This window comes from Salvelinus sp. IW2-2015, linkage group LG18 (assembly GCF_002910315.2).
Source record: "Salvelinus sp. IW2-2015 linkage group LG18, ASM291031v2, whole genome shotgun sequence".
NCBI classification, from domain to species: domain Eukaryota; kingdom Metazoa; phylum Chordata; class Actinopteri; order Salmoniformes; family Salmonidae; genus Salvelinus; species Salvelinus sp. IW2-2015.
The window spans coordinates 55312718-55383006 of NC_036858.1; the positions used below are offsets into that span (position 1 = coordinate 55312718).

Here is a 70289-nt window from a genome sequence, read left to right on the forward strand (position 1 = left end):
TATTTTATTAATCGCAGGAGGCATTTTGGTAGGCCGTCATTGTAAATAAGAATTTGTTCTTGCCTAGTTACATTTTAAAAAATTAAGACATATTTGAGCACAGAGCAGCAGTTTTTATCTCAATATCAAATCATTTCTGGGTAACAATTAAGTACACTACATGACCAAAACTGTGGACACCTGCTCGTTGAACATCTCATTCCAAAATCATTGGCATTAATATGGAGTTGGTCCCCACTTTGCTGCTATAACAGCCTCTACTCTTCTGGGAAGGCTTTCCACTASATTTTGGAACGTTGCTGTGGGGACTTGCTTCCATTGAGCCACAAGCATTAGTGAGGTCGGGCACAGATGTGGGACGATTACGCCTGGCTCGCAGTCGGCGTTCCAATTCATCCCAAATGTGTTTGATGGGGTTGAGGTCAGGGCTCTGTGCAGGCCAGTCAAGTTCTTCCACACTGATCTTGACAAACCGTTTCTTTATGGYCCTTGCTTTGTGCACGGGGGCATTGTCATGCTGAAACAYGAAAGGGCCTTCCCCAAACTGTTGCCACAAAGTTGGAAGCACAGAATAGTCTAGAATGTAATTGTATGCTGTATCGTTAAGATTTCCCTTCACTGGAACTAAGGGGCCTAGCCCAAACCATGAAAAACACCCCCAGACCATTATGCCMTCTCCACCWAACTTTACAYTTGGCACTATGCATTGGGGGCAGGTAGGGTCCTCCTGGCATCTGCCAAACCTAGATTCGTCCGTCTGACTGCCAGATGGTGAAGCGTGATTCCTCACTCCAGAGAACGCGTTTCCACTGCTCCAGAGTCCAATAGCGGCGAGCTTTACWCCACTCCAGCCGACGCTTGGTATTGCGCATGGTGATCTTAGGCTTATGTGTGGCTGCTCGGCCATGGAAACRCATTTCATGAAGCTCCCGACGAACAGTTATTGTGCTGACGTTGCTTCCAGAGGCAGTTTGGAACTCGGTAGTGAGTGTTGCAACTGKGGACAGATGATTTTTACRCGCTTCAGCATTCAGCGGTCCCGTTCAGTGAGCTTGTGTGGCCTACCACTTCCCGACTGAGCCATTGTTGCTCCTAGACGGTTCCACTTCACATTAACAGCACTTACAGTTGACCAGGGCAGCTCTAGCGGGGCATATATTTGACGAACAGAYTTGTTGGAAAGGTGGCATCCTATGACGGCGCCATGTTGAAATTCACTGAGCTCTCAGTAAGGCCATTCCACTGCCAATGTTTGTCTATGGAGATTGTATGGCTGTGTGCTCAATTTTATTTTTTACCTGTCAGCAATGGGTGTGGCTGAAATAGTCGAATCGACTAATTTGAAGGGATGTCCACATACTTTTGTATATATAGTGTACCTTACTGTGAATTTTTTCAATTAAAATGGTCAAAAATAGCAACTCGGCATAGAGTAATTTCTCAAGCAAGAATTTTCTGTGAGTTTTCTGTGTGGGCAGCGGGAATTTATTTTTTGCTGTTATTGGCAGAAAGGTTTGGAACTCTATTTCTAATTGGTCTATTAACTAATTTACCGTCTTTGGATGTCACCAGGCAGGCAAAAACTCCGTCCCACCCTAACAGGCTGACATTCCAGGCAGTCTTTCAAACAGCTTACACTAAAAAGGCATGATAATTTTCACTATTTCACAGTATTATTCCAYCCTCCCGAGTGGCGCAGCGGTCTAAGGCACTGCATCTCAGTGCTTGCGGCGTCATTACAGACACCCTGGTTCGAATCCAGGCTGTATCACAACTGGCCYTGATTGGGAGTTCRCAAAGGGCYGCGCACAATTAGCTCAGCATCATCCASGTTTGTCTGGTGTWAGCCGTCATTGTAAACAAGAATTTGTTCTTAACTGACTTGCCTAGTTAAATAGAGGTTAAYTTTAAAAAATGTATTGTGTGAAAATAGATATAAAATACAGGACAATCTGGGCGTTTAAGGCCTGTTATCTTCAACAATCTGAATGACTAAGTTCTGTGGTTGGTTTATCTGTGCATAAAAGTTGTGTGTGTGGGCGACGTGAGGAGCCACACAGAGGGGAGTGTGATGCCTATCTTTGAGGTGACAGGATTACTGCCTTTTTGTCCTCTTGAATCGAGAGAGAGAGAGAGACCAGCACACTTCATACCGGCCTCTTTCTCTTCAACCAATCAGGTCTGAGTTGCGATGATTACAGATMAAACAGGAAACAGATTTCATATCCCACCAACAGATAGGAAATAGGTGGGAGTGGTACAGAAGGTGGAGGGGAAAAGGATCATGCATTATAAGAATGTGAATCACTTTGAAATGTTAAGATAAATCAAACCATACTCTCAATACACCTCATACATCTTCCTACCTCACCCACCAAGCCCATGTCTTCCTGAGTCTATCCTCCCATGAGCGCTACAGATAATAGGGTTAGCATATCAAATTTGATTTGTCACATACACATGGTTAGCAGATGTTAACGAGTGTAGTGAAATGCTTGTGCTTCTAGTTCAGACAGTGCAGTAATATCTAACAAGTAATCTAACAATTCCCCAACAACTACCTAATACACACAAATKTACAGGGGTGAATGAGAATATGTACATGTAAGTATATGGATGAGCGATMGCCAAGCGGCATAGGCAAGGTGCATTAGATGGTATAAAATAKAGTATATACATGTGATATGAGTAATGTAAGATATGTAAACATTATTAAAGTGGCATTATTTAGYGTGCATTGTAGAAAGTGACTAGTGATCCATTTATTAAAGTGGCCAGTGATTGGGCCTCAATGCAGGCAGCAGCCTCTGTGAATTAGTGATTGCTGTTTAGCAGTCTGATGGCCTTGAGATAGACTGAAAAACWGTTTCTCTCTATCCCAGCTTTGATGCACCTGTACTGACCTCGTCTTCTGGATGGTAGCGGTGTGAACAGGCAGTGGCTCGGGTGGTTGATGTCCTTGATGATCTTTTTGGCCTTCCTGTGACATCGGGTGCTGTAGGTGTCATGGAGGGCAGATAGTTTTCCCCCGGTGATGCATTGTGCAGACCGTACCACCCTCTGGAGAACCTTGCGGTTGAGGGTGGTGCAGTTGCCGTACCAGGCAGTGATACAGKCCGACAGGATGCTCTCAATTGTGCATCTGTAAAAGTTTGTCAGGGTTTTGGGTGACAAGCCAAATTTCTTCAGCTTCCTGAGGTTGAAGAGGCGCTGTTGCGCCTTCTTCACCACACAGTCTGTGTGAGTGGACCATTTGTTTGTCCGTGATGTGTACGCCGAGGAACTTAAAACTTTCCACCTTCTCCAKTGCTGTCCCTTCGATGTGGATAGGGGGGTGCTCCCTCTGCCGTTTCTTGAAGTCCACGATCATCTCCTTTGTTTTGTTGACATTGAGTGAGCGGTTGTTTTCCTGACACCACACTCCGAGTGCCCTCACCTRCTCCCTGTAGGCAGTCTCGTCGTTGTTGGTAATCAAGCCCACTACTGTTATGTCGTRCGCAAACTTGATGATTGAGTTGGAGGCGTGCAMGGCCACGCAGTCATGGGTGAACAGGGATTACAGGAGGGGGCTGAGCACGCACCCTTGTGGGSCCCCAGTATTGAGGGTCAGCGAAGTGAAGATGTTTCCTACCTTCACCACCTGGGGGCGGCTTGTCAAAGTCCAGGACCCAATTGCACAGGGCAGGGTTGAGACCCAGGGCCTCCAGCTTGATGATGAGCTTGGAGGGTACTATTATGGTGTTGAATGTTGAGCTGTAGTCAATGAACAGCATTCTTACATAGGTATTCCTCTTGTCCAGATGGGATAGGGCAGTGTGCAGTGTGATGGCGATTGCGTCATCTGTGGACCTGTTGGGGCGGTATGCAAACTGAGGTGGGTCTAGGGTGGCCGGTAAGGTGGAGGTGATATGATCCTTGCCTATTCTCTCAAAGCACTTCATGACAGAAGTGAGTGCTACAGGGCGGTAGTCATTTAGTTCAGTTATTTTTGCCTTCTTGGGTACAGGAACAATGGTAGCCATCTTGAAGCATGTGGGAACAACAGACTGGAATAGGGAGAGATTAAATATGTCCGTAAATACACCAYCCAGCTGGTCTGCGCATGTTTTGAGGACGTGGCTAGGTTGGCATCTGGGCCAGCAGCCTTGCGAGGGTTATCACGTTTAAACGTTTTACTCACGTCAGTCACAGAGAAGGAGAGGGGCGCAGTTCTTGGTAGCGGGCTGCGARGGTGGCACTGTATTATCCTCAAAGCGGAAAAAGAAGGTGTTTAGTTTGTCTGGAAGAGTGACGTCGGTGTCCGTGACGTGGCTGGATTTCTTTTTGTAGTCCGTGATTTCCTGTAGACCCTGCTACATYCGTCTCGTGTCTGAGCCATTGAATTGCAACWCCATCTTGTCCCTGTACTGGCATTTTGCTTGTTTGATTGCCTTGCGGAGGGAATAGCTACACTGTTAATATTCAGACATATTCCCAGACCTCTTTCCATGGTTAAATGCGGTGGATCGCGCTTTCAGTTTTGCGAGAKTGCCACCATCCATCCACGGTTTCTGGTTAGGGTAGCTTTTAATAGTCACAGTGGGTACAACATCTCCAATGCACTTCTTTATAAACACACTCACCGAGTCAGCGTATAGGTCGATGTTGTTCTCTGAGGCTGACCGGAACATKTTCCAGTCCTCGTGATCAAAACAATCTTGAAGCGTGGTTTCCGATTGGTCGGACCAGCGTTGAATGATTCTCGTCACTGGTACATCCTGTTTGAGTTTCTGCCTATAAGACGGAAGTAGCAAGATGGCGTCATGGTCGGATTTGCCAAAGGGAGGGCGGGGMAGGGCTTTGTATGCATCGCGGAAGTTAGAGTAGCAGTGGTCGAGGGTATTGCGCATGCGCGTAGCGCAATCAATATGGTGGAAGAGTTTAGGTAGACTTGTTCTCAAATTTGCTTTGTTCAAAATCCCAGCTACAATAAATGCAGCCTCAGGATGTATGGTTTCCAGTTTGCATATAGTCCCGTGAAGTTCCTTGATGGCCGTCTTGGTGTCTGCTTGAGGGGGAAAGTACACAGCTGTGACTATAACTGACGAGAATTATCTCGGCAGTGCCGGTAAAATGGCCGGCACTTGATTGTAAGGAATTCTAGATCAGGTGAGCAGAAGGACTTGAGTTTCTGTATGTTGTTATGATTACTCCATGAGTCGTTAATCATAAAGCATACACCCCCGCCCTTCCTRTTCCCAGWGAGGTGTTTATCTCTGTCGGCYCGATGCATGGAGAAGCCCGGTGGCTGAACTGATTCCGACAACATATCCCGAGAGCCATGTTTCCGTGAAACAGAGAATGTTACAATCTCTGATGTCTCTCCGGAAGGCAACCCTTGCTCAAATGTCATCTACCTTGTTGTCAAGAGACTGGACATTGGCTAGTAGTATACTCGGGAGCGGTGTGCACGTCTGCGGAGGCTGGCCAGGTGGTCGCTTCGTCTGCTCCTTCTGCTGCGTCGTTGTTTTGGATCACCTACTGGAATTAGCTTCATTGTCCTGGGTGGTGGGGAGAATAGAGCATCCGCTTCGGGAAAGTCGTATTTCTGGTCGTAATGTTGGTAAGTTGACATTGCTCTTATATCCAATAGTTCTTCCCGGCTGTATGTAATAAGACTTAAGATTTCCCGGGGTAACAATGTAAGAAATAATACATTTAAAAAAAATACTGCATAACTCGAAGCGAGGCGACCATCTGTCGGTGCTATGCTGGCTCGTTTATTAACAGAGTCATGTGATACTGTTTGTTGGCCAGGGTCAGCCTAAACTCCGTGCTTTGCTGCAGATTATCTGATCTACAATTCACCTCACTGTCAAAACCATCGTACATCAACTAGCTCTGGTCCAGGGCATTAAGTGCAGCTTGCTAATACTGAGCTCAGRGTTAGCAAGCCACACTAATGCCCTGGACCAGAGCTAGGTATCGACACACTGATGATGGAGAGATTAGTGAACCTGCATGGCCTAGCTAGGAATATGGGTTTAAAGAAACGTATTAGTCAAGCCAAACCTGGTTGACGACGAGCAGATAGTAATGTCCWCCTCTCTTCACACATACACAAAATCACCCCTATGCTAAAAGCTCATGATCTGTAATAGTTATGACCAAAAAGACCATGTACTGTATCATGTATACCGGATATTTCTGAGTACCATTTAATGTGTAAATCAAACTATTTTTTGTCATGTAATACTGTGTATAGAAATATCATAAATGTGAAATGTATGGATAATGTATATGTAACAAAATAGCTGTAAAGAACTCAAATGTAAAACAAAGTTACTGTTATCATCRGAAGGAGAATGAGCTAGCTTGCTGATAGGCTAATAAAAATAATAATACAAAGATAAAAACTCTCTCTCTGACACACAAGCACACACACTAATAGTGGATCATCTCTGCTAGCTGAAGAGGATTGAGGTCCAAAGTGCTAGGTGGCAGAACGCTTTAAAGCTACAGCTTAGTCAGCCTGAAACACACCCACCCTGATAGACAGATTCCTCTCTCTCTTTCTCAGATGTGCCTCCACTACCCATGAAGTTTTCACTGCAATAAAAACCTGCTGATATTACACTACTGATGTTAGTATGTAGTTCTGTTGGTGGGCGAAGTGGGTGGATCTCAGTTTCTCTTTCGGTAATTTCTCTGGTTAACAGACGACTGTGTGTGTGAGCTGTAAGGGTGAGGGGGCGGACAGCCAACCCAAGATTCTGACCCAGATTCAGGCGCCTGGCCCTCCACAGACCAACCTCGCCTCAGAGATAAGATGACTTCTCCAACCAGTTTGTTAACTGGAGCTCAGCTTTCTTTATAACCTATCCTCAAGGTTTTACCAACTTCCCCACCCCTGACTCCACCAGAGACAGAGCTGAACGACTTTGATCCAGTGTGTGAGATGGAGGGAGGCTCCCACCCCTGACTCAACACTACAGAGAAAGAGCTGAACGACTTTGATCCAGTGTGTGAGATGGAGGGAGGCTTCCACCCCTGACTCATCACTACAGAGAAAGAGCTGAACGACTTTGATCCAGTGTGTGAGATGGGAGGCTCCCACCCCTGACTCATCACTACAGAGAAAGAGCAGCACAACTTTTACTGTATGTCTACCACCCCTGACCACAGGGTCTTCTGGCAGCTTCACTCAGACAAACACCCAGTAAATGACAGGGTCAGTTGGATGTCTTACAATATGTGTGGTGGTTGTATTCTTATGGYAGTCTCCCCTTCAACCCACTACATACCAAGCAATGAGATTTACAGTGCCCTCTAATTTTTGGCACAGTGAAGCATTCTCTTCTTTTGATTCTATACTCAGATTTGAAATCAAACAATGACTATGAGGTTAAAGTGCAGACTGTCAGCTTTAATGAGTGTATTTTCATGCAWATTGMGTGAACCTTTTAGAAATTACATCACTGTTAGTACATATTCACCCCCATCTTGGGGGAGCAAAAATATTGGGACAAATTCACATGTGTATTAAAGTAGTGAAAAGTTAAGTATTTGGTCCCATATTCATAGCACACAATGACTACATCAAACTTGTGACTACACATTTGTTGGATGCATATGRTGTTTGTTTTGGTTGTTCCAGATTATTTAGTGCCCAAAAGAAATGAACGGTAAATCATGTAGTCATTTTGGGGTCACTTAATGTAAATAAGAATAGAATATGTTTAAACACTTCTACATGAATGTGGATGCTACCATGATGGATAATCCTGAATGAACCGTGAATAATGAGTGAGAAAGTTAAACACACAAATATCATAACCCCCCCTGCCAAAAATGCTCACCACCTGTTATTGTAATGGTGGGAGGTTATTATGTRTTGGGGGTAAGATATTTGTGCGTCTAACTTTCTCACTCATCATTATTCACGATTCAGCCAGGATTGTCCGTCATCATGGTAGCATCCACATAAATGTATAAGTGTAGTTCAGTATCTATAAGTAAAACTATTTACTTGACAGATCTGAAAATAAAGGCTGACAAGAGAAAAGAGGAAGAGACTTGAGTTGTGATCAAGAAATGGAGGGAAGTAACTTAATTAAATGCCTTGATTTATTTGGAACCCTCCAATTGACGTCCTTTATTTTTCACTTCAAAATATTTACAAAAAAAGTTTCCCATTTTTTTTCTCTATTGGTCAACTGTTCTTGTAACAGTTCCCTTKCAACATTTGTTTAAACCAATGCTTAAGTCAAACAGTCCAGTTTCTCTTAGAAAAAGTTCATGAAAAAAACCCTCATCCATTACTTCCACTCATCTTTTTATTTTTCCATTTCTTGTTTTATTTRWTMTTTTATTCCAGAGTGCTTTATAAAACTCTTCCCCGCATGCTTACAGCTGCAAACAGGAAGCCGAGAGCGTGTGCTTGTTAAAAGGAAGTGACGTCACCCTGCAGGAAGTACATTATTAACGCATTGTCACCYTCACACTCCCAGATGCTTGAGTTGATTTGTTTGGTCTGTCCAGTACAGTCCAGGCCATGTAGTTGCTCGCCGAGCCACCATCCMGTCTARGAGTCCAATTGTCTTCAAGACAAACATGATACCTGCTCATATGGTATGATTACTCACATGCCATATGGGAATCACTTGTGTCATGATCCGTATATTAATAAAACTAAAAAAGGAGCTCTCTCTCAGATGGAAGAATTCAATCCGATGGGAAGCCTGGCAGCACAAAGGAAGGGMGTCGGATCCCCTCTCTGATGGGATTTGGATCAATGGGAATAAAGAAGGTCCATAATGAAGTAGGTTTACAGTTGCCCCTAAACCCTGATCTAGGGACAGTTTCTGCCATTTGACCCACTGATGTTTAAGGTTTYGACTGGGGGACAGGTCAGCTGATCCTGGACCTGTGTCTACAGGGAGGGTAGCTAATCCTAGACCTGTCTACAGAGCAACTTCTACACAGAGAGAAATCCCAACACACCCCATCCCCCCCCAAAGTGCATAGAAAGGGGGTCCCAGCCACACACAGAAGAGAACTTGGAAGAGCGAGTGTGTTCAAGCTGCACAGTACATCCCTGAACTCAGCAAGGAGAGGAGACAAAACCAGAGCTGTAACAGTAATAAACCATTGTTCTCTTTACAGTTATCAGACCATGTTCAATAAACATGGAAAATAATTATAACATAAGGCTATCGATCTCACTACAACGGGGAAGGAGATGTCGCTAAAACGTTTCAGTTGAGCCGAAGTGCTTCAGCGTCAACAGTTTTTGCACAAAGAGACGTATATCATCATACAGTACACTGTGTGTCTGTCTGACAGAGAAAACGAATACATGTCAACCCTGCCCCCGAGAGTGCTTGTAAGTGCATCTWTACGAGTTGTAACATGGTGCTTAGCAGAGGACTGTCCGTATAACATGTAGAAGTGAACGTCTGTGTGTACCTGTATGTATGTAGGTTCTGTGTGTGTCTACYTGTGTAGACATGCGTTTATTTAACTAGTAGCGTAGTGCTTAGTAGAGAGCTGTTTGACTGTAGAAGTATGTGTGTGTATAGATAAATGTATGCGTGTTAACTGGTGACATAGTGCTTGGTGGAGGGCTGCCCATACAGGCCATAGAAGTCTGTGTGTCTGTGCGTCTGCTGTGCATCTATCCAGTCTCTGACAGCCAGCCCTTGCATGGCTGGAGCTCCAGAGGCCAGGCCAGGGGGAGGGGGGTAGTCCTGGGTGCTTACCCAGGGAAAGGAGCCTGAACGTGGGTAGGGAGGGTGGCCGCGGTGGCCTGACACAGAGGGTACCCCAGAGCAGTAGCAATTATCCATGGTACACACCAGGATCTTACGCCCGCCATACTGGGGGAGCACTGCCTGCTGAGAAGTATGGGAGGAGCTACCGCCAGCAGGMGGAAAGTGGGAGGGACCAAACACAGACCCTGAATGGTGATTTGTTAGAGAGCCACTTCCACTTCCTGTTCCGCCATTTTCGTTCATGTGGGAGGGGCCACAGGGAACCAGAGGCTGCTGATTAGAGGATTGGCCCTCCCCAGGGGCAGAGTTTGGGCCTAGGTAGGGCTGCTTGGATGATGAGTCCTTGAACCCGGAAGCAGATGTTTTCCCGGCGCTTCCGTTGCTTTCTGGGAACACAGAGGAGTGTTTGCGTTTCTCTGCCCCGGAGCCAAGGCCGCTGGGATACGCCTGGACGGACTGGAGGAACGAGGAGGGAGGGGCTAGGGGGGCTGGAGGGGGGAGAGAGAGAGGTAGAGAAAGAGGGGGATCAGACTTACAAAGCCAAATATGAATTCCCTTGATCTACCAACACAAACAATCAGATACYGGTGTGAAGATTCTGTAAAGATGATTCTCTTGATCCTACCTTCCAGTGTTTTCCGTAGGCTCTTCTCTCTCTTGGAGAGTTCTGACAGGAACAACTTAGAGTTGAGACTGCCCACCTTGTAGGGAGGGAGCGCACTTCCCACGCACGCTTGAGACCTGCAACACACAAATATGTATGCAACAAGCCTGGTATATTAGCGCTCCATTAAAAATATAGTTCCGGTTCGATCCCCGCATGAGCCCTGCGRATTTCTGCTCTCTACTCTGTCTCCCTGCTACATGTCTGATCCTGTCATAAAAAGATATGTAAGGAGTTTGGAATTCTGTTCTATATAAATAAAATAGTAATGGGTATCATGACAATTGTAACATGACTACAGTTGTAATGTGTGCAATAAGCCATTTCTGTAAGTGCCTTTTTGTATCTCTCACCTCTCCATGAGGATCTTGACAGGTTTAGTATTCTTCATGAAGCCCAGCTCCTCAGCCTTGCCGAAGGCCGTGTGGACCGAGCTGAGCAGCTTCTGGGCCTCGTGTCTCTGTTCTCCCAGAGCTAGAACCTGGCCCGCGTTCTCCTGGCAGAACCTAGAACGCGCCCGCTCTAGAACCTCCAGTGTTCGGGACAGGTCTTCTTCCAAGAAGTGCTGCATCCGCTGGTACTGCACACGCACCTCCTCTTTTAGCTCACACACTCTATCCTGTAGGAGAGAACACACACCGTTATACACACACATCGCTATACACACACGTCGCTGGTATACATGCATGTGCATGGGTGTGTGCAGCCTGTGCTCACTGGCTGAGGTGTGAGAGAGAGAGTGTTTGTGAGAGAAATCAGACATACCTCCACCACACACTTGTCAGAGTCGAGTTTACAGAGCTGCTCATCGATGTCCTGAACTCTCTCCTCCACCCTCTCCTGCTGCCGCAATAGATTTTGCTGAGAGAGAAACGGTAATGTCATTAATAGTTGGGTTCGATAACTCCTCATACATAGCTGAACAAATAAAATAAAATCATGAGAAGAGAAACGCCATCAGGCCTCTACTTGGCTGAGGCAGCCAATTTAGTCTCCATCTAACAAACAGTTTATCTGAGGGAGGGAGCTGTCATGGCAACCAATCACTATTTCTGGTGAATGAGGAATGAGCGAGAGAGATACTCTTCTCTCCTCCTTTCTCAGAACARCACATACACTAGCCCCACTCATGGTACTGTTGTCAAAACACTAGTTATTCTGGGCTGGTGTTGGCACGGCTACAACACACATGCCCAGATTGGCCAAACCAGAGTGCCACGCCACAATTACACTTCCTGGGGGCAAAGATTATAAGTAWGGCAGGACACTGCTCTTATAGTATCTTCCTGCATGCCCACGGTAGTAGTGGTTTGTCACCTGAATGCTGATAGATTCAGGCTCAGAGCAGAAGCCTGGGGCAGGGATGATGGGGGGACCTCTTTGGATGGGGGGGGGTGACTGATGGATAGAAATGGCATATCTAACATATTTTCCACCAGGACCACCAGTGGAGAAGAGTGATATGGGGAGGTAGGTCAGTCATGCCCTGGGGAGGTTGGGTGGAGCTGGGGACCATGGTGGAGAGGTTATGGGGAGCATCTCTACCCCCTCTGCCGCCACCACAAGATGCACTTAAGCAGTAACACTGTCACAGTACATTAACTTCAGGCTCCCCAGTCACTCATTACAAATGGAGATGGTAGTCAGCCACAGGGGGYAAAAAATCAGAGGACAGGAATTCACACTGTAGTTCGTTATACAAGAACCTTCCTAACCCTTCCAATGTGGTTGAACCCCCACACACAGAGACACAGACAGAGAGTAGGCTACTAACAAGCTAATGAACACTGAGTATTAACAGAGCCATAAAACAGAGTCAGAGGCCAGAAGTAGTCACCAATATGAGTCAGGAGAAAAGCCTGTATGACTGACTAGCCCCTCATATCCCCAACCTGGGGATAGTTGGTAGTTTTTACACCAACCACAGCTTTCCTTTCTAGAACCCAGAAAATAAGAGAATCACAAGAAAACAAAAAGGAACCCATAAACAACCATTCCTCCTCTTGTACCACAGAACAGAGTGAAGAATCTCACTTAATTCCTCTCCCTCCATACAACCCCCCTTTCTCCCGGCTGGCGGTCCCAGGCGAGGATGCACCTGTGCTGGGGAGATAAGGCCGGCTTAGACCCCTCATTGTTCCACCCCTCCAACACATTGTTTGTCACTCTCAACACATGAGAATGGGGGTTGGATTGGATCAAAATTGAAAAATGCATACACTCGAGGACTGACACTCCGACACACACACTTATCCCCAATTTGAGCCGCTTTGTTCTTAAATCAAAGGAGTGTGTGTAAAAGACAGATTTTAGTCTTACCCGTATATCGTTGCGGCGTAGCTCCACGTCAGTGACTCCGTGTCCGTGACTGGGATGGCATCGTGTGAAGCAGCAGTATTGACACACGGCTGTCTGTTCTGCCTCACAGTGGTACAGTCTGTACTCGTCGTGCTGAGGACACGTCCAGGCCTTGACTGCCTCAGCCTCCACCAGCAGGTGTCCCAGGGCGGAGCAGGGCTGCTGCAGGTGTGTCTGGACGTGGCTCTGGCAACAGGGGGCGCTACAGCGCAGGCAAACCTTGACAGCCGGGAGCGGGGGGCCACGGCGGCACAGAATACACTGCAGCACCGGCGAGGCGGCCTTCTCTACAGACAACGCGTTGAACTTGTCCACGATGTTGGACAGCTTGTGGTTCTTCTCCAGAGCAGGCTTCTGACTGTAGGCGTGGTTGCACTCAGGGCAGCGGACCAGTGAGGAGTCTTTAGCCCAGGCTTCGGAGATGCAGCCCCGGCAGAAGTTGTGCTTGCAGGGCAGCTGGATAGGCTCGGAGAAGACGTGCAGGCAGATGGGGCAGATCAGCTCCTCTTCGAAACAGTTCCTCCATGTCTCGGACAGGTCGGAGGTCYCCATGTTGGAGGCCATTTTGGGAGCGGCGGACAGACCTTCTCACATAAAAAAATAAATAAAACAATCCTATGGATTGACTATGGATTTGTAGCCATGAACTAAGCCCCTGACTATAGATCAAATGTCTTGAGGTCTGAAGGAAGACCTATGACTGTATACAGAAAGTCCAGTATGTTAGTATGTTACTAGTCCTTTAGTGATATTTGTCTATTGTGCAACAAACTCAGCAATAAAGTGTTATTATTATCACTAGCAATTTCAACCAGTTAAGTTCAACCGACTGGTGAATGTCCTCAGCTCTCAACTATTGCTTTAAATCCAGGCAGCAGTGCACATCCTGTTTGTGCAGAGCAGGTAAACCTAGGCAGATTCCACAGCCACCAGGAAAGGCCTCAGGGAAACGATGAAAACACCCCGGTGATTACGACACACGGTCCGGGCTGACGTTATGCAAATTACCGTAAAGGGTTAGCAAGGCCTTCGTTTCTCTGAAATCACACGGTTAGGCAATAACCGGCTACTGTAACGGCTGACGAATGGTTCACTTTGTGCGTAGTATAGCCTAGGCCTAGTTCTCGCAGCTAAATTGTTCGTATTTCCAGCTACGGTATGATAGCAATAAAGGCACAGAGATCTACCAAGCAACACGGTTCAGACATTAAATTGAATCGGTCTAAATTAGGGTTGTTTGTACGGTTACATCACCGCCGAGKCGAATTTATTTCTATACAGCTGATGAAAGACGAACGCTCACCTTTTCCTCTCCCCTTCTGCGTAGCCCTTTACTTTAGCTTGACAAGCTAGCCTTGACTTCCTCGTCCGCTTATGTTTGTTTGTTCCTCAATCGATTGAGGTCCAGAAATGAACATAAGTAAAAGATTGCGTTGCCGAAATTCTTCCTATACCGTCACCCTGAATAAAGCCATCTGTAAATCGATGAAGCTTGCCCAAGGTTGATACAACGCCGATGTTGCGAAGGGCACATTAATTGTTATTTTATCCTCTCATCCAATAATACACCGACTATTTTGGGTACGTTCACAATTAATACGATTACGCGCGTGAGAGCTTTTTGGTACAAAGGATGAAACAAAAATACAAGGATTGCAAATCAGATACATGTGACAAGTGTCCTTAGCCCTTCAATAAACATTGCACCACGTTGCGACGGACTTTGATCCTCACAATAGCGACATAACTACAGCCTATTTGTTTGATGTGTAACGTCGTCAGCTATAAAGCTTCCACAGGCAACACTCGCATATCTGTACACAAGGCCTAGACTTTACTCACCAAATACTCTTTCTTCTCGGCTACTTGGGCCTAAAKGACTTAATTAGTAAAAAGGTCCAACAATACTTCGTTAGAAGGCGATTTACTGCATAGTTTATGGTGTAACCGACTTCAGTTCATAAGCATAAAACAAAGCCCAGGGTTTTTAGAATCCACTGGAATGTTGGCTTCTGTGGCGAGCCTTCGGATCATACACACAGACCGATCAAAACGTATCCAGGCCCAAAGATYTGTCCTGGCTTCATTCCMTTGGTTTATCAGGGACGGATCATAACTATTATCAGCTCACGTTCAGCTAAAAACATTTCACTCCACTGACTTCGTAAGCTTAATGAAATCGCTTTAATTCTGAGAAGTCATCTCACAATTTTCTGTCACTGCACAAACAAATAAGACTACGTTACAATATTTACGACTACCACGGTTTTACATATTATTACATATAAATGCACCAGTCTAATCTTAATTTAAAGGGGATGTCGCTATTCTGGCCTTGTTAAAGGTAGCGGTCATCAATCTTGCGCTCCTCATCCAAAAAAAAAAAAGAATCCACCGAGGATATTGGGCCTCGGTTATTCCCAAAACTCGTTTGGTTTGCTAATCACACCGAAACAAAAAGATTCCGTCGCGTTCAAACACGCCTCGTCAGTTCTTTCGGATTCAGCGGTGTATATGTGGCCATTTTTCGAGTCCTTCAGTCCCGTTGTTAATAGCCGAGTTGCCTTGACCATTCAAATCCAATTCGTCTCTGAATTCTAATTTYCGACCCTCGTTTTTAAATCTCTCTCTCCCTCTTTCTAACTCAACGTCGGAGCAAGGAGGAATGCTAGCTAGATAGACTAGTCGTTCAATCGGGTTAAACATCGGCTCACCCCTCCTTCCGGCTGGTCCCGTTGCTCCTCTAGCATCACGTGACCTGTCACACAACCTATGCGTGTCACGTTTTTAAAGGAAGGCGTTGATGAAGAACTGGAGGAGCATATTCAAATATCTATTAAGAAATTACGATACGTTTTTATTTTTCACAAGTATAGGAAAATGTTTGTTTATACTCAATGTTTCTCTCCACAGAAATCTTTAAAAGGCAAAAAAAAAATACATGATTCAAAGATAAATCATAAAAAAAATAGCCAATTTAATAAATAAATAAAATAAAATGGTATATGTTGCATACACATATTTAGCAGATGTTATTACAGGTGTAGTGGCCTTAGGCCTCACTCCCCCCTATCTGAGATATCTACTGCAGCCCTCATCCTCCACATACAACACCGGTTCTGCCAGTRACATTCTGTTAAAGGTCCCCAAAGGGCTAGCTCAACTGTCCCGCTGGGGACCCACCGARCCTGTAGAGGTTTTAAAGGTCCCCAAAGCACACACATCCCTYGGTTTRCTGTCTTTTCAGTTCGCTGCAGCTAGCGACTGGAATGAGCTGCAACAAACACTCAAACTGGACAGTTTTACCTCAATCTCTTCKTTCAAAGACTCAATCATGGACACTCTTACTGACAGTTGTAGCTGCTTTGCGTGATGTGTTGTTGTCTCTTCCTTCTTGCCCTTTGTGCTGTTGTCTGTGCCCAATAATGTTTGTACAATGTTTTGTGCTGCTACCATGTTATGTTGCTACCATGTTGTCATGTTGTGTTGCTACTATGCTGTGTTGTTAATGTTTTGCTGCCTTGCTATGATGTTGTCTTAGGTCTCTCTTGTCATGATGTGTGTTTTGTTCTACATATATATATACTTTTTTTTACATCCCAACCCCCGTCCCCACAGGAGGCATTTTGCCTTTTGGTAGGCAGTCATTGTAAATAAGCATTTGTTTTTAACTGACTTTGCAAGCTACTTTTAAAAAGTAGTCAAATGCTTGTGTTCCTAGCTCCAACACTGCAGTATTATATAACAATATACAACAATACACACAAATATAAAAAGTAAAAGAATGGAATGAAGATATATAGAAATATTAGGACGATATTAGCAATGTGTGAGTCCGGAATATATATATAAATTTTGTTCTAACATGTATTAAATAGTTGTTTTCCCTCATATATATAAGTATTGAATGAGTAGGTGTGTCCAAATGTTTCGCTGGTACTGTATATATATATATATATATATATATATATAAACACTGCAGTATTATATAACAATATACAACAATACACACAAATATAAAAAGTAACAGAATGGAATGAAGATATATATATATATATATATATATATATATATCTTCATTCCATTCTGTTACTTTTTATATTTGTGTGTATTGTTGTATATTGTTATATAATACTGCAGTGTTTATATATATATATATATATATATATATATACAGTACCAGCGAAACATTTGGACACACCTACTCATTCAATACTTTCCGAATGCACTGTATATACAGTACCAGTCAAAGGTTTGGACACACCTACTTATTCAAAGGTTTTTCTTTATTTTGACTATTTTCTACATTGTAGAATAATAGTGAAGATATCAAAACAATGAAATAACACATATGGAATCATGTAGGAACCAAGGTGTAAAACAAATCAAAATATATTTTAGATTTCAGATTCTTTAAAGTAGCCACCCCTTGCCTTGATGACAGCTTTGCACACTCTTGGCATTCTCTCAACCAGCTCATGAGGTAGTCACCTGGAATGTATTTCAATTAACAGGTGTGCCCTGTTAAAAGTACATTTGTGGAATTTCTTCCTTCTTAATGCGTTCGAGCCAATCAGTTGTCTTGTGACAAGGTAGGGGTGGTATACAGAAGATAGCCCTGTTTGGTAAAAGACCAAGTCCATATTAAGGCAAGAACAGTGCAAACACAGCAAAAGAGAATGACAGTTAATCATTACTTAAGACATGAAGGTGCAGTCAATGTGGAAAATTTCAAGAACTTTTAAAGTTTCTTCAAATGCAGTCGCAAAACATCAAGGATAAGTTAATTTAAAAAACTGCACCTCAGATTGCAGCCCAAATAAATGCTTCACAGAGTTCAAGTAAGAGACACATCTCAACATCAACTGTTCAGAGGAGGTTGTGTGAATCAGGCCTTCATGGTCGAATTTCTACAAAGAAATCACTACTAAAGGACACCAATAAGAATAAGAGACTTGATTGGGTCAAGAAACACGAGCAATGGACATTAGACCTATGGAAATCCAAATGTGAGATTTTGATTCCAACCGCCGTGTCTTTGTTAGATGCAGAGTAGGTGAACGGATGATCTACGCATTTGTGTTTCCAATCGTGAAGAATGGAGGAGGAGGAGGAGGTGTGATGGTGCTTTGCTGGTGACACTGTCAGTAATTTATTTAGAATTCAAGGCACACTTAACCAGCATGGCTACCACAGCATTCTGCAGCGATATGCCATCCCATCTGGTTTGCGCTTAGTGGGACTATCATTTGTGCTTAGTGGGACTATCATTTTCAACAGTACAATGAATTAACACACCTCCAAGATGTGTAAGGGCTATTTGACCAAGAAGGAGAGTGATGGAGTGCTGCATCAGATGACCTGGCCTCCACAATCCCTGACCTCAAGCCAATTGAGATGGTTTGGACCACAGAGTGAAGAAAAAGCAGCCAACAAGTGCTCAGCATATGTGGGAACTCCTTCAAGACTGTTGGATAAGCATTCCTCATGAAGCTGGTTGAGAGAATGCCAAGAGTGTGACTCCACCACCCGCATCAAGGCAAAGGGTGGTTACTTTGAAGAATCTGAAATCTAAAATATATTTTGATTTGTTTTACACTTTTTTGGTTACTACATGATTCCATGTGTTATTTCATAGTTTTGATGTCTTCACTAATATTCTACAATGTAGGAAATAGTAAAAATAAAGAAAAACCTTTGAATAAGTAGGTGTGTCCAAACCTTTGACTGGTTCTGTATATACAGTGCATTCGGAAAGTATTCAGACCCCTTCACTTTTTCCAAATTTTGTTCTAACATGTATTAAATAGTTGTTTTCCCTCATCAATCTACACACAATAACCCATAATCTCAAATCAAAAATATATTTTTTTGAAATGTTTGCTCATACAGTAAAGCCCAGCTCTGTGTAGTGTACGGCTTAAAGTGGTCCTATGGACAGATACTCCAATCTCCGCTGTGGAGCTTTGCAGCTCCTTTAGGGTTATCTTTGGTCTCTTTGTTGCCTCTCTGATTAATGCCCTCCTTGCCTGGTCTGTGAGTTTTGGTGGGTGGCCCTCTATAAGATCTGGTGCAACCAATTACTTTCAGAAGTCACATAAGTAGTTAAATAAAGTCCACCTGTGTACAATCTAAGTGTCACATGATCTGTCACATGATCTCAGTATATACACACGTTCTAAAAGGCCCCAGAGTCTGCAACACCACTAAGCAAGAGGCACCACCAAGCAAGCAGCACCATGAAGACCAAGGAGCTCTCCAAACAGGTCAAGGACAAAGTTGTGGAGATGTACAGATCAGGTTTGGGTTATAAAAAAATATCCGAAACTTTGAACATCCCACGGAGCACCATTAAATCCATTATTAAAAAATGGAAAGAATATGGCACCACAACAAACCTGCCAAGAGAGGGCCGCCCACCAAAACTCACAGACCAGGCAAGGAGGGCATTAATCAGAGAGTCAACAAAAAGACCAAAGATAACCCTAAAGGAGCTGCAAAGCTCCACAGCGGAGATTGGAGTATCTGTCCATAGGACCACTTTAAGCCGTACACTCCACAGAGCTGGGATTTACGGAAGATTGGCCAGAAAAAAGCCATTGCTTAAAGACAAAAATAAGCAACCAGATTTGGTGTTTACAAAAAGGCAAATGGGAGACTCCCCAAACATAAGGAAGAAGGTTAGATGAGACTAAAATTGAGCTTTTTGACCATCAAGGAAAACGCTATGTCTGGCGCAAACCCAACACCTCTCATCACCCCGAAGCATGGTGGTGGCAGCATCATGCTGTGGGGGAGTTTTTCATCGGCAGGGACTGGGAAACTGGTTAGAATTGAAGGAATGATGGATGGCGCTAAATACAGGGAAATTCTTGAGGGAAACCTGTTTCAATCTTCAAGAGATTTGAGACTGGGACGGAGGTTCGCCTTCCAGCAGGACAATAACCCCCCATGCATACTGCTAAAGCAACACTCGAGTGGTTTAAGGGGACATACTTAAATGTCTTGGAATGGCCTAGTCAAAGCCCAGACCTCAATCCAATTGAGAATCTGTGGTATGACTTAAAGATTGCTGTACACCAGCGGAACCCATCCAACTTGAAGGAGCTGGAGCAGTTTTGCCTTGAAGAATGGGCAAAAATCCCAGTGGCTAGATGTGCCACGCTTACAACATACCCCAAGAGACTTGCAGCTGTAATTGCTGCAAAAGGTGGCTCTACAAAGTATTCACTTTGGGGGGGTGAATAGTTATGCATGCTCAAGTTTTCAATTTTTTTGTCTTATTTCTTGATTGTTTCACAATAAATAAATAAAAATTCATCTTGAAACTGGTAGGCATGTTGTGTAAATCAAACGATACAACCCCCCAAAGAATCCATTTTAATTCCAGGTTGTAAGGCAACAAAATAGGAAAAATGCCAAGGGAGTTAAACACTTTCAGAAGCTGCTGTATTTCCCCTTTTCTTTGTCATTATGGGGTATTGTGTGAAGATTGATGAGGGAAAACAACTATTTAATAAATTTTAGAACAAAATTTGGAAAAAGTGAAGGGGTCTGAATACTTTCCGAATGCACTGTATGCAGTACCAGTCAAAGGTTTGGACATACCTACTCATTTTAGGGGTTTTAATAATTTTTACTATTTCCTACATTGTAGAATATTTGTGAAGACATCAAAACTATGAAATAACACATGGAATCATGTAGTAACCAAAAAAGTGTTACACAAATCAAAATATATTTTAGATTTTAGATTCTTCAAAGTAGCCACCCTTTGCCTTGATGACAGCTTTCCACATTCTTGGCATTCTCTCAACCAGCTTCATGAGGAATGCTTATCCAACAGTCTTGAAGGAGTTCCCACATATGCTGAGCACTTGTTGGCTGCTTTTTCTTCACTCTGTGGTCCAACTCATCCCAAACTATCTCAATTGGGTTGAGGTCGGGTGATTGTGGAGGCCAGGTCATCTGATGCAGCACTCCATCACTCTCCTTCTTGGTTAAATAGCCCTTACTGTCCTGTTGAAAAACAAATGATTGTTCTACTAAGCGCAAACCAGATGGGATGGCGTATCGCTGCAGAATGCAGTGGTAGGCATGCTGGTTAAGTGTGCCTTTAATTGTAAATAAATCATCACAGTGTCACCAGCAAAGCACCCCCACACCATCACACCTCCTCCTCCATGCTTCACGGTGGGGACCACACACATCATCCGTTCACCTATTCTGCGTTTCACAAAAACARGGCAGTTGGAACCAAAAATCTCAAATTTGAACTCATCAGACAAAAGGACAGATTTCCACTGTTCTAATGTCCATTGCTCYTGTTTCTTGGCCCAAGCAAGTCTCTTCTTATTATTGGTGTCCTTTAGTAGTGGTTTGTTTGCAGCAATTAGACCATGAAGGCCTGATTCACGCAGTCTCCTCTGAACAGTTGATGTTGAGATGTGTCTGTTACTTGAACTCTGTGAAACATTTATTTGGGCTGCAATTTCTGAGGCTGGTAACTTAACTTTAATGAACTTATCCTCTGCAGCAGAGGTAACTTTGGATCTTCCTTTCCTGTGGCGATCCTCATGAGAGCCAGTTTCATCATAGCGCTTGATGGTTTTTGCGACTGCACAACAAGAAACTTTCCAGGTTCTTGAAATGTTTTGCATTGACTGACCTTCATGTCTTCAAGTAATTATGGACTGTCGTTTCTCTTTGTTTATTTGAGCTGGACTTGGTCTTTTACCAAATAGAGCTATCTTATGTATACCACCCCTACCTTGTCACAACACAACTGATTAGATCAAACGCATTAAGAAGGAAAGAAATTCCACAAATTAACGTTTAAGGCACACCTGTTAATTGAAATGCATTCCAGGTGACTACCTCATGAAGCTGGTTGAGAGAATGCCAAGAGTGTGCAAAGCTGTCATCAAGGCAAGGGGTGGCTACTTTGAAGAATCTCAAATCTCAAATACATTTTGATTTGCTTAACACTTTTTTGGTTACTACATGATTCCATGTGTTATTTCTACAATGTAGAAAATAATCAAAATAAAGAAAACAGCAGTAGGTCTCCGTCCACCATAGCAGGCCATCCTTACTTGATGTAGGTGCGAAGCCTTGTGAGCCGGCAGTAGGTCTCCGTCCACCATAGCGGGCCATCCTGGGGTGAACTCAAGATCGAAATTGTACTGGTTCAGATGATCTGCCCATCTGAAAAGCCGTAGAGGCTTGTGTCCGGAACCCTGTGTGACCAGAAGTGCTGTGAGGGCTTGATGGTTGTGCAGAGTTTTAATGGTCCGCCGTACAAGTACAAGTGCCAGCGCTCGCATGCCCACATGCAAGCCAGGGCRTCCGGCTCTCCCAGAGAGTACTTTTGTTCAGTCGGAGACAAAACCCGTGAGGCAAAAGCCACTGGCCGTTCCACGCCTCCATGCAGTTGAGACAAAACAGATCCAAGGCGAGTGCCGAGGCATCACAGGTGACAATCGTTTGTGCTGATGTGTCAAAGTGAGCCAGTGTTGGGATCGATGCGAGCTGCACCTTGAGCTCCTGCATAGCAGTTATTGTAGTGGGTTTGGCCGGGGTAGGCCGTCATTGTAAATAAATAAAGGGTAAAAAAATTACCAAAAAATTAAATAAATAGCATCCCGACAGTCCTGCGACCATGTTCACGGTGCGTCTTTTTTCAGAAGCCGTCGATGAGGAGCGGTTGTCTCYGRGTAGTTTGGAAGAAACCGTAAGTAGTATGTTGCCATGCCAAGGAATGACGTCAGCTGTACTGCGGACTGAGGCTTAGGCAAGTTGAGAATGGCATCCACATGGGACAGGATGGGGTGATGCCCTGGCTGGAGAGCCTGTATCCAAGGAACTCAACGTCTGACACRCCGAACACTTTTCAGTGTTGAGTCTGGCCCCGTTCTCGAAGAGCTGATGAAACACCTGCTGCAAGTCAGATTCGTGCTCTGTCTGTGATGCACCGTACACCACAATGTCATCCAGATAGATTGACCCTCCAGGGATGCCTGCCAGGAGAAGAGTCATAATCTTCTGGAAAACAGCTGGGCGCGGAGCTGAGTCCGAATGGCATGCGTTTGTACCTGAACAGCCCCCTGTGTGTATTAATGCAGTGAGATCTTGACTATCATGTGCCAGTGGAACCTGGAGGTATCCCTGCCTCAGGTCAAGTTTGCTGAATACCGTGGACCCATAAAAATGGGTTGTGAGCCCCTCAGCGGTTGGTAGCGGGTACTTGTCGGGAATAATCTCTTTGTTCATGGCCCTGCGGTCCATGCAGATCCGAAGATCACCTTTTTAATTGGGCGCAACAACCAGGTTAGAGACCCAAGGACAAGGCATCAATGGGTTTGATGATGTCATCCTCCAGGAGGTTGTCAAGTCCCTTGTCAATGGGCTTCCTCCGCAATGGCTGGATTACTGGCTTGACCTCTTTGTTGACTGTAGGCCGATGGACAAAACCTCTGAGGTGACCTAACCCCTCAAACAGTTGTGAGTACTCCATAGACACTGGTGTAGGCAAGTGCTGCACATGTGCAACCCTAGGGCATGAAATAAGTCCAGTCCCAGGATGTTAGCGCCACRTATTGCAATGTAGAACTGTGTGGCCAGTGTGGTTTTGTAACAGACTGGCAGTGGGACAGTCCCAATGATTGCGATCGGTGTGTGGTTGTAGCTTTAGAGGGATACTGCTGGTCTCTGCAGTGGAACATGTGAGAAGAATGATTCTTAAGTGGCTTTGTTCAAAAGTGACAGTTTTGCTTCAGTGTCAGATCATCAGTCTCTAACAACAGTTTCTCCCTCAGTGGAGCACTTTATGTTTTTTCAATGAACTGATCACCTACAAACTCATTTTTGAGTGGTCCGAACCTGCATGGTCCCACTAGTTCTCTCAAGGAGGAGACAAACTGTGCTACGGACTCACCCGGCAGTTGAGCTCTTGTCTGAAGAGAAAACGATGCATGATCATACTGCGTGAGCCACTGTAGTGTTCCTCGAGAGCTTGGAACGCAGATGTAAACTTGTTATCCACTGGTTGTAGAGTGGAGAACACAAGTTGTCCCTCAGCTCCGAGACAGTGGAGTAGAATCGCCCGTTTTCGTGCTTCGGCAGCTCCATGCAGATTMATAGCTACCATATACAACTGAAAGGATTGAAACCATGGATTCCATGGAACAGGTGGATCGCCAGGGACAGGGAGAAATGGAGATGGTGGAGGTAAGCTAAACTAGGCCATCCTTGTCACCAAATGTTACAAATGCAAGGAGGCTTGTCGTGCAATTAAACTGAACACCTTTACTTCAGATCAACATGTTAACAACTCGCACGCGRGCAGTTTAGAGGGAACATTGCTTATAGGATACTTCAGATGTGCTTATGGCACACACTATTAGGTACTGGTACTGGTCAGCACCGTTAAGGGTACATGTGTGCATTTTTCATTTTTCATTATGTTGATGACGGTTGAGSACCTAATTTGTCCACTCCCAGTTCTACAGTCTTTGTAAGAGCTTGTGAAAATCAYGAGCTGCACTGTTAAGAGGGTTTACTGTGTATTTGTCATTAACTTAATGGCAGTTGGTCACCAGGAAGATAGTTTATTTTTCAATAGTTTACTTTCAGCTTGCCTCAAGAAGTTATTGTAAAATTCACAGTAACTTACTGACGCTGATCTCTGTCACGCTCACTGGCCTGATTGTGTAGCAGGAAGGTCAGTTTGCTGCCAACCAAGAGATTGAGGCCAAGTGAGTCCCAAGTGTGCTCACCACAAAGAATGCTTAGTAGTTGTTAACTAATGTTAAGCTATCTTGTAATGAGAAAAGTTCAGTGAAAGTACAATAAGTTACTGGCAGCTAGTTGCAAATAAGTTACGAGCAGTTACTGGCTATTAAGTTACAGTGAATTTTACAATAACTTACTGACAGCTGGTTGCCAGTTCGGTTTGATAAAATTCACATAAACTTCCAGGCAACTAACTTCCATTAAGTTACTCTGAAATGCACATCCTCTTAACAGTCCAGCTCTTTATTGTCACATGCTTTTACAAAGACTGCAATACTGACAATGTTAAAAGAGGTGCTCAACCTTTGACAACATAACCATCAACTACTTAAACCGATACAACACTGCCACTGACAGTTGGCATAAATACAAAAAAAATGTAATAACTTGTTTCATGTACTTTCACTGCAYCCAGTAGCCTGTAATGTACCCAAAAATTACAGTAACTATTTAAAAGAGTAGCATTTCATGGCATAAAGAAAAACATGGTGGAGAGAGAAAGAACAGGATGATTCTTGACAACCATCACAGCAGTAAAGAAGACTGACACAATGATGACACCATTACTTGTATCAAATACACTGTGTTTATTGTTTTGAATGGTATTAAACCATTAAGTACCATTAAGAAGTAATAAACAGCAGTATCTAATGTACATAGGAGTATCTAATGTACATGTTTGTGTTGGTGCCAATGTTGTGTTTGCTTGCACAGAGCTGTCTAGAGAAGGACATCTGCTGCATTGGAAAGGGTGAGGAGCGATAGCGATGGGTGAGAGAAGGATATGTGCGAGGAAAGGTAGGGAATAGGTGAAAGTAGTAAGGTGCATTCAGATAAGTGTATGTTGTTTCACCATGAGGCTTGCCGAAACTATTGGCTTTCATGGGTGTGTACGGTATAAGAACCTCTTAGATCAGTGGTATTCAAACTCTCAGTCGGGACCTTATTTTTCTCCCAATAATATCTCGCGYCTCCACCCCAAATCTAATGACAACACCTTAAAATCTGTAAATTTAGATTTTTACATCAACAAAAAAACTTCAATTAATTACATTTTCATCTCTTATCAAAATGAAGAAACCAATAAATACATTTACTCAATAAAATTGTATTTTTCAAATGATCTTTCTCAAAAACTTTATATTGTATATTGGCCCATACAATAATGTGTAATCTTGATTTTTTGTTACGAAAAACTATATAAAAAACTAAAACATGTTGGCGACCCCACTGCAGTTCCCTTGTCGCGACCCCGACTTTGAATACCACTGTCTTAGATTGTATCAGACCAATCAAATGACTCAGGTCCAACTATCCAAAACCTTATTGGTTATTTCAACGCCTCAGAGTCTTCAGAGAAGGGTATGTAGTTCAAAATAGAGTGGACCATTGAAACAATGCCCCCTTAATCTTGATTGTCAGTTTCATGTGGGATTAACAGAGTAGAGTTTGGGGAAAGTAGAGTTAGACGTAGTACAGCAAAACTAGAATAGGTGTGAGTAGACGTTAGGGGTTCAGATGATGTAGTCAGTTTGTAGCAGGGTGCGAGTAGGTAGGGGTTCAGATGTTGTAGTCAGTTGTAGTAGGGTGTGAGTAGAGTAGGGGTTCAGATGTGTAGTCAGTTGTAGTAGGAGTGTGAGTAGAGTAGGGGTTCAAGTGTGAGTCAGTTGTAGTAGGGTGTGAGTAGAGTAGGGGTTCAGATGCTGTAGTCAGTTGTAGTAGGGTGTGAGTAGAGTAGGGGTTCAGATGTTGTAGTCAGTGTAGTAGGGTGTGAGTAGAGTAGGGTTCAGATGTGTAGTCAGTTGTAGTAGGGTGTGAGTAGAGTAGGGGTTCAGATGTTGTAGTCAGTTGTAGTGGGTGTGAGTAGTAGGGTTCAGATGCTTATAGTTCAGTTGTAGTAGGGTGTGAGTAGAGTAGGGGTTCAGATGTTGTAGTCAGTTGTTAGTAGGGTGTGAGTAGAGTAGGGGTTCAGATGTTGTAGTCAGTTTGTAGTAGGGTGTGAGTAGAGTAGGGGTTCAGATGCTGTAGTCAGTCTGTAGTAGGGTGTGAGTAGAGTAGGGGTTCAGATGTTGTAGTCATTGTAGCTAGGGTGTGAGTAGAGTAGGGTTCAGATGTTTAGTCAGTTGTAGTGGGTGTGAGTAGAGTAGGGGTCAGATGCTGTAGTCAGTTGTAGTAGGGTGTGAGTAGAGTAGGGGTTCAGATGCTGTAGTCAGTTGTAGTAGGGTGTGAGTAGAGTGGGTTCAGATGTTGTAGTTCAGTTGTAGTAGGGTGTGAGTAGAGTAGGGGTTCAGATGTTGTAGTCAGTTGTAGTAGGTGTTGAGTAGAGTAGGTTCTGATGCTTTTAGTCAGTTGTATAGGGTGTGAGTAGAGTAGGGGTTCAGATGTTGTAGTCAGTTGTAGTAGGGTGTGAGATGAGTAGGGGTTCAGATGCTGTAGTCAGTCTTGTAGTTAGGGTGTGAGTAGAGTAGGGCGTTCAGATGTTGATAGTCAGTTGTAGTAGGGTGTTGAGTAGAGTAGGGGTTCAGATGTTGTAGTCAGTTGTAGTAGGGTGTGAGTAGAGTAGGGGTTCAGATGTTGTAGTCAGTTGTAGTAGGGTGTGAGTAGGGGATCAGATGGAGTAGAGTCTGAGCTGCTCCTCCACGTCTCCCTCTGACACCTCCCCAAACGTCTCCTGGTTCTCCTTCAGCAGCTGGAAGATGGCTGCCAGCTGCTCCCGTTGCACCCTGGGAAAAACACACAGGTAAACAAATCTGAGTCTCCACCCTGCTGCTGTCACCTGGTCAATGATAGAGATAGAGCCCACAGGGACAGAGGCAGGTTTAAAAAAATAAACTCTAGTATACACACATGCACAGATGGTTAACGACAAGTGGTTCATGATACAAGTGCAGAACATAGGTCAGCAAAGCTAGATGATGGTACAGCCCAGCCCAACACAGCCAAGTGCAGCATGGAGAAACACAGCCAACACYGAACAGGGAATATGGTGTGAGCAAAATGGCCACTGAACCAATCTCTAAAAACAAAAATATATGACCAGGCGGAGGGTGGTATCATACAATCATACTACATGCCTTGTCTGGATCAAATCTGAAACAAAATAAAATAATTGCATTGTTTGCTCTAAATCAGCAAACCAGCAYGCCAGATACAAAATAATTACCAAATAGAGTTTGGTGAGCGGATTGACATTTATTGGGATGAGTCTTGTCCTGGAGGCAGAATTAAGCGATTTCCGCTAGATGGGCCAGCTGCAAAGTCAAAATTGTCTATATTGTAAAAATMRATGACRGTTTTTAAGGTTAGGCATTAGGGTTAGCAGTGTGGCTAGGATTAGTGTTAAGGTTAAGTTTCATATCAGCTTTTATGACTSTGGCTGTGCCAGCTCTAAAATAAAATAAAAAATGCTCTAGTGACCCCTCTGCAGAGCTGCCTCCAGAACAAGACTCATGACAAAAAACGGCAAACTGCTTTTGGTGATGCAATGCACCACCTCTTGGTCAAATGGGGAATTGTCATATGAGTTGTATCAAATAGGGGAAGTGTCATCTGGTTTGAGGTGATCCCTCAAATGTTATGTCCCAATCAACACCTTACCCACCCCTGAGAAACACCTGATTAATATTTAACACATGGGAACCATGGCAACGTCCTCAGGGGAGCMGGGGGGATGGAGCAGGAAAGAGGAGGGGGGGGGGGGGGGGGGMAWYGGTTGAGGAGCATGAGGTACGGATGAGAGACATGGGGATATGGGACTGGTCCAGTCCTTGAGGGCAGCAGCGTCTGCTGGTCTCTCGAGGAATGCAGTTGAGAGACATCTGGTATAAGCGTGAGGCCAGGGGACTGGATGGTAGGTCACTAGATGGCCATGCTTGAAAAGGCAAGGGGCTTCAGAACTGAAACTTTTAAATACCTTTGCTTTTTGGTGTCAGTTTAGTTTAAGGTTAAAAATCACATCGGAGGTTAGAGTTTAAGCACATCCATCCGTTCTAGCATGGTCAGGCAATGACGACCCTAATGAATTAGCGCAATTCTTATGTTCATACATTACCATGTTTTTACTACAGCCCCTGTCTGTCTGCATGTCTGTCTGTCTGTCCGAGGGACTTACAGAGAGGTAAAGTCAGTGGTGAACTCTACCCTGCAGAAATAGAGAGCAGGACACAGATGTTACAGACAGACACCAGGCCTGGGTCGGTCTCTGAATAGGAGGCCTAGGTTTCTGCTGGAGTAAGATGAAACTGCCCTGGAACACTGATCTAAGGTCAGTTTTGTGTTATCTCCCTCAACTCATGGGGGTGTTTCCTTCTTTCTTTCTTTCTTTCTTTCTTTCTTTCTTTCTTTCTTTCTTTCCTGTTCTTTCTTTCCTGTACCTTGTTTTCAGGGCCCTGGTCCTAAGTCCCCAGTGGTGCCGTGGATAGAAGCAGCTGCTAAGCACAGCCAGCCTCACAAAGACAACACACACTGACACACACTGACGCTTGGAGAGGAGGAGAGGGGCTGTAAGGTAGCAGAGGACYCTGGACAGGAGAGGGTTAAACAGTGGGAAAGACAATTTATAATGGCCATGTCCAAAATCTGTCTTGCGTACTACTTACTAAAACTACATACTGTGTACTAATCGTACTACATACTATTTAGGATGTACTGTTTAGTTAAAATGTATGCAGTAAGTAACAAATATTAACATACTAAGCTCGTCCATACTGAGAAAGTGCCATGTAATGCGCAATTGMTCTTGTTCCACGCCATTCATTTGTTTTGGTAGAGTGTGTCCCCTATTCTGATTATCAGTTGTTGTCAAACACACATGGGTCTGAAAAGACAATTGTATTCTTCAAAAGTGTACAACAGATTCTACTTGATGAAAAGCTGAAATTAGTATGTCATCCTGGCATTTAAAGCATACTAACTTTTGAAAATGTCACATCCTATAAAACGTTCTATATTCGCATACCCAAAAAGCCTACTATTAGAACGCAAGTGTGGGTATTCGGACACGGCCAGTTACTGCTGGTATGCAGTAGCAGTTGAATATGGGGAAAGGGGAGGAGACTAGGAGAGGAAGCCACGTCAGAGTATTGAGATGCAGCCCAGCACTGACCTCTGTTCCTCCTCCAGCTCCTCTTTGGTCATCATCTTCTCCATCTGGCTGGTCCGCAGCATGCCGGGGACGTATTTCATTGGCACTTCCACTTCCTCCATATCTGCTGAGAGAAAAGGCTCTCTTGGTGCTGTTTGAATCCCAGTGGTCATTCACCAGCCCAAGTCCTGGAGAGCTACATGCTGTGCATGCTTTTTTCCCAGCCAATACTAACGCACCTGAGTCTACTGATCAACTGATCACCAAGACCTTGATTAGCTGAAATCAGGGTGTYTTATTGCTAGGCTGAAAAAAAAGCTGGCAAATTGTATATGTCAACAGGACCAAAGTTGGTGGCCATTGCTCTATCCACAGTGATTGAAGCAGTGGCTTACTCACCGTTGCTGTACTCTGGGKTCTCTGTGGCACCCCCTGTCTGTCGGTAGGAGAAAGGGCACAGTAACGACCCCCCCTCAGGGAATTGTAGGTGACCAAAGTCTCTACCTGGAATATCCACTGGCGCTGAGGCAGTGTTTGAGGTCGAGTACCGTTGGCCAGACTGTCAGAGAGGAAGAGAGACAGAAAGTGAGAGGGAGAGGTTGAGAAACATTGGACTAAACCAGCAGTTCCCAAACTAGGGGTCGCGACCCCACGTGGGTTCGCCTGATATGAAAATGGGGTCACAAGAGAATTTCCAAAATCTGGAGACAATAAATAAATAATATATATATATTATTCCCATGGTGAATGGCTAGGCCCGCTACGCTATGAAACCACACACTATTGCAGAGACTTTGATTTTACCGGCTGCAATTGATATGGTGAAAACAATGTGTGGGGAGGCAGAGGCACAGAAACTCACATCAATACCTTTGTCAGATAACACTGCAATAAAGAATATATGCTATTGCTAGCAATCAAGAGGAAACTCTGACTGAACAACTCAAAAACTCCTAATGCTCTCCAAATGGACGTTAGTTGTGAGGGCCCAGATGCCCATACATTGACTTATGTTCGCTATACATGTCAGGGGATGCTATTCACAAGAACATATTCTTCCGTCTCARGATTCCCGAGCATGAAACGGCACAGGGGATGTTCAGTGTGCTGCGTAAATATATTCACGAAAAACAGATTCCATGGGATCGAATGGTGGGCTTTTGCACAGATGGGGCTCCATCTATGGCGGGACAGCGGACAGGCCTCTACACTCTAGTTATGAATGTGTCTCCCTCTGCGAGGGATGGACGCATTGTATGAGAGAAACTGGCGGCAAAAGAGCTGAACATAGAAGTTGGAGATATACTGCAGCAGGTAGCCTAGTGGTTAGAYKGTTGGGCCAGAACCAAAAGGTTGCTGGATCATATCCCCGAGCTGACAAAGTAAAAATCTGTCGTTCTGCCCCTGAACGAGGCTGTTAACCCACTGTTCCCCGGTAGGCCGGGGATTCTTTATAAATAAGAATTTGTTCTTAACTGACTTGCCTCGTTAAATAAAAATGATTTTTTTTTAAAAAGGTAACTTTAATTGTAAACTACATCAAACCGCATCCACTGCGCAAACGCCTGTTTAGGGCCATTCCCCCCAGAAATGTCCGGGAACCTCCAGGTGCCTTGGTGGAAGAGTGGGGTAAAATCTCACAGCAAGAACTGGCAAATCTGGTGCAGTCCATGAGGAGGAGATGCACTGCAGTACTTAATGCAGCTGGTGGCCACACCAGATACTGACTGTTACTTTTGATATTGACCCCCCTTTTTTCACGGACACATTATTCCATTTATGTTAGTCAAATGTCTGTGGAACTTGTTCAGTTCATGTCTCAGTTGTTGAGTCTTGTTATGTTTATACACATATTTACACATGTTAAGTTTGCTGAAAATAAACGCAGTTGACAGTGAGAGGACGTTTATTTTTTTGCTGAGTTTATATGCAGTCCCATGTGAAAGCAGAGTTTCGATGGTTGACACTAAAAAGAGGAGGGTCCCAACTGCTACTATGTTTATTTCTCAGCTGCTCCGTTATAAAACCAGAGAAGCCTACCAGGCTTAAAAACGAAATGTGGGAAAGTGGCCWCCATTCGCTATCAGAGTGTTTATTTTTATTTCTTTATTTCACCTTTATTTCACCAGGTATTTATTTAACCGCCTCTCCTTCCAGTTCTCTGCTGCAAATGACTGGAACGAACTACAAAAACCACTGAAACTTATCTCCCTCACTAGCTTTAATCATCAGCTGTCAGAGCAGCTCACAGATCACTGCACCTGTACATAGCCCATCTGTAAATAGCCCAAACAACTACCTCATCCCCTACTGTATTTATTTATTTATCTTGCTCCTTTGCACCCCAGTATTTCTACTTTGCACATTCATCTACTGCACATCTACCATTCCAGTGTTTAATTTCTATATTTTATTTACTTCGCCACCATGGCCTATTTATTGCKTTAACTCCCTTATCTCACCTCATTTGCACACATTGTATATAGACTTGTTTTTCTACTGTATTATTGACTGTATGTTTGTTTACTCCATGTGTAACTCTGTGTTGTTGTATGTGTCGAACTGCTTTGCTTTATCTTGGCCAGGTCGCAGTTGTAAATGAGAACTTGTTCTCAACTTGCCTACCTGGTTAAAAAAAGGTGAAATAAATAAAAAAAGGTAGGCCAGTTGAGAACATTTACAACTGTGACCTGGCCAAGATAAAGCAAAGCAGTGTGATAAAATCAAACAACACAGAGTTACACATAAACAAATGTACAGTCAATAACACAATGATGTGTCTTTTTTTCCCTGCCCTTGTTCCTGCCCATTTGATAATGGGCCATTCTAAATCAAAACACATTTGACATATTAGTAAAGACAATATTAAATTGAGAATAGTCTCATGGGTGAAAATATGATCACTTGATGAAAGAACACAATGTACAGCCTTAGCTACACAGGAAGGCCAAAAAGATCAACAACCGCCCGAGCCACTGCCTGTTCACCCTGCTTCCATCCAGAAGGCGAGGTCAGTACAGGTGCATCAAAGCTGGGACTGAGAGACTGAAAAACAGCTTCAATCTCAAGGCCATCAGACTGTTAAACAGCCACCACTAACATTGACAGGCTGCTGCAAACATACAGACTCAAATCTCTGGCCACTTTAATAAATTGACTTAATAAAGGTATCACTAGTCACTTTAAATAACGCTACTTTAGTAATGTTTACATATCCTACATTACTCATCTCATATGTATACACTGTACTCTATACCATCTACTGCATCTTGCCTATGCCGCACAGCCATTGCTCATCCATATATTTATATGTACATATTTTTATTCAACCCTTTACATTTGTGTGTATAAGGTAGTTGTTGTGAATTTGTTAAGATTACTTTGTTAGATTACTTGTTAGATATTACTGCATTGTCGGAACTATAAGCACAAGCATTTCGCTACACTCGCATTAACATCTGCTAACCATGTGTATGTGACCAATAAAATTTGATTTGATTTAGCCAAGGAAAAGAGAGCAAGCTTTTTTGCGACTTTTTCAAATAGTCAATAGGCTATAATCTTTGCAGCCCATATATGTTTATATTTTTAAGACATTCTAAGGTTTGTATAATTCAAATTTGACAAATAACTCTTCATCTAGTGTATAGGACCTGTTTCAAATTATCTCTTTTACACTCAACAGAGCCACTTCATTTGCATACTTTTTTATTCTCAGGAATAAAATAAAATATCCTTTTTATTTTATTCAGCTAAGTTCAATTATATTATTCTTACTATGAAATCTGCTATTTCAGCCACACCTGTTGCMGACAGATGTATAAAATCAAGCACACCGCCATGCAATCTCCATAGACAAACATTGGCAGTAGAACGGCCTTACTAAAGAACTTATTGACTTTCAACATGGCACTGTCATATAAAATAATTGGCACGGAACTTATAAGAATATCTTGTCTGCTAAATGAACTGGKCTACAGCCTATGCCATGGCGCATAGCCAGATAACATACAGTAGGCCAACTTGTGTTCGGTTCTTCTGAAATATATTTTCTTCATATCATAATGTTTCTTCAGACCTGCCTAAAATATCACTGCTCAAAAAAATAAAGGGAACACTTAAACAACACAATGTAACTCCAAGTCAATCACACTTCTGTGAAATCAAACTGTCCACTTAGGAAGCAACACTGATTGACAATAAATTTCACATGCTGTTGTGCAAATGGAATAGACAAAAGGTGGAAATTATAGGCAATTAGCAAGACACCCCCAATAAAGGAGTGATTCTGCAGGTGGTGACCACAGACCACTTCTCAGTTCCTATGCTTCCTGGCTGATGTTTTGTCTCACTTTTGAATGCTGGCGATGCTCTCACTCTAATGGTAGCATGGACGGAGTCTACAACCCACACAAGTGGCTCAGGTAGTGCAGCTCATACAGGATGGCACATCAATGCGAGCTGTGGCAAGAAGGTTTGCTGTGTCTGTCAGCGTAGTGTCTAGAGCATGGAGGCGCTACCAGGAGACAGGCCAGTACATCAGGAGATGTGGAGGAGGCCATAGGAGGGCAACAACCCAGCAGCAGGACCGCTACCTCCGCCTTTGTGCAAGGAGTAGCACTGCCAGAGCCCTGCAAAATGATCTCCAGCAGGCCACAAATGTGCATAACGATGCACATTTGATTTCACAGAAGTGTGATTGACTTGGAGTTACATTGTGTTGTTTAAGTGTTCCCTTTATTTTTTTGAGCAGTGTATAATGGATTTATTGTGATAGTGTATATTAAATGGATTTATTATACTTTTCTAAAGCTGCATTAAGTAACGTTCTGGGTGACCTGACAAAATTCACATAGAAATGTAAAGTTATAGATCTGCAAGTCTAAAAAGCGGTAGAACTATTCTATGTGCACTATTTCTATACTTCCTGTTTTTAAGTTTTGTTTAACAGCTGAAAATACAATATTTTTGGTCATTGAAAATATGTTTCACAGCGGTTTAGATGATTCTCTACAATATACTTGCTTGTTTTGTCACATAATCTGAAATTAGGTAAACTATTAGAATTTTAGCAACCAGAAAATGGCTGAGCGATTTCTGCATAGTGTATCTTTAAATGTAAATGTTCCAAAGGCACTTGTATAGGGCTTGTACACATGGAGGCCTGAGATGCTAAACATGTTTATATTAATCAGTAGCGATTTTAGCATGTAAATCTTGGTGGGGCAAATCCAACTAATTTTTTTAGATGCATGCCAGCAAAGCCACTACACAACATAACATTAAACAATGCATGAATTGCACTATAACGGTGACAAACGATGCCCACAAACTGTTAGGGCCTACATGAAGCTGTCCCGACAGCGGAGCTTTCTTTTCTACACCTGGAGTGAATCCTTACCACCGCTACACCTGGCTATCAGRGGAGCCTCATCTGGCAGCGGAAAAGTTCATTCAGCCTCATTTACTGCCTTTTTAAAATCCATAGCTAATATGGCTGACTTGCTTAAACAAATAGCCTACTGTTTTTACTGACTCCTTGTGTGTTTGTGTAACAAACAAAAAAAATGCATTCACTTTCAATAATAACGAATGTAAACTGTCATGGTCAAAACATGTTGATACAACAGTAATAAAGCACTGCTCTGCTTTTTAACAACACTATCAACAAGGCAGGTCCTACAGACCCTAGTTTTGTTACACCTGTACTACTATTCAYTCGTGTGGTCAGGTGCCACAAAGAGGAACCTTGGGAAAAAAGAACATCCCTTAAATGTACATGGAGAGCTAACATTAATCATAWGCATGTAAATCTCTCATGGCTCAAAGTGGAAGAGAGATTGACTTCATCACTACTTGTTTTTGTAAGAAYTGTTGACATGCTGAAGTGTTGACATCTCTTCACAATGCCCAAGCCCAGAACAGACTATGGGAGGTACACAGTACCACATAGAGTCATGGCTACATGGAACTCTATTCCACATCAGGTAACTGATGCAAGCAGTAGAATCAGATAAAGAAATATATAAAACTACACCTTACGGAACAGCGGGGAGTGTGAAGAGACACACACACAGGCACAGAATCACATACACATGATAAGACATTCTACACACACGTACACATGGATTTTGTATTGTAGATATGTGATAGAGTAGTGGCCTGAGGGAAGACACGTAATGTGTAAAAAGTGTTTTTAAATGTAATGTCATGTAATATTTTTAATTGTATATAACTGCCTTAATGTTGCTGGACCCCAGGAAGAGTAGCTGCTGCTTTGGCAGGAACTAATGGGGATCCTTAATAAATACAAAAATACAAATGTGCACCACAAAGTCTGAACAGTATAGGCTAAGTTCTGAAGGGAAGAGGGACCAAATTCTTACATGCTGACCAGACCGGACACGTCGCGTGCGCGAGCGTCGCAAAATAAATTTAGAAATCCATGTTATTCAATTATTGCACCCACACTGCTCGCACGCGCCAACGAGAGTCTGCGACGCCGCCAAAGGGGCTAAAATAGAAATCGTTCCTATTTCTGACGCAGATCCGCGCTGAAAGTCATCTCCTCATTGGTTTATAGAAGCAGGTATCCACGTGCCATCTCCTCATTGGTTATACCCACGTGGGTGATTGAAAGACGAACTTTGTTGCCGTTTGTTGTGGTAAAACAATGAAAGTTTAGATGCGATCACCATATAAGTTCAAAGATGAAAAGCCTGGAAGGAGGAGAGAGGACTAGAAACGATTCGGTTGGCCGTTTTATGTGTGGATTAATTTCGGAGTAGAGGTCCTTGTGCATTTCAGGTAAAAACAACAACTCAATGTTTATATCCCAGGACAAATTAGCTAGCAACAGCAAGCTAGCTAAATAGGACCAATTAACGTTAGCTAGCAAGTGCAAGCTAACTAGCTAAATTGCCATACATGTGTAATGCTTTTCGACCTGTCCCCAAATTAATGTCATTGGTTCAGAGTTTGTTTTGATATATTAACCTGCGTGTCGTGATCGCGTTTGGTGGGGGGGGGCAAAATAAATTATGCACAATAGCACACGATGGCGCACCATGGCGCAGGCGCGCAGACGGTTTGGGTTCCGTGTTAGGGTGAGACACAATGGGCTACTAACAGCTTACTACACAACATACATTTAGTATTACTGTTTTAGCTACAGTATACATACCGTGCAATTGGAAAGTATTGCGACCCCTTGACTTTTCCACATTTTGTTACGTTATAGCCTTATTCAAAAATTGATTACATATTTTTTCCCCTCATAAATCTACACACTACCCCATAATGACAAAGCAAAAAAAAAATTTGTAGAAATTTTGGCAAATTTATTCTATATAAAAAACAAGAAATACCTTATTTTACATAAGTATCAGACCCTTTGCTATGAGACTCGAAATTGAGCTCAGGTGCATCCTGCTTCCATTGATAATCCTTGAGATGTTTCTACAACTTGATTGAAGTACACCTGTGGTAAATTCAATTGGATTGGACATGATTTGGAAATGCACACACCTGTCTATATAAGGTACCACAGTTGACAGTTCAGAGCAAAAATCAACAAAGGTCGAAGGAGACAGGATTGTTCTCCGAGACAAGATTGATCTGGGGAAGGGTACCAATTTTTCTTTTGCAGCATTGAAGGTCCCGAAGAACACAGTGGTCTCCATCATTTTTAAATGGAAAAAGTTTGGAACCATAAAGACAGGTGACCAAGAACCCGAATGGTCACTCTGACAGAGCTCCAGAGTTCCTCTGTGGAGATAGGAGAACCTTCCAGAGGACAACCATCTATACAGCACTCCACCAATCAGGCCTTATGGCAGAGTGGCCAGACAGATGCCACTCCTCAGTAAAAGGTACATGACAGCCCGTTTGGAGTTTCCCAAAAGGACCTCAAGGACTCTCAGACCAAAGAGAACAAGATTCTCTGGTCTGATGAAACCAAGATTGAGCTCTTTGGCCTGAATGCCAAGCATTACGTCTGGAGGAAAGCCTGGCACCATCCTTACGGTGAAGCATGGTGGTGGCAGAATATGCTGTGGGGATGTTTTTCAGCGGCAGGGACTGAGAACCTAGTCAGGATCAAGAGAAAGATGAACGGAGAAAAGTACAGAGAGATCCTTGATGAAAACCTGCTCCAGAGAGCTCAGGACCTCAGCCGTTTTACGGTCTCCTAACCAATTGTGCTATTATGTGTTTCTTTTGCGATATTTGTAAATTATTTTGTACATAATGTTTCTGCAACCATATCTTACGGCAGAAAAGAGCTTCTGGATATCAGGACAGCGATCACTCACCTCGGATTAGACAAAGATTTGTTCAACAACAACAGCAGCACAAAGCAGGACTCACACGATATTCTCCAAACACCCAGCAGGCAGACATCCCAATTATTCGCATAAGGAAGCGACGCAGAGGAAGTAGAGCGGATGCCTCGTCCGGATCCGGAGAAGGCGAGTTAGGAAAGCTGCCGTTACCGTCAATATTACTCGCCAAACGTGCAATCATTGGACAATAAACTAGACGAGGTACGATCACGAATATCCTACCAACGGGACATCAAAAACTGTAATATCCTATGTTTCACGGAATCGTGGCTGAATGACGACATGGATATTCAGCTAGCGGGATATACGCTGCACCGGCAGGATAGAACAGCACACTCCAGTAAGACGGGGGGGGGGGGCGGTCTGTGCATATTTGTAAACAACAGCTGGTGCACGAAATCTAAGGAAGTCTCTAGATTTTGCTCGCCTGAAGTAGAAGTATATTGTGATAATTGGCAGGCCACACTACTTGCCTAGAGAGTTCTCAGCTATACTTTTCGTGGCATGTTTATTTACCACCACAAACAGATGCTGGCACTAAGACCACACTCAGTCAGCTGTATAAGGAAATAAGCAAACAGGAAACCACTCACTCAGAGGCGGTGCTCCTAGTGGCCGGAGACTTTAATGCAGGAAACTTAAATCAGTTCTACCAAATTTCCATCAACATGTTAAATGTGCAACCAGAAGGATTCTTTTTTTTTTAGATCACCTGTACTCCACACACAGAGACGCGTACAAAGCTCTCCCTCGCCCTCCATTGGTAAATCCGACCACAACTCTATCTTCCTGATTCCTGCTTACAAGCAAAAATGAAAGCAGGAAGTACCAGTGACTCGGTCCATAAAAAAGTGGTCAGATGAAGCAGATGCTAAACTACAGGACTGTTTTGCTATCACAGACTGAACATGTTCGGAGTTCTTCCGATGACATTGAGGAATACACCACATCAGTCACGTGGCTTTATCAATAAGTGCATTGAGGACATCGTCCCCACAGTGACTGTACGTACATACCCCAACCAGAAAGCCATGGATTACAGGCAACATTTGTACTGAGCTAAAGGGTAGAGCTGCCGCTTTCAAGGTGCGGGACTCTAACCCGGAAGCTTACAAGAAATCCCGCTATGCCCTGCGACGAACCATCAAACAGGGCAAAGGCCAATACAGGGCTAAGATTGAAATCATACTACACCGGCTCCGATGCTCGTCGGATGTGGCAGGGCTTGCAAAACTATTACAGACTACAAAGGGAAGCACAGCCGCGAGCTGCCCAGTGACACGAGCCTACCAGTACGAGCTAACATTCTATGCTCGCTTCGAGGCAAGCAACACTGAGGCCTGCATGAGAGCATCAGCTGTTCCGGACGACTGTGTGATCACGCTCTCCGTAGCCGATGTGAGTAAGACGTTTAAACAGGTCAACTACACAAGGCTGGGGGCCAGACAGATTACCAGGACGTGGGCTCCGGGCATGTGCTGACCAACTGGCAGGTGTCTTCACTGACATTTTCAACATGTTCCTGATTGAGTCTTTAATACCAACATGCTTCAAGCAGACCACCATAGTCCCTGTGCCCAGAACACAAAGGCAACCTGTCTAAATGACTACAGAGCCCGTAGCACTCACGTCTGTAGCCATGAATGCTTTGAAAGGCTGGTAATGGCTCACCACAACCACCATTTATCCAGAAAAACCGTAAACCCACTCCAATTTGCATACCGCCCAAACAGTTTCACAGATGATGCAATCTCTAATTGCACTCCACACTGCCGTTTCCCACCTGGACAAAAGGAACACCTATGTGAAGAATGCATTCATTGACTAGAGCTCAGCATTCAACACCATAGTACCTCTCAAAGCTCATCACTAAGCTAAGGAACCTGGGACTAAAACACCTCACTCTGCAACTGGATCCTGGACTTCCTGGACGGGCGCCCCACGGTGGTGAGGGTAGGTAGCAACACATCTGCCACACTGATCCTCAACACTGGGGCTCCACAGGGGTGGCGTGCTCAGTCCCCTCCTGTACTCCCTGTTCACCACGCTGCATGGCCAGGCACGAGTCCAACACCATCATTAAGTTTGCAGACAACACAACAGTGTAGGCCTGATCACCGACAAACGACGAGACAGCCTATAGGAGGAGAGTCAGAGACCTGGCCGGGTGGTGCCAGAATAACAACCTATCCCTCAACGTAACCAAGACTAAGAGATGATTGTGGACTATAGGAAAAGGAGAAACCAGCACGTCCCCATTCTCATCGACGGGGCTGTAGTGGAGCAGGTTGAGAGCTTCAAATTCCTTGGTTCCACATCACCAAACAACTAGAATGGTCCAAAACACACCAAGACAGTCGTGAAGAGGGCACCACAAGGCCTATTCCCCCTCAGGAAACTAAAAAGATTTGGCATGGGTCTGAGATCCCCAAAAGGTTCTAACAGCTGCAACATCGAGAGCATCCTGACCGGTTGCATCACTGCCTGGTACGGCAATTGCTCGTCCTCTGACCGCAAGGCACTTCAGAGGGTAGTGCGTACGGCCCAATACATCACTGGGCAAAAGCTGCCTGCCATCCAGGACCTCTAAACCAGGCGGTGTCAGAGAAGGCCCTAAAAATTGTCAAGACCCCAGCCACCCCAGTCATAGACTGTTCTCTCTACTACCGCATGGCAAGCGGTACCGGAGTGGAAGTCTAGAGGACAAAAAGGCTTCTCAACAGTTTTTACCCCCAGCCATAAGAGTTCTGAACAGGTAACCAATGGTTACCCGGACTATTTACATTGTGTGCCCCCCCAACCCCTCTTTTACGCTGCTGCTACTCTCTGTTTATCTTATATGCATAGTCACTTTAACCATACATCCAGTGTACATACTAGCTCAATTGGCCCGACCAACCAGTGCTCCCGCACAGTTGGCTAACGGCTAATCTGCAATTGTGTCCCACCCCTGCCAACCCCTCCCTTTACGCTACTGCTACTCTCTGTTTCATCATATGATGCATAGTCACTTTAACCATACCTACATGTCCTATACACCCTCAATAAGCCTGGACTAACCGTTGTCTGTATATACCTTGCTACTCTTATATTTTCAAAATGATTTTTACTGTTGTTTTTATTTCTTTTACTTACCTACACACACACACACACAACCTTTTTTTCGCAACTACTGGTTAGAGCCTGTAAGTAAGCATTTCACTGTAAGGTCTACTACACCTGTTGTATTCGGCGCACCGTGAAAAAATACACTCTTTGATTGATTTGGGGCGAAGGTTCATCTTCCAATAGAGACAACGACCGCTTATACACAGCCAGGACAATGCAAGAGTGGCTTCTCTGAAGTGGCCCAGACAGAGCCCAAACTTGAACCTGACAAAGACATCTCTGGAGAGACCTGAAATAGCGTGTCATGCAGCGACCCTCCCCGTCCAACCTGACAGAAGATTGAGAGGATCTGCAGAGAAGAATGGGGAAACTCCCCAAACACAGGTGTGCTGAGCTTGTAGCGGTCCTACCAAAAAGACTTGAGGCTGTAAATCGCTGCCAAGGTTGCTTCAACAAAGTAACATGAAGTAAAGGTCTGAATACACTGTGATATAATTCCGTTTTTATTTTTAATACATTTGCAAAAATATATAAACCTGTCATTGCCTGTCATTATGGGGTATTGTGTTAGATTGATGAGGGGGAAAACAAACATTTAATCAATTTTAGAAGAAGCTGTAACGTAACAAAATGTGAAAAAGTCAAGCGTGTCCATTACGAAAAAAGATGCATTCAGAGTGCCAGTATATACTGCATCAAATACTGGCGTCCAAAATAACTTTTTTTACTGCAGTAATTTTCAGTTGTAAATCCAGCTAGAGTGCAGTAATATGCAGTCAACTGGCAGTACAATGCAGTTATTCTGCATTTACTGTGTCCAAAATACCAGTTGACTGGCAGTTAACTTGCATTTTAAGCAGTTGAAAAATGGCAATCTTTTTTTGTAAGGGGTCTTGGAATAACTTGACAAAACGTATGTATTTAAATCCAAATTCAGCCATATTAAGCTATGGTAAAAAAAAATGCAAGTAAATGCAGGCTGAATAACTGTTTCGCTGCCTCTAAGAGCGAGGGTTGTCAAAGTCAAATGGACGGTAGAGCCAAATAAAAAATTTAGCTTACAAGGCCGAGGGCCGGACTGTTCGAATGTTCATATGAAAAAAATTTTAAATGACGGGCATATAGTCTAGTGAACCTAATATTGAACTACTGAAAACCTACGGCAATGGTGTTTCTGCTCAACTCACATTTAAAAAAGAGTTGCCTTTTTCTGGCAAACTTCGTCACAAACTTTAATCATTGGCAGTTTTTTGATGAAATCCCTCCGTAAATGGCCGGGCTGAATTTAGCATCTTCTATCTGGCCAAAATAAAACTGGCCCTTGACCAAGCAGCCTGGCCTGTATTGGGCTTTTTTGAACAGAGCGTCGAGATTTGAGGCTCGTTTTAATTCCTCTGCCTTTTGTAAGCTATTGTTCCATGTCCATATTCTTGTTTTTGTCCGCGTGTTTCGTTTCATAATGTCGTCTCAGATTATACTCTTTCAGTACCGAGCCACACACTTTCTCCACACAGAAGAACACACAGGTTTTTCCAGCTACCTCCGTGAACATATACTCCGACTCCCCACCTTGTTTGAACCCCCGGTTCTCAGTGTCCACCTTCCGTTTTGCCATCTTTTGATGGGTATCTGAAAGTTAAATTTTACTGTGATGCTGACGACTGCGTGCCAATAAATATGAAATGAAGCAGCCTACTGCTCGCTGAGTCACCGTTGCATTGTGGGAAATGTAGTATTGGGTGCGTGTAAAAGATCTGCGGGCTGCCGCTGCCCTGCGGTCTGCGGGCCGGTTCCTAATAATAAATCAAGATCAGTCCCAGGGGCCGCTAAAAAACCCTTCTCAGCGGGCCGGATGTGGCCCGCGGGCCTGACTCGACACCCCTGCTCTAGAGGCTCCGCTGATAGCAAGGTGTAGCCAGTGTAATAATTCACTCCATAGTGCTTAAAGGAAAGTGCCGCTGTCGGGACAGCTTTATGTAGGCCCTAACAGTTTGTGGGCACCGTTATAGTGTAATTAATGTATTGTTTAGTGTTATGTAGTGGTTTCCTGGCATGTGTTTGCCCCAGCAATATTTACATGCTAAAATCGCCACGGGTCACAAGTATGCTCACTCTCCACTGATAGGATTAACTGTAAAGCACCTACTAAGTGAGAAGCTTGCAACGTGTTGGTCACCCTATTTATCCTGTCCTGTGTGTTTTGGAGKTGCTTGGGTGAAGCTTTTCTAAAGCATTAGCTATGGGGCGTGTCACTGCGATCAAAGTACTTTTTGTCTACTGTCTGGGAGCTACAGTGGACATGGTTGTCGGTAGGCTAATATTACAGTAACAAAGCCAACGGGATGTGATATTTCATTTATTTATTTTTTACATTTGCAAAAATTTCTAAAAAACTGTTTTGGCTTTGTCATTATGGGGTGTTGTATGTTCATTGATGGGGGGGGGTGGGAAATGTATTAATCAATTTTAGAATAAGGCTGTAATGTAACAAAATGTGGAAAAAGTCAAGGGGTCTGAATACTTTCCGAAGGCACTGTATATCCCCGGTATATTACATCATTTATGMAGCAGRATACAAGGAGTAGGCCTTTTTTTGGACTCATCGTTGTTGTGCTGAGCTCACTTGAACAGGAAAGTGTTCAGGAAGGTTGTCCTTGTGGGCAAACTTTGTCATCAAAATCTGGCATTCTCTGGATTTATGGTGCTGGGAACTCAGGAAAAAACYAGGTTGAATCATGACGTCAGTGATCTTCAGATCGGAAAGTCGGAGCTCTAGAAAGAGACCTGAGTTCCTGACTTGGAACTCCGAGTTGGATGACCGTTCAAAACGTATTTTCCCAGTATGAGCTCGTTTTTTATGCGAGTTCCCAGTTGTCTTGAAAGCACCAAAGTCAAAGATATCCCAGTTTTGAGTTCTCAGTTGTTATGAACCCGGCTGAAATCATGCTGAATGTATTCATTCTGGCCATGGTGTTACGTGTGAATGTTTATCCTTTTAAGGTTGGAAAAGATACCCTTTCAGACAGATGTTTTAAATCCTTAAACCCAGACTTGGACCATACACCCTCTCCACCAAATACTGATTGCTTTGCATCGGTTAGCCACTGATTCCTTCCAAACCACTTATTGTTGAATTTGTGATTTCTGACTTGTTTTGTAACGTTTATGTCCAATGGCCGATGAGCACCGATACGTTTTATCTATACAGAACAAAAATATAAACGCAACATGTAAAGTGTTGGTCCCATGTTTCATAASCTAAAATAAAAGATCCCAGAAATGTTCCATATGCACAAAAAGCTTATTTCTCTCAAATTGTGTGCACAAATTTGTTTACATCCCTGTTAGTGAGCATTTCTCATTGGCCAAGATAATCCATCCACCTCACAGGTGTGGCATATCAAGAAGCTGATTAAATAGCATGATCATTACACAGGTGCACCTTGTGCTGGGGACATAAAAGGCCACTCTGAAATGTACAGTTTTGTCACATAACACAATGCTACAGATGTATCAAGGATTGCAATTGGCATAGTGACTGCAGGAATGTCCAACAGAGCTMTTGCCAGATAATTTAATGTTAATTTCACAACCACAGACCACGTGTAACCACGCGAGCCCAGGACCTCCACATCCGGCTTCTTCACCTACGGGATGGTCTGAGACCAGCCACCCGGACAGCTGATGAAACTAAGGAGTATTAAAGCCCTTTTGTGGGGAAAAACTATTTCTGATTGGCTGGGCCTGGCTCCCCAGTCWTGTGAAATCCATAGATTAGGGCCTAATGAATTTATTTTAATWGACTGATTTCCTTATATGAACTGTAACTTAGTAAAATCATTGAAATTGTTGCATGTTGCGTTTATATATTTTTTTATCAGTATATCATTTATCTTTATATGACAAGGATTGAAAGGTATTTGCCAGTAGATTGTCAACGTGATTCATGATGATGACTGCTTGTCTAGCTAGCTAGCTTGCTAAGATTTTTTAAGTATGATGTTGACATGATCAGTCTAATCAAAGCTACAGTAGATATAACGTGATTTGATGTCATTTTATCTGTGGTCAATGACCTTGTGCCTTCTTGGGCGGGCACTTCTAATGTAAATCTATGGCAGCACCCAAGGCGTGAATATGTACAGTATATAAATATAAATATGTACTGTATTTTGCTAAACAGGTACGGCTCAAAACAGGTGGGGCTCGTCCCAACCRGCCCTGAATGACGGGTCGCCACTGATGTTTAATTAGTCTTTTTTATTATTGAATATTAAAACATACAATCTACTTGCAGTGAAGCCGCTCAACATTTACATTACATTCAGTCATCTAACAGACTCCCATCCAGAGCGACCCACAGAAGCAACCAGGGTCAACGCCTTGCCCAAGGGCACGTCGACAGATCTCCCACAAGGTCAAAATGGGGACCGAACCAGCGACCTATCAGCCACCGGCCCAAGTTCCCCCCTCAAGCCACCGTCCCCCAATGCACCAACAACCAACAAAATTAACAAAAGAGAAAAAGGAGAAAAACAATGCAAAAACAAAAGACATCAAGGACAACAAAAAATCATAACAGCAAGGCCAACTGAATACGTTTCAGTGCACGTATGGCACTATTTACATGTGTGTATGTGTGCACATTTGAATGTGAGTGTGTGTATATGCATGTGTACACGTGTACAAACACCTGCGCGGCATCCGCCTCAGGCAAACAGGCATTAGATGTAACAACGTTGCCCCTCAGTGTCATTCAAACTTACTTTTTTTATTTGACTTTACTTTTGACTTTTAACTTTGACAGTCATTCTATCCCCCACCTAGRAACTCCACTCCCACTTGTCTCCAATTCCACTTCCCAACCCTCAGCTTCCCTCAACCCATCCCACATATCTCTGCTGGCCACCCTCTTCGGATTTCTATGCGCCATATATCTTCCAACTACGCTGTGATGTTTAACATACAATTTGAATCTATCTAATCGAATTGAATCGACAGATTGTGAGTTGAAGATAAATACTTTTGCTAAGATTATTAGTATATTAGTAATTGACTGACCCGGTCTCTCCAGYTCTCCCAACAATGCATTTCTAGGGTCAATTTTAGATTATTGTAGTGCTTTTCAGCCATTCCTGAATTTGAGACCAGAAACAGGCTACCACAGGGCAATACCAAAACAAATGCTCTAAATCTGCAGAGCTCTGATGATTGTATGCACCAAATATTCAACATTTTGTTGGTGGCAAGAATTCTATACAATAATTTTAGCTGAAAGGCACAAAGTCTTGAATCTTGCGTAATTTTATATATCAACTCATACACCCAGTACCATGGAATTGGTACATCAAAAATCTATTTTTATTCCTCAGCAAGTTTTGATTGTTTATATTTGGCAGATAGACCAATTCCCTACCTCCTCCSYCTGCCACCTGCCTCCTCCATTTTTGTAGTAATTCTGTAATCAATTGGTTGTAATCTTGGATTGAGCCGACCTTCCCATACAATTCTGATAACTCCATGAAAGACATAACTCTACCATTCCAATTTACATCATAATTTMAAAACAAAATACCCTTTTCAAACATCTTTTCCATAAATACAGGTATTTTATCAACCAGTACATTTGAGTTCAACCATAATATTTGTTATAATATTTGTTCTATCTTTTCAGGGGGATGAAATTGAAATTGTAAACAGCTCTGCAATGCTTGTTCGAAAAAGAGAGACACTTTGAAAAACGTTTAATCTTCAATTAATTGAAAATGAGACATGGCAATCTGCACAGAGYCAAAAAGGCKATTTTTAAACAATGGATGAGCTTTTCTTAGTAATCTACTTGAGAAKCATTTAGGTTTCAAGTAAAACTTTTGTGTAAGTGAAGCTTTRATAGAGAGGTATAGTGCTTTTATATTTAATCATCTCAACCCGCTTTATCTGGTTTAGCATCCCAGATAGAACAAAATATTTTTTGCTCGTATGATTTGAAAAACAYGTCAGGAGTAGGCTAAGTAAGTGAGTWAACTGAGATATGACTAAGGAGTTCATCAGTGTAATTTTTCCATAAATAGAGACGTATTTACCTCTCCATGGTTGCAGGYTCTTGTCTATTAATATTCGTTTTCTATTGAAATTTATTGTGGAGAGCTCATTTCTATCTTTTATGATATGAATAACAAGTGTGTCTATTTCACCGTCTGCCCATTCTTTAGGTAAACTGCAAGGTAATGTAAAAGTTGTATTTTATAAAGATCCAATACGTAATATTGTACACTTATCATAATTAGGTTTTAGTCCAGAGTCCAGAAAAGTTATATAGATCTTCAATGAGACATTGCAAGGATCTAGCTTATATGACCAATATGAAAATGTGTGCACTCACTACTGTAAGTCACTCTAGATAAGAACATCTGCTAAATCACTCAAATTAATGGTCAATTATCACAAGACCAGCAGCTATTTGCATGACAATAATCGGCTTGACAAAATGTCATGACTGCCCTAGTCTCATCTACTCCTCACTCCCCTCCCCCATTTCGTTACCTCTCTCTTGGCAGGCTGCTGACCTGGCACTTGACTCTCCCCATGTGTCACCTTTACAATCACACAGGCTTAGGTAGTCTCCCTCCCTCTGTGCTGGGGTGCAGTATGTCACACATCTTACCTCTCTCCAAGGTGCTGAAACCCCAGTGTTTCACACCTTTATGGTTTCTTCTCAGTATCTATGGTGATGGTTCATCCAGAGCCATACTGGACTGCCACCCACTGTGCACTTCAGCAAATAATTGAGGCATGCTTGTAGACTAGGTTACTTGCGGCATAGACATGACTCAGTTAGAGGTGATTTACTCTACCATAGAAATGTGACATTTGTGATGTATTGGCCAAGGCTCTTGTAGCCTATCCGTGTGAGAATGTGTGCGTTTGAGTGGTAAGGCGAAAGCAAACGACTGTAGATAAAAGTTGAGGGGTGAAGTCAATGGAGGTGCATCTGCGACAGCKAAAAGTCAGACACTAATGTGGTTTTCTTTATAATGCCAAATTACACATGGCACCAACCACCATACACTGAAATTGTACAATCTGAGAGAGAGCCTCAAAAATCATATTTATTTGCATATAGGCTATCCACTGTAAAGCCTACATGAWSTTGGTTCCTGTTTCAGTCATGTCTTTGGTCACATCCGTGTGGGTCAAACAAAAACACCCTAATGATTGATTGACAATAGAGCCTCCCACTATGCAGGTGATGGCTGGAAGGTGAAGTTGGCGAAGAGCAACTGCAGAAATTTGCAGTCAAAACATCATGACCTTTGATCACGATTTATGTAAAGTTTATGCAGTCAACATGTCGGCACAAGTCGTACTATTTTTAACATAARGCAACACACTTTTGAAGGTGTTGACCAACCGATGGTCACCGACTTGACAATAGTGATCCTCTCGAACGCGCCCATTGTCAATGGCCGTGTTCAAGAGAATTAAAACCGTAAGGTATCATGGGTAAATTGTGAATGACTGATCTACAAYTAATAATGAGTTATTTATGATGCAAGGTTCTTTGTAGATCAGTCAGTCGACAGTCGCCTGCACTGTCAGCTGCAATTGCGAACAAGCCGATTGAGTTGGCTGTGTAGCAAACAGTGTCAATATATTGGTCCAGAAAGCTGCATATAATGGGCATTACCTGCAATACCTACCTGACCAAGGAGAGAAGTAGTGTATTCTGTTGAGGGAAACTGTACTTTAWACAATTGTAATGTGTTGTTGTCTCACCTAGCTATCTTAACCCCATACTCAGTAACATAATCTGATTACTTTTCCCTTAAGAGGCGCAAACTAGCGATTTTKGTCATGAATCTTTTTCTGGAGGCAGTTCTGCAGAGTGGCCAGTAGCTGGCACAGCCACAAAATCAGGTTATTTTATTATTTTGTTGTCATGGAGGACTGATTGAGCTCATTGCGTCGAGTTGAAAAATGAATGCTGTTTTTGGAATGGCATGCATTGAGCACTACCGAAAAGTGCTATTTGCATATGAACAATTAATGCATGCGCAGCATTTGCTATAGGCCCATTGTTAACTTTTTTGTTTGTGACACTTTGATATCTCGATAATTTGCAGCTGTGGAAGTATATCAAAGGTGCGCGAGTTTGCGCATATGCAGTTAAGCCTATGGACTTTGTGGGGGGTGGGGAATCAGTACGAATTAGATTGAGTAATAAAAGCCCTACTCGTGGACTTCTTGAATTAACACGTTTTTGGAGCACTACAACACGGTTCAGTTCAGAAGAGAGGAACTCCCTTAAACTTTTATTCCATAGTTTGGGATCCGGACTGCGTTTGATGCAAGAGCGCATTGTTCCACTGGTCGCAAAAACAATGATTGAAAGGTAGATTCATCTTCTTCAATTCAACCATTATTGGGTTAAAATACACATTTGTGAACAGCCATCCACAACAACCACAATCGGTAAGGCGCAAATAGTTAAATGAGAGAACAGCAGTGTGATTCCCATCAATGTGCTATGTAGATATCAATAATAATTATATCCGTATCGCCCGTAGTCTACACCACTGCTGTCGTCTTTACGTCCAAGTGTTTATTCAAATTTGATCATCTTTGGATGCCGACAGCAATCGCACCATTGGAAGACAGACTGTAGCCTACAAAAACCCATACCTGTTCTTTTCCCACGATCCATCAAATTTATTTGGTATCACTAACCAGGTCTCCATCCAACCTTTTTATGAGAGTAAAGTCCTTTTCGGATAAAACATGTCATGAAAGAAACAGAAAATTGTAAGCTAAACGTTCCAAAAATGTCGACAAATAAATGTGTAACATGGTGCGTTCTTTTTCGTGTCGCGGTAAATGAATTATGGGCCGTAAAATGTCCAATAAATATTATTCTGGAAAATGTCCCACTACAACTCGGGAAAGCATACAGTTTATTAGAGCTACAGATTAAATAACTTCAAGGGTGGTGAACGTGCCAGGTGATGAGTTGATGCTCCTTTCCAATAAATATCAACGGGTCTTATCTTGGTGACATGATCATCTATGCTTGGCTGCCTTTTGACAAATAAAAATAATCTTGCTATTTGTCCATAATAATCTCATGTTGGTAGTCTATCCGCACTATTTATGATGTATGTAGCTGTTGGCTAGAGCACACCTGCCAATACCAGAGTAGACACACTCGCTATAACCATTTTTTTGTTGTTGTGAGTAAACCATCAGTAATGTTGAAATGTGATGAAACACATTTAATTTGTATTTTTTTATAGGTACATGGGAATTTAACCGCAAAATCTATTTGTAAAATGTGGACTACGTCATCACGCACAGACTTTTATCCACAAGTCAATTTGATGGAAACACATCTCTGGTGAGAAAATTAGCATATTGTTTTTATGCCGATTTMTATTTTTTATACTTGCATGAAAATCTGTTGCCAATGGAATAAATATCGAGGATCTTATTCTGGTGACATGATCATCGATGTTTGGCTGCCGTTTGACAAATAAAAATAATCTCGCTCCTGTTAATAATAATCTCATGTGTAGACTATACCTGCACACCCTAGCCTGCACTGTGCCTGCACAGTAGGCACATTTTCTTTTAAAGCAACCGTTTTTGTGACAACTATAGGAAGAGTTGAAAATGGGATGGAAACATATTGAATTTGAGATTTTTATTCGATACATAAACTTAAACTTAAAAAGTCAAATTTGTGCACACTGTCATCAAGCACAGATTTTTATCAGCAAAAGTATATTTGGTGAAAACACCACTGGTTGGAAAATGCACATTTTCTTATGTGGATTCTAGAGTATTTCCATTAAAATCTGTCACCACTTGGATAGAAACCTAGCTATTCAGAAAAGTGTCATTTTTTCCCGCAAACATCCCTTCTGAATTGAAAAGTAATCCTAGAAGTAATGTTTTCAAAAATATGTAATCGGATTAAATGTCATGTAACGGATTACATCTAGTTTTTTTGTAATCCGCTACTCCCCAAACCTGATGAAAAATATTAGGCATATACACTACTCATACTGCACATTATATTAGCCTACCATAATGCCAGATTTCACCTTTTTCTCGTGAGCAGCATGGGTCCTAACTTCTGCAGCGGGCAGCCCCTCCTCCTCAACTGTCCTTCTGTCCGCTGCCACCGGATCCATTATTTTTCCGACAGATCGACATTCACTGTCCTCCTCCGATTTGTCCGTTAAGGTTAGCCCTGCTGCTGTCCSCTGTTTCTCCGTAAGATTTACCGACGGTCCTGATTTAGCTAATCCCGTTTTCACCACCTCTCTCCCGGACTGCGCCAAAGATCCCTCCCCTGAGTGATACGCTTTGGATGCAGCAGTGCCAGAGGACGAGACAGTCGAAGTATCGTTAGTACTGAACAATGTTGTCACCAGAATAATAGCGAACAGCGTGAAAAGAATAGCAGGCAATATAAAACTTAATTCCATTGTTGCAGACTGAAAGCGAGTCGACTTTTCGAGCCAGCAAAATATGACCCGTTTGTCCTTTTGTCTTCTATTTTTGTCTGTTCTAAAACATGTAGGCTCTACAGCCTATACCTGAGAAATACCGTTAACCCCCTCTCCCTGGTATCCTCACTCCTGCGATTGTCAGTCGATTTGCCTACCCTGCATCCCGTTGGCTTTGTTGCTGTAATATTAGCCTACCGACAACCGTGTCCACTGTAGCTCCGAGACAGTGGGAGAAAAAATGTACTGTACTTTGATCGCCTTGACACGCCTCGAAACGAAACGTAATTTAAGGCCACGCCTCCATAGCTAATGCTTTAGGAAAGCTTCACCCAAGCAGCACAAAARACACAGGACAGGATAAATAGGGTGACCATCACATTGCAAGCTTCTCACTTAGGATTACCTGTAAAGCACCTACTATCAGTGGAAAGTAAGCATACTTGTGACCTATGGCGAATTTAGCATGTAAATATTGCATGCCAGCAAAGCCACTACACAACACGAATACATGAATTGCACTATAATGGTGCCAAACGGTGCCCAAAAACTTAAGGCCTACATAAAGCTGTCCMGACACCTTACTGAATTATTGCCCCGCTACATCTGGCTATCAGTGGAGCCTCTGGCAGCGAAACAGTTCATTACAGCCTTGAGTCTTTTTGGGTACGATGCTACAAGCTTGGCACACCTGTATATGGGGAGTTTCTCCCAATGTTCTCTGCAGATCTTCTCAAGCTCTGTCAGGTTGGATGGGGAGGGTCACTGCACAGCTATTTTCAGGTCTCTCCAGAGGCTCTGGCTGGGCCACTCAAGGACATTGAGACTTGTCCGGAAGCCACTCCTGCGTTGTCTTGGCAGTGTGCTTAGGGTCATTGTCCTGTTGGAAGGTTAACCTTCACCTGCTCTGGAGCAGGTTTTCATCAAGGATCTCTCTGTACTTTGCTCCGTTCATCTTTCCCTCGATCCTGACTAGTCTCCCTGCCGCTGAAACATGTGGGGAAATTAAAGGGGTCTGAATACACTGTATGGTTTCTACGACTCCTTGTGGATTTGTGTAACTCGATAAGAACCSCATTCTCCTTCAATAATAACGAATACTGACATGAGTTTTGACTTTTGAACCACACAATCATTATTACATTAATGTTCAGTAAATTAATGTTTGTTCTTATATCATTAACACATAGCTCTAAGTATAAGTGCAAGCAAATGAGCTGTGACGAGGTAGGACTTGGTTCAGCACTTTCAAAATGGACACCGACAGAAATTCAGATGTCAGTTCAGACAAATTCAGCAAAATGTTGAGGCTTTAACTTTACTCTTCTTTAAGTCACCAGAGAGAGAGGGAGCGAGAGACACGGTTAGCCTACCATTTGTAGTCTTTCATTAGCCCTATTTGGTCTAAGGGAAAATACAGTCACGAAGATCCACTTTATCAGACAATAGGCCTATACTGACGCACATACAGTGCATTGCGCAAACAAGCCAACCCTCGCAATATCAACTGGAATTACATGGGTCTATTACTGAACTTTGCAAACATGGTTACAGACCCAAAGACATTATATATACTGAACTAAAATATAAACACAACATGCAACAATTTAGTTGATTTGATTGAGTTAGTTCATACAGTATGAGGAAATCAGTCAATTTAAATTATGCTCTAATCTATGAATTTCACATTACTGAGAATACAGATATGCATCTGTTGGTCACAGATACCTAAAAAAAAAATGGGTCTCAGGATCTCATAATGGTACTTTTGTGCATGCCAATTGCATGCTCCCTCAACTTGAGACTTGTGTTGTGTGACAAAACTGCATATGTTAGTGGCCTTTTATTGTCCCAAGCACAAGGTGCACCTGTGTAATGACCATGCTGTTTAATCAGTTTCTTGATATGCCACACCTGTCAGGTGGATGGATTATCTTGGCAAAGGAGAAATGCCCASTAACAGGGATGTTAACACATTTGTGCACAACATTTTTGAGAAATAAGCTTTTTGTACGGTACATTTGTATGGTAAATTGAGATACAAACTATGGCATAAGGGAACGATGAGTGGAGCAGATAAGAGGCAAGCCGTATTGTCGATTTAAGACATTAATGAGCGAGCTAAGACGGACGTAATCGATATGCCRATTTGTTCAACACTTTTGAAATGGACGACAGAATTCAGAACATGGGCTGTTCTTACAGTATTCTCCCTGTACACCAAGTCAGAACCGTAGGATAAATAACAGGGGCATATAAGCAGACAATGAACGCTCTTACAATATTCGATGACATTTCTCTAAAACATGCTATAGGCTAAATGTGCACCACCAAGTCAGAACAGTAGGCTAAATTCTGAGGGGGAGAGGGACCAAATGCTTAGGCTGAGACCCATGGGCTATTAACAGCTTACACTAACATACACTTAGTACTACTTTCTTAGTTCCAGTGTGTGTATATATATATCCTGGCATATTACATCCTTTATGCAACAGKATACAAGACATATTTTTGGACTCACTGTTGTGCTGTGCTCACTTGAACAGGAAGATCGGTCCTTCTTTGTGACAAACGTCATCAAAGTCTGTCAGTCTCTGGATTTATGGTGCTTTCAAGARAACAGGAACTCAGGGAAAACAACTAGGTTGAATCATGTCAGTYACCTTCAGCAGTGGTGTAAAGTCCTTAAGTAAAAATACTTTAAAAGTAGCCTACWAAGGTAGTTTATTTGGGGTATCTGTACTTRACTGCTTATATTTGACAACTTTTACTATACTACATTCCTTAAGAAAACAAGGTACTTTTTACTCCATTTTCCCWGACACCCAAAAGTAGTCATTACATTGTGAATGCTTAGGACAGAACAATGGTTCAATTCACACAATAAACACGGACTCACTAAACACAAATGCTTTGTTTGTAAATTGTCTGAGTGTTGGAGTGTGCCCCTGACAATCTGTAACTTAAAAATAAACAAGAAAATTGTGCCGTCTAGTTTGCATAATATAAAGGTATTTTAAATGACTTACACTTCTGATACTTAAGTATCAAAATTAAATGTAATTGCTAAAATATACTTAAGTGTATTAAAAGCYAATACTTTTAGGCTTTTACTCAAGTAGTACTTTTTACTGGGTAGCTTAATTTTATTTTYAACTCAGCYAAAAAAGAAACGTCCTCACTGTCAATTGRGTTTATTTTCAAACGTAACATGTGCAAATATTTGTATGAACATAAGATTCAACAACTGAGACAAACTGAACAAGTTCCACAGACATGTGACTAACAGAAATTGAATGTGTCCCTGAACAGGGGGGAGGGGGTCAATATCAAAAGTAAGACAGTATCTGGTGTGGCCACCAGCTGCATTAAGTACTGCAGTGCATCTCCTCCTCATGGACGGCACCAGATTTGCCAGTTCTTGCTGTGAGATGTTACCCCACTCTTCCACCAAGGCAACTGCAAGTTCCCAGACATTTCTGGGGGGAATGGCCCTAGCCCTCAGCCTCCTATCCAACAGGTCCCAGACGTGCTCAATGGGACTGAGATCCAGGCTTTGCGCTGGCAGAACACTGACATTCCTGTCMTCAAGGAAATCACGCACAGAACGAGCTATATGGCTGGGATCATGTCAGGATGTCTTCCCTGTAACACAGTGTTGAGATTGCCTGCAAWGACAAGCTCAGTCCGATGATGCTGTGACACACCGCCCCCTCCACATTGATCCCGTTCCAGAGTACAGGCCTCAGTATAACGTTCATTCCTTCGACGATAAACGCGATTCCGACCATCACCCCTGGTGAGACAAAACCGTAACTCGTCAGTGAAGAGCACTTTTTGCCAGTCCTGTCTGGTCCAGCGACAGTGGGATTGTGCCCATAGGCAACGTTGCTGCTGGTGAGGACCTGCCTTACAACAGGCCTACAAGCCCTCAGTCCAGCTTCTCTCTCAGCCTATGGCAGACAGTCTGAGCACCGATGGAGGGATTGTGCGTTCCTGGTTTAATTCGGGCAGTTGTCGTTGACATCCTGTACCTGGTGTGATGTTCGGATGTACCGATCCTGTGCAGGTGTTGTTACACGTGGTCTGCCACTTTTAGTCAATTGGGTACCTTTKCCACTACGGATGTTCAGGTTGGCGCTCTCACCTTACTCAAGAGACCATGTTTGTATTRGGCTTTATTAACTCAAGGATTATGGTGACAAAAATGTATTGGCTCAATAACAATTAATTTGTCTTGGCTAGCTCTGAAGGAGAAAAGCTGACAATAGATAGGCTCTCGCAAGATTTGCTTGAAAAACAGTTCATAACAAAACAAATTTGACATTTTTATTAGCCTTCACCTGGAGCATTTACAAGACATCTTGCGAGACTAATTTATCAAGCTAATGGGACGCCCTTTATCGAGCCATAAGACTCTTCCATCAACACTGGGTACAACCAGCTTACAACAGAGGACTAAACCACAGTTTGGGGGGGGGGGTAGGATAACCTGGTGGAACCAGCCTGATCGATAATACAATGTTAAACACAGCGATCAGACTGGTTACACCAGGCTAGGGATGGAGGAAGAGGATAATATTGGTACATCAACAATGGTAAGAGACCATAAGACAACAGAGGGAGAGAGATGGGATGATCAGATCTGCCACCACAGCAGTGATTGCCTGGTTCTGGTCTGTAAGAATAAATCAAACGGCAGCAGCACCAWGTCGATAACAGGGCGGCAACTGCACCGGGCACCGCAACACCCCCGCCAGCCACTGCACTGCCACKTCACCATCAGCACTGCATCGCACCTTAACAGCTAACCAGCAATACTCAACTGCTACACAACTGCGCCTAGTGCACAAAAGATGACAAGAGGGGATTAGAATTCACAGGAAAGTAAATGCATACCAGAGACTTTTTATATCAACAATATACACTGAGTATAGAAAACATTAAGAACACCTGCTCTTTCTATGACAGACTGACCAGGTGAAAGTATGATCCCTCATTGGTGTCACTTGCTAAAGAAACATCKATCAGTGTAGATGAAGGGGAGATGGGTTAAAGGAGGATTTTTTAAGCATTGAGACATGGATTGTGTGTGCCATTCAGAGGGTGAATGCGCAAGATAAAAMATTTAAGTGCCCTTGAACAGGGTATGATAGTAGGTGCCAGGCACACAGGTTTGTGTCAAGAACTGCAAAGCTGCTGGMGTTTTAATGCTCAACAGCTCCCCGTGTGTATCAAGAATGGTTCATCACCCAGAGGAGATCCAGCCAACTTGACAACCGTGGGAAGCATTGGAGTCAACATGGGCCAGCATCCCTGTGGAACACTTTCTACACCTTGTAGAGTCTATTCACCCACGAAATGAGGCTGTTCTGAGGGCAAAGYGGGAGGTGCAACTCAATATAAGGAAGGTGTTCCTAATGTTGTGTACTCAGTGTACATACATAKATAAAAAAAACAATATCTGCACTCCTAGTTAGGTTAGCGAATTACATAAAATGTTAAATATTTTTGATACAATCTTGGCTTATATGGTTTCCCTCTACATGTTGCTGGTTTTGCTTAGAAAATAWCAGAAAACATTTTCTTTAGGGTAACTCTGCTAAATTCAACTCTCCAAAAGAAGAACATCAGTAACTCAATACGGGAATCCTTCTGTAGAGAATTAGACTACTAAATAAGGGCTTCAATAAATAAAAGGGGGGGCTACTTCATAAAAGATTAATTTGATTTAAAATACAACAAGCCTGCACTAACAATGAGACAAAATACAGTTCACCTGAAAACATGTCCTTCACTCTAGTCAACGGCATTACACGCATTGGTAAATATATAGTACAGTCTATTTCTGGGCAACTGAAACCAAAACATTTTAGACCAAGTCACAACCTTTTGGTCAGTATTCTGTTAGGCGTAGAGAGGTGTCCACTGGCAGACTTAAGCTCTGGTCAACGTCCACAGAGAAGAAGTCTCAATCGTCTGACACCTGGAAAGAAAACAAGACAAGCTGCATTGGTGGAGGTCAAKGGGTAGGTTGCTAGTTTGACACAACCAACTGTTCTCAATCTAAAATCAGAAAACACCCCTTAACCATTCCATTGAGGGCTCGTCAGTTGTCCACGTTACTGGCATAGAACAGAGTTCCTAACAACGCAGGATGTCTTCACACTACAAGGGCCCCCCACCCACAGCTACCACTCAATTTGTTCTTATTTTTACTCAGGCATTTATTGGACAACAAACCTTGGGGTCCTCCCTCCTGCACCAGTGAGACCAGACACACAGCGGTACAGCKAGCAGCATTCTGTCTGTGGTCCTGTGAACATACAGTACCTCACCAACTGACAGCACGGACCACCGCACCGCCCTGCTCCATAGCAACCGCCATCGCCCCCCACCAACAGCCTCAGGCAGGTCGCGTCACAACACACTAACTGCTCTTACACTGCCATCTGCCACACCCCCACATCCTCTCGGTTTGACAACAGGACACCGCAGCTTGGAGGAYAGAATTCCACATTTAGGTAAACGAATGTTTGATTTTAGCACCCCGCAATAAATATACTCAATCTCAAAAAAAAAAATATATATAAGCCCTGGCACATTTTATAAATGTTGTAAACAATTTTGGCCAACTATACCCCTGACCTGCAGATAACATCCACCCCAAACCAATGTTAGCTGATGTGACAGTTTGGTTGTGGTTAAAACATTGGCAGACACCCACACACTGTTGATTAGATCTGTGGGCACATTCAGTGTGCACTGCAGATATCCATCTCTATTTCCTGACTTTACTTTGTGTAGCTTGCACGTTCTACACACAACTTAACGTTTGTTTTGTACACTACTTACATTTCCAGTTTCCTCTACAACACCAAGTAAAATGCCAGGGTCAGGATTCTGCAGTATTGACTGGTACACTGCAACTCTGGTGACTAAACACTAATATTCAAAGGACTATTAAGGTTGCAGAACACTGTCCAACTGCATTTGAATTTAACCTGTCCTGTAGTGTCCTACCATAGAGTTCCTATAATTGTTCCTTACGTAATTATGTGCCCTACATTCAGCAAACTATACTCAAACCATAGACAGACTGGTGCCCAGAAGCCAGTTTTAGCATGGGCAACACCATTGAYGAATTGTATCACTTTGTAGTCAACCGGTTGMGACTTTTTAATGGTTTAAGGATCACATAATTGCATCCAGGTCAACAGCAAATTAATTATACTAGTGAGCAAACATTCCATAACMGCAGGTGGCAGTAAATCACCAACCGTTCAGTTTGTTTACTAACTCATAGTAGAATAAAAATMTATGGAGATGGCCTCAATGGCACTGCACATGCTCTCACAGACACCATAACAGGACAGATGCAATGCGGCATCCTATAACTATCTCTATGACTCAAACATATGAGGCTGTCTGATGGTCACCCCCATTCTCCCATGCCCTGTGTACCGTCTTACTGGGTCTGGGTTGGAACTGTTGTTACTAAGACTCGGTTCCGTTGTCATCGGGGGATTTGGGCATGCTCTTGGACCTCGACCGTGAGCCTCTGTTAGAAGGCGGGGTGCGGCTGCGGGACCTTGATGGGGACTTGCTCTTGCGGGGTGTGCGGGACTTGGAACGGGACCTAGAGTAGGAACGAGACCGTGAGCGGCTGTAGTCACGGCCACGACTGCGGTTCCTGCTTCGGGAWCGACTGTGTCTTCGCCGGCGGGGGCTGGCCGAACGACTGGGGAGGGTCAGAAGAAAATGTCATGTTTAGCTAGATAAAATTAACTGCAACTTGGTTTATACAAGTTTATACAAGCTGTTTTTTATTGACTAATTAGAGATTTGCAATTGCAYCTTGCAAATTCAACTGATAACGTAATAGCTAGCTAACTTGCCCAAAGGCCATATCATGTTGCTTCATCTTACCATCCAATAGGAATTTATGTAGCTGGCTATATCCCCCGTGGACTGGTTTACAGAACAATTTCCATTCAGGCTACAAAGGTTTTAGTTCCTCTTTACCCGCCTTCTTGCCATTAAATAGAGTTGAGAAAAACAACACCACTGCAGCCTGAATGGAGAATATTTTATGTACAAAATCGGTCCACGGGGATATGTGTATGCCGCTGAATACATTGCCTTTGGATTGGTAAAATGAAATACCTCTATCGCCATCTGCCGGCCTATGTGCTGTCAACTAGCTACGTTAAGTTAACTATAAAAAGTTAAACTAGCTAGCTAAAGTAAAAACCATTGCACATTTAGCTGAAATTGGCCAGTATATTGTAGTTACATCAATATTACAATTGCTAGGTACACTTGGCTAACTACAATGTTAACTAAAACTGGAATCAGAGTTTACCTCCTGCGCCCGTAGCCTCCATGCCTCCTTGGGGGTCCACTGCCGCCTCGGCGCCCGAAGTGGGAGTCTGGTGGACGGCCATATCGCGCCATCTGCACTCGCAGTTCCCGCCCATCGAGCAAGGCCCCGTCCATGGCGTCCATCGCGTCTTCAGCGTCGCGCTTATCYTGGAACCGCACAAAGGCGAAACCGCGGCTCTCCTTGGTGTACCGATCGCGGGGGATGTACACGTCTCCCACCCGGCCATACTTCTCGAAAACTCGGCGTAGGGTCTCAGGCGAAGTCCGGTACGTGAGATTGTCCACTTTGAGCGAGGACATACCCTCGACATCGGGCGGAGGCCTTCCGTAGCTCATCTTTGCTCCCCAAAAATGAGATAGCCAGACGAAGATTAAAAATCGTTATTGTAGACTAAATTTGTTTTTGTTTTGCTGATTTGTATGCCCAACTCACCCCGTTCTCTCAGCTGCTCGCACATGAAATGGCGGCTCAGGAGCTTCCTTTTTGTGTTGGCTGGTAGGCGGGTTAATAACTACTCCCTCTTGGAACTACAGCGCGCCGTAGCGGATTGGAGTGGCAGAACAGTTAGAATGCTAATTGACCGTATCAAGATGAAAATAACAACAGAAACCACGTTTCCATCCAGATTTTATGTCAGTAAGGCATACCATATTTTTAAAAATCACGGCAGCTGTGATGGAAACAGTAAATTTCGTTACAATGTTATAAATGCTGACAGATGATTTGCTTGTTAGACATGGTGGGATCTTTTTGTGTCAGTAAAATGAATGATTCGAGAAATGGTGGTGGAACGCCTTATGCGCAAATACTTATATAATAACCATCATATCGAAGTAAACTTGGAGTCTCACTATGATATGTTGCTGCATATAATTGTGAAAACTGTCTGGTTCGTGTAACTCTAGCTACAGTAGGTTTTCTTCCAATTGGCAWGAGATTTTCATGCGAATATTCTAAAAATCCGCATAAAGAATTAGACCCTCGATATTTATTGGAAAGGAGCAACAGTATAGCTTCCGTCCCTCTCCTCGCCCCTACCTGGGCTCGAACCAGGGACRCTCTTGCACACATCGATAACAGCCACCCTCGAAGCATCGTTACCCATCGCTCCACAAAAGCCACCGCCCTTGCAGCGCAAGGGGAACAACTACTTCAAGGTCTCAGAGCGAGTGACGTCACCTATTAGCGCGCACCCCGCTAACTAGCTAGCCATTTCACATCGGTTACATAGGCACTTTGTGATCTAGGCTTCCCCAACAACCATAGCCGCGAGAAGTACGGGTGCTGAAGCACCCCCTGATAAATCAGAATACAAATTTGTTTGAGTTTTTTAGAAAATATTGTTTTCAACAGAATTAGTGCACTGGGCCTTTATTACTACTGTATGAAGAGACAAAAAAGTTGCTTTTGGAGGTTTGGCTACACTAGACTAGCTATGTAGGATGCTACCAGTGTGTATCATGTTCTAACACAAAACAGGCCTATATATTTATTGTCGAATTGCATATCAATATTTGTGTAGCCTAAGCTGATTGTTTATCTATTTCTTTCTAAATGTAAAAGATACATTTGACTTGATAGATAAATATAATTACGCAACTTGCATTGCATTATTAAGCCATCATRTGCTGTAGCATGGCAGTGATTCATTCCCACGTTTGGGGAAGGTCAAGTTATAGCAAACCAGTGGGAACTGCTTGCCTGCTGAATTGTACTGAGCAAAACCCATAGCAGACCCCATTGTTCGGATTTGTGCATGACGTCATGGGTAGCCATTAGATTTGTTCTTTGGGGCAAGAGCATGGAGAGCATGAGCACAGATAGCCATCAGCCTTGGTRGAAAATATATGTAATCTTCAACCTAGCCATCAGCATCCCAGCACAGCCATACAAATGGGAGAGAAGGAACAGAAAATATGTGGACCATTATATGGTGCTCAGGGCCGGCCCTAGTCGAGTCGACCGCTTAGGGCCCCACGGCCTCAACAAAGTAAAAAATATATATATTTAGGAACTCAATTGGCAGTCTCAACGTTCTGTTGAGTGTTAGAATACTAGAATACACAAGGTGCAATTTTGAAATGTGGTTGTGTATCAGCAGTTTTCTCTTGTTATATCAGTCACTGCAGTCACTCAWTTAGCCCATGTAAGCTAAAAATGTTTTGYCTCGTTAACATATTTTAAGGCATGCTTTGTAAGTGGCCGTATTTGTTGAGAGTCCTGTACCAATTTAAGTGATATGTGTAGTAGTTCCCTAACAKTTACATTTATATAGGGGACTGATCCGAGTGGCAGCAGGTCTTAAACGTTTAATGGTTGAATATTTAACCATGACCATTTGATCTGTTTTGCCCTGGAATCACAGCCAATRTCAAAGCCTTTGTTTAGGCCTATAGAAGTGCAAGTGATATAAAACACCTAGTATTCATTAGTGGTGCGGAAACAAAGCTTCCTGAAGCATTGAGTCTTTCCAGACATTTGTGTCGAAAATAGGTTCTTTACTTGAGGCTTTGATCAACAAAGTTTACACTAGTGGCACCTGCAGGTCAAAAGAATTCAGAGCAGCGAAATTATTATAGATGATGTCCCACACTCCATAGCGCATGCACAGTGTAGCTTTTTTGTCTTCTACCGAAACCAATACCAAACCAATCAGGTGGTTGTTAGAWGAAACAAAGCATCAGACATCATTGATCACGTGCTTCTGATAAAGTGATACAGGCTTCGGCACACGGCTTTGAAGTACACTGCTCAGCGATTTCGACGCATACSTTCAAATTATTTTGAAGACCAGTGTATCCTTAACTTAAATAACATTTTCAGTAATGGTTACAGAGATGTTTTACTTGCTATGACAGTGATATGTGTTTTATTAATCAACCTTGGTTGAATGCGCCCACTAAATAACCAAAATGTAAATGTCATTCAAACTTTCGACTGAGTTATATGGCATTTGGTAATTACAATTATATGCTGTAATTGTAATTAGAACTGGAAATTAGATTACAGTATCTGACTTGGTACTGTAAATTAGATTGCAGTAACATTTTTGGTACGGTAAAAATAGATTAGGGTAGAGTCGGGATAGAAGTAACACTTTTAGATCTTTCCTATTTACTCAGAGTTTGATAGAGCTTCTCGGGGCTCTTATTTCTGGTTTGTAATAATATTACCTTCAACAAATGTACTATCAGCCATAATTTCATGTTTGTGTTGATTTGAGTAATCAAATTATATTTGTCACATACACGTGCTTGTTATTGCTATAAGTTCGATATATATGAAAATGAACCATGAGATAACATCCACATGTTGCCTTACAATATGAATCAGACTAAAATGGGTTACATTATAGCTATATTAACCATTATTTCCTGATTCACTTTCATGGCAATGGAGTAGGAGATGTTTTTCACCATTTTCAATGACTATTCTACCCGAATCCATCATGCCTTACCAATCAGTTGCGCTCGAGCTATTCTTGTCAGAATTATTCAAGGTAGGCCTAATTAGTTGAGACCCTGGCTTGGAGGAGCCAAAATACACCTCACAGACGAGACATGTGACATTGGTTAGTGGCACGCTTCTGGTTAGCTCTCTTCTGAGCGCCCTTGCCACACTCATTCAAGCTGCGCTTGGCCTTTGGTTTGGCCTTTGGTCTCACTTAATTTATTTTCTCCTCTTCCAGGGCACACTTACTGTAACAGGTGTATCATTGAGGATGGCAGTCGATCTTCTCCTTCTGCCCTTTATCACATCATTCCTGGGCCCATCCTTGGGAAAAGGTCGGACAGACGCAGAGCTGAAGTCCTCAGAGGTGGATTGGACTTGGACCTGCTGCTAGAGGTCTTCATGGATCCACCTGTACCCGAATACCGAGACCTGTTCCGGGACCCGAGTGMGTCTGGATCCTGAATTCTAAATAATGTTACGGGTCTGGGTCGAATCTGATATGATTGTCACGGTTTTGGGTATGTGTAATTTTAACTGACTTGACTGGAAGGGCCCGCACAGATCCAAATGCAACTGCTGCAGAGAAAGAGACATTTTATATTTTATGCTGCTTCTCTTGCTTTTCATGAGAGTGTTGCTTGTTGTTGGCCAATCATAAGTCATCAAAGCGGCAATAGGCTACAGTCATAGACTTTGTCGTTCAGTTCCAAGAACTGGGAGCGGTTTGTTGGGTTGAAACTGGTCGTCCTTGACAGACTTGTGGCTTGATGCTGGCGGATGAAGAAGCTGGGGTGACTTTGGCGGAAAGAGGTGAACCAATCCTTCCCGGACATTTCCTTGGTGTCTCAGGTCTCAGGATACTTGAAGCGATAGTGTTGGGCAAGCTGATATGCACATTTCCTTACCTAAATAACAAACACAACATTTCCTTTAAAAAAACAAACATTTTAACCTTTTAAACATAATTTATTTTTAATTTTTATTGTGAGTATGCCCTTWTGGGCCATTTCTATTGTGTAAGACTACCTCTTTAAGTAAATATCTGCAGCCCTTAACAGATASTCCTTCAGACTCCTCTCCTGCTCCTCACTAAATACTTTGTGGGCTCTGTAGGCTGGCATTCGGGCATTAGGACTATCCTTCAAKCTCCTACAGTATCTTTAGAGTGTAACATGGCACACACCATGTACCTTTGCTGCACCCCTGACTGACTGGACTCCTACCAGCACTTCTGGGAAGCTCTTTCGTAGGTCTCTGGATGAAACCTCGCTCTGTCTGTTTTGACCCTATTTCTGGGCATGTCCTGTCAATATTCTGTCAAGAAAGAAGTGAAGCACAAATGAAAACACATTCTAAGTTATTGCGGGGCAAAAGTAACGTTCTGTTACTTCCGTCTCACCCCTCTCTCCTGTAACTTTCTCCTTGCAAGCATCCAAGACTAGCTAGCACAATACTTCAAACCTATGCTGTCATTAYGTCACTAGATGGGTTAAGAAAATAAAATATGTTTGGAAACGTAAAAAAAGAAACACAACTCTACAACTGAAAAAAACTTCTGGGTCATTCTTTTTACTTTACCTCGCTTAAAACAACCTTCAAATGTTGACGCAGCGTGCTGATATCTTGCAAAGAGGTCATCTTCTGTATTAGGCACGTGCATGCCTTATTACAAAATTCTAGTTTCTTGTAATTTGAGAAAATGGGCGTGGTACTTTCATCCTGGCTCTTCCCTACAGTAGCTGTACTGTAAAATAAATTCGCTTAAACTGCCGAACTTTTTCTACGCCTAATTAGAGTTTTTTTTTGGGGGGGGGGGGATATCAGGAATCTTCAATTATTTCTCTCCTCTGTCAAGAGGGGGGCCACTAAAATGTTTTGCCTGCGATGTGAGGGACCATAGGGCCTCCAAAAGGCTAGGGCCGGCCCTGACAGTGATACATAGTGAGAGACCTCGTTTTCCCGAAACGCGCTGAATTGGAGCGAAGAATGCGTCACGAAGTGAATGGATAAATTGCTTTGCTATTAAAGGGATGCATACTACTGCTTTTCTGTCGGAAAACAAACCATCGATCAGTTTTGGCGACAGCACCAACCCCACTGGGRTTTGGATAAAGCAGACAAGAACAACAACTAATCCCAGAACGAGCACAACTAGGCTATAGCTGCCACCGGCAGGGAACCAAGGACATAAACCGAGATTAAAAAAAATTGAAATGGCAACACGAACTGGATTAAATGAAAGGGGGTAGAGGGGTTTTAGAGAATAGCGAATGTTTTCTTGTTATGTTCGTTAATTTGAGCTTTTATTTTCTGTGGAAATGGGAGCTTTGACCAGCAGACAGAACGCAGGAGTGGAAGAGGTCGATATACCGTCCACCTCGGTGTACCGCTATCCACCTAAATCTGGTAGGTGCCTGTTCCCCATAGACGACAGTAGCCTAACAGGAGCGAACCTATTCAACCCACAGCATATTCCAGGACAGCCTATATCTGCCTTCTCTCGGTTTGGGAAAAAAGACGTAGGGATATATTATTAGGATATTATAAGGCCTATTTATTAATATTCGGATAATTATAGGCCTATGACTTATTTGTATTATCTATTATTTAAATATAATGATGAATCACAATCATTACATCAGAGGACAAGGTGTTCGATACCCCGTATGCCCTGCATCCTGTCCGCACCTATAYGCCTCAGTGCTAGGGTGGCTAAATGTGTATAGAAAACATCAGCAATAGAGCGTTCATGAAAAAACTGGTCTACCAGACATCGAGTGCCAATCATATAATTGTCGTGTTTGAAACACACATGGAAAAACACGAGGCCTATGTGATGTTGGTCGGGTCAGTATCAGCCTGACCACCAGCCTCCCAGCAGAATGACGCTGAAAAACATTATACCACATTCATTTTTTACAATTCCAATTAAAATAYGAAAAAGGAGCAAACTGAAGATTGCAGTGTGCAGGTGTAACAGTATAACTTTAAACCGTTCCCTCGCCCCGACCCGGGAGCGAACCAGGGACCCTCTGCACACATCAACAACAGTCACCCACGAAGCGATGTTACTCATCGCTCCACAAAGGCCGCGGCCCTTGCAGAGCAAGGTGCAACACTACTTCTAGGTTTCAGAGCAAGTGACGTAACTGATTGAAACGCTAGTAGCGCGTACCCGCTAACTAGCTAGCCATTTCACATCCGTTACACAGGGGTGTAGTGCTGCTGCAGCGCACTCAAGCGTCGCTWAGACACTTCTCACAATGGTGCTCCATTAGGTCTAGATCAAACCTGAATCAATGTCTGTAAAGTCACAATGTTTTATTTGTATTCTACATAACATAACCGAATAGCATAGTATAACGTTACTGTTGAACCAAAAACACCACCTAATTTCTTATGAGATGTAGGTTGATTAGCCGAMTGAACAAACAAAAAATATGCGCCAAAATGTAAAGCTGCAATATGTAACTTTTTGAGTGACCCGACCAAATTCACATTAGAATGTGTTATATACATGTCATTCGCATTGAAGCAAATCTAAGAAGCTGATCTGTTTCATGTGCACTATTTTTATGCTTCTCGTTCTTAAGTTTTTGCATCTTTTACTTTTAGTTTTGTACACCAGCTTCAAACACCTGAAAATACAATATTTTTGGTTATGTAAAATATATTTCACAGCGGTTTAGATGGTACAATGATTCAGAAGGGGACGGGGGGTGCAACTCAATATGAAGAAGGTGTTCTTAATGTTTTGTACACTCAGTTGATAAAAACAAACGTACTATTGTGCCCCTCAGTGACTTGCTAAGAGGGGGAATTGCCCCAATGAAATCGCAGGATTTCATAGCATACATTTTAACAGCACAAGGTAAATGGACTGTACTGGGGCGCTCAATTGTGTCTCCCAATGAGTCTTTCGCTCCAGACGGCTTTCTTCCGCACATGAAACRAGATCTGCTCTTTCAGCTACAGATGGCGCTAAAGCAAAAAGCTCATTGTAATTACCTTGTAAATAAATCATCATAACAGTTATGGGAGTCTGGGACCTGATAAACTGGACATCTACATCCAACAAGAGTTGAATGACAGAGGGATACACAAGCTAGAACCTTCTCATCGTTGATCTGGTAGGACAAAAAACCATAACTGTGGCTGGCCAACTTGATTGTTTCTACTATGCCATGGTGTTCATCATGTTCTATTGTAGGTGATAGGGCGACGTGTTGTGTGGATTAAAACAGCATAAAACCGGGTGTATCACAAAGCATGATCAAATTAATTAGCGAGCTGCAGTAATTTTGAGAAACATTGAGAGGTAGTTTGGTACATTTTCTGGGTGAAATTAACTAGTTATCTACCTTTGATAAGCAGCAATTTCAAGTCTATCTAAACTAATATCGTTCTAACTCGGAAATATGAAGTTATTTCAGAATGAAAGTGAACTGGCTAGCGCATCATGCTTTGTGACATTATGTTAGCTATTCCCAGTAAGATAATGTGTTTTCATTTATTGCATCTGCATGCGTTCATGAGCTGGCTGCTCTTTCTAAATGGTAAATAGTATGTTCTAATCTGTTCAAAACAGTGCAGAAATGGTCATTCGGTTTATGACATCCAAAAGTGAAATATGAGTATTTATGCTGCTGTTCAAATGCACAGATTGCTTTATATATCTTCTAAAAGAAACTACTGGTAGTTCAAAAACTTGSCATCATATTTCTGTTCTGCTGCTTTCTTGACAACTTCATCCACCTCCACCCGCGCCATGGGTATTCAGCCAATCAGCGCCCGCCACTGGTTAGGCCTACACTATAGYCTGAGATCATTCAAGAAGATCTAAATCCATATTCCCACGAAACTGATGGAGATCAAATGATTGGTATGCAGATGCAGTTTAGACATTTCACCGGTTTTAGAATATGATTAATGATTATTCGCTATTGACAGATGTCTTTTTGAAATTAGCTAAGCCTAATTTTGTGTATGAGGGAATTAAAATAAATAATTGAGACAATATGTGTGGGCGTAGGCAGATGTTGCATTTGGAGGATGTATTATATGCATATTTTCTAAAATATGTGGTTAAGACATTTCTGATCTAAGATCAGTGGTTAGAGGCAATGTCTACTCAACCTATTCCCCGGAACCAYGGTTGGAACACCTGGACCTAGCTCAATGAGCTCCTGTAACTGTCCTCTGTTCATGTAAAAGGGGAGGAACAGAATTGGGCTTCTGTGTATATGAGGAGGTGGAATCTTTGGGATCAGGTTTGCTCAATTCCTCTTCCTGTTCCCCACAGGAAGTTATTTTGCTAGCCACTTCATCATGGGCGGGGAGAAGTTTGACTCCACCCACCCCGAGGGATACCTGTTCGGAGAGAACACCGACCTCAACTTTCTGGGAACCAGACCAGTGGTGGTACGGATTGTCACAGTACACTACACTACACTACACTTCACAGGACACTACACAGTATAGTACAATACACAGTACACTGCAGTACTCTACACTACACTACACTACACTACAGTACACTACACTACCTTCTAAGTCTCCAGCTACAATACCGTCTGTCTAATTCTTAAGACACGCTTGTGGATGATGACGATGACTATGATGATGATGATGATGATGATGAGGGCAGCTCAGCTTTGTCCTCAAGAGGGGGGAGTCTACATTATGACCTGGCTATGATGCTCAGAACAGTCTGAATTCCAGTTCTAGAGAGCACAGCACATACTAGAAGGGAAACATCCATTTGCTATATAAACTCACTCCACTGTGTGTCAAACACTCATAAGGGAATAGTTGTAATGGGTCCCGAATGGCACCTTGTTCACTATAGTGCACTACTTTTGACCAGAGCCCTATGGGCCCTGTTTAAAAGTATTGCACAATATAGAGAATAGGGTACCATTTGGGCGGCAGGTTTTGTTCCAAATACCTCCGATTGCAATTCTCATCATCTCTGCTGTATGGACAAGGGGAATACCATAGAATCCTGTGACTGGGGGTGTGGTATGGAGCGATTTCAGTGACAACAGGAATTGTATTTGAATTTCATCATTTTGAATTTGTATTAGGAAATTGAATTTAAATGTCATGTTTTTAAAATTGTAATGTACACATTTAATCATTGAATTTGTAAATTGAACTTGTATTTCATGAATTGAAGTGGAAATGAATGAATATTGCATTCATTTAAAAATTATATTTAAATTCAATTGAATATTCAAATTCATTTATATATATTTATATAGGCCTGTTCAATTTCATTATGGTAGATATTGCATTAATTGTCTGTGTATTAAGTTTACAAACTATAATTTCAAGTTTATCAAAGTTTCATATATTCAACTTCTCAGATGCATTCAGATTCAGTTTTCAAATTCAGTTCTTTAAATTCAGATWTAAAACCAGAGACAACACCTGGTACTTTACCAGCCAGGAAAGGTAYAGGACAGCAGATAGAATCAAACGCTTCCTTTGGTAAACAGAAACTGATGGCSGTTTCTGAAGCCAATGTGGCATGTTGAATAAATGCTCTTCCAATGAATTTSGCWCTAGCATTTTAAATGTTTTGGCTATGAACTACTATGACCCCATTCCTGAAACCTAACACTCTCCGGAACATGGACARGCCTTCTGTTTCCCTCTATGATGAMGGCAGGATGCGTTAGAAGGGAGTTTCACACAAAAACTAAATTTGACCCCCATTAGAATATACACTGCTCAAAAAAATAAAGGGAACACATCCTAGATCTGAATGAATGAAATATTCTTATTAAATACTTTTTTCTTTACATAGTTGAATGTGCTGACAACAAAATCACACAAAA

At 42.8% G+C, this 70289-nt stretch overlaps 4 protein-coding genes and 1 long non-coding RNA gene across 20 annotated transcripts in view; 2 read left to right on the forward strand and 3 right to left on the reverse strand.

Annotated features, from left to right (window-relative positions):
* Window positions 1-7384: 7384 nt before the first annotated feature.
* LOC111977669 (E3 ubiquitin-protein ligase TRIM8) lies at window positions 7385-15555 on the reverse strand. 3 transcript variants are annotated; one of them, XM_024007214.2, is made up of 6 exons: window positions 15489-15555; window positions 12736-13358; window positions 11182-11277; window positions 10770-11035; window positions 10378-10493; window positions 7385-10240 (listed from the first exon to the last, which is right to left on the reverse strand). In XM_024007214.2, exons 2-6 carry the CDS (start codon window positions 13336-13338, stop codon window positions 9576-9578), a joined length of 1746 nt encoding a protein of 581 aa, XP_023862982.1. In that variant the 5' UTR covers window positions 13339-13358; window positions 15489-15555; the 3' UTR covers window positions 7385-9575. The 3 variants fall into 3 exon arrangements, with proteins under 3 accessions (XP_023862982.1, XP_070304720.1, XP_023862981.1); XM_070448619.1 differs by lacking the exon at window positions 15489-15555 and adding an exon at window positions 14617-15482; XM_024007213.2 differs by lacking the exon at window positions 15489-15555 and having other exon boundaries at window positions 12736-15482.
* Window positions 15556-26074: 10519 nt separating this feature from the next.
* On the forward strand, window positions 26075-27145 carry LOC139029167 (uncharacterized). 4 transcript variants are annotated; one of them, XR_011481454.1, is made up of 8 exons: window positions 26075-26119; window positions 26255-26335; window positions 26379-26424; window positions 26610-26672; window positions 26715-26775; window positions 26821-26880; window positions 26925-27006; window positions 27059-27145. It is a non-coding gene; the product is annotated as an uncharacterized lncRNA (long non-coding RNA). The 4 variants fall into 4 exon arrangements; XR_011481453.1 differs by lacking the exon at window positions 26075-26119 and having other exon boundaries at window positions 26229-26335; XR_011481456.1 differs by lacking the exons at window positions 26075-26119; window positions 26379-26424; window positions 26715-26775 and having other exon boundaries at window positions 26229-26325; window positions 26553-26641.
* LOC111978707 (uncharacterized) lies at window positions 27081-51862 on the reverse strand. 3 transcript variants are annotated; one of them, XR_002879205.2, is made up of 5 exons: window positions 51183-51862; window positions 30050-30209; window positions 29672-29774; window positions 28619-28708; window positions 27203-27290 (listed from the first exon to the last, which is right to left on the reverse strand). XR_002879205.2 is itself a non-coding variant. In XM_024008921.2 (4 exons), exons 1-4 carry the CDS (start codon window positions 51585-51587, stop codon window positions 27176-27178), a joined length of 783 nt encoding a protein of 260 aa, XP_023864689.1. In that variant the 5' UTR covers window positions 51588-51861; the 3' UTR covers window positions 27081-27175. The 3 variants fall into 3 exon arrangements, 2 of the variants coding, with proteins under 2 accessions (XP_023864689.1, XP_023864690.1); XM_024008921.2 differs by lacking the exon at window positions 28619-28708 and having other exon boundaries at window positions 27081-27290; window positions 51183-51861; XM_024008922.2 differs by lacking the exon at window positions 28619-28708 and having other exon boundaries at window positions 27081-27290; window positions 51201-51860.
* A 4221-nt stretch (window positions 51863-56083) lies between these two features.
* srsf2a (serine and arginine rich splicing factor 2a) lies at window positions 56084-60455 on the reverse strand. 7 transcript variants are annotated; one of them, XR_011481457.1, is made up of 4 exons: window positions 59974-60455; window positions 59081-59349; window positions 57498-57594; window positions 56084-56450 (listed from the first exon to the last, which is right to left on the reverse strand). XR_011481457.1 is itself a non-coding variant. In XM_024007542.2 (3 exons), the coding sequence occupies exons 1-3, from the start codon at window positions 60327-60329 to the stop codon at window positions 57557-57559; spliced, it is 528 nt and encodes a 175-aa protein (XP_023863310.1). In that variant the 5' UTR covers window positions 60330-60455; the 3' UTR covers window positions 56884-57556. The 7 variants fall into 7 exon arrangements, 3 of the variants coding, with proteins under 3 accessions (XP_023863310.1, XP_023863308.1, XP_023863309.1); XR_002879085.2 differs by having other exon boundaries at window positions 56362-56450; window positions 59216-59349; XR_002879086.2 differs by lacking the exon at window positions 56084-56450 and adding an exon at window positions 56892-56980 and having other exon boundaries at window positions 59216-59349.
* A 4923-nt stretch (window positions 60456-65378) lies between these two features.
* The window catches only part of rnf157 (ring finger protein 157), a 42785-nt gene continuing 37874 nt past the window's right edge, over window positions 65379-70289 (forward strand). For all 3 annotated transcript variants that reach the window (XM_024006894.1, XM_024006896.2, XM_070448620.1), the window contains exons 1-2: window positions 65379-65853; window positions 68750-68868. In XM_024006894.1, the coding sequence (XP_023862662.1) occupies window positions 65766-65853; window positions 68750-68868 (207 nt within the window). In that variant the 5' untranslated portion in view covers window positions 65379-65765. The remainder of the gene's footprint in view (window positions 65854-68749; window positions 68869-70289) is intronic.